Below are 72,089 nucleotides of genomic sequence, written 5' to 3' on the forward strand. Positions count from 1 at the left end.
CCCGAAATTATGGAACCATCACCGTAACCGTTTTTGGATTACTCATTTCTATATATTTATTACAATAATCTGCCTCTATATATGTTACAGGTTACAGGTATAAAACAAAGAACAAAAAAAAAACAACTCTAGCGACGAAACTGTAGAAGAGGCCAACTCAAAAGTATTCAAACTTCTTCAGGAGATGGAGTAGTTATAGTATAATGACCGCTACCATCCAGTATATTCTACCATACGAATTCAACACGAGGCTACCGCCGTCAGCGTTGAACATTCTAGACTTAATTGCGACGTACTGGAACAGAAATATCAGCAATTGTAAAAATTATAAAAGACCATGTAAAAATCAATGTTATTTCAGTGTGATTTTTAATTAATTGAATTGTAACTAAAATCTTTGCGAGTCGAAATAAAAGTTTTTAAATTATGAGTTCAGTTTTTAAAAAAGTGTTTTCTCAAAGATGTCGGCGTTACATCTCGATGCCTTGAGTGGCATATGACTAGCCAGGTCTATCCTTGTCCTTAACATGTCTCTGTATGTGACACTGTTTATGTTCGATGCATCGTTGATTTTGGTTAATCATATAATGACTCTAGTGTCATCTAACGACAAATTCTTGAACTACAAACGCAACACTTTTTCAGATAAGATTTTATAGCTTTATTAAACTGTTGGTGCAATAAAACCGATTTTTTTTTTGAGTTGTGACACTATTTGAGCGGAGGTGCGATATTTAAACAATTATTCATTTGGTATCTCTACTTTACCCGCATCTTTTCTGTTCTTTAATTTTTTAAGTGTTTTGTTTACGTTCCAATATTGTGAACAAAATGTAAGGCAATTGGGTAAAAGGCCATGCTGGAATCCAAGAAAATGAGATAGTGGATGAAATGGCAAAGAATTCAGCAACTTTAATACTCTGGGCTAATTAGCAAAATACAAGGAAAAGTTATTTACCAGCAATTTTATTGCTGGAATCGAATCTTATTATTGTATGTATTAATAATATAGGTATGCAAAGTCCGCAGATAGTGTGCTACTTTTTTTATAAACAAAATGGCGCCCGAAAATCGGGTTTTTTTTGCAATTTTTGCTCTATAACTCCAGAGATTTAAACTTTACACCAAAAACACTCAAATAAAAATTCACCGCAATTAAATTCTGCATAGAGACGTGTTTTTTTCGATTCACTTCGACGAAAACTTTCCCCGGAAAAAGCGGGTTTTTCCAACAAAATCTTTAATTTTCAACTAAAATTTTAGATAAGTAATTGTTAATCAATAATTAAATAACTTGGTAATGTAAAATCCCTTTTCGTATAGATTATAATTCCAGAAGCCGATGGAAATTGAATGAACAGTTTAGCAAAAATTGAATTGGTAATTAAAAATTTACGGTCGCTATAATAACGGCAATAATTATGATGCATAATGAAGGAAATTGCTCCATGAAAAGCCGAGAAAATGCATTTTTTTAACGTATACCAATTTTGAACTTTGAGGGTTACATTCTCTCCAACCTAATTTTTGATTGGAATTTTGCTATTTTTGTCAATTTTCACACGTATTATCGATAGTTTTTATTATAATAATATATGTTATGAGTATTTTAAGGAGATGAAAATTGGTGTGGAGAAAGAGGATAAAAATAAAAAGGTGATGGTTTAAAAATTATGATCCTATTGTTTATATCTTTGCCGTAAGTTCCGGTCAACTTTGACCGGTTGTATCTCAAGAACTACTCATCATAATTAAACGTTTTTTCTTTTAAAAGAAGCATCCTGCCACTGATTTTTGAATAACGTTTTTACAATTTAATTTAGTTTAATATTTCCCGAGATATTCTATTTGATTATAAGCCAAAAAATTCCTTATAATTTTAAAATATTCCTGCGGCCGCTTAAATAGTCCAATTTTAATTATGTAAAGTACATTAGATAGGTATAGTGACTTTTTATGAAAAAATCATAGTTATTCTTATGCATCGTAATTATTGTCGTTATTATAGCGACCGTAAATTTTTAATTAACAATTCAATTGTTGCTAAACTGTTCATTCAGTTTCCATCGTCTTCTGGAATTATAATCTATACAAGAAGGGCTTTTACATTACCAAGTTATTTAATTATTGATGAACAATTACTTATCTAAAAGTTTAGTTGAATATTAAACATTTTGTTGGAAAAACCCGCTTTTTCCGGGGAAAGTTTTCGTCGAAGTAAATTGGAAAAAGCACGCCTCTATGCAGAATTTAATTGCGGTGAATTTTTATTTGAGTGTTTTTGGTGTAAAGTTAAAATCTTTTGAGTTATATAGCTAAAATTTAAAAAATACGATTTTCGGGCGCCATTTTGTCTATAAAAAAAGTAGCACACTATCTGCGGACTTTGCATACCTATATTATTATTATATACAATCATAAGATCCGATTCCAGCAATAAAATAGCTGGTAAATAACTTTTCCCAAAAATGGCCTATTCTCCGATAATCAGCCCAGACTATAAATTAAATAGTCAATTTAACAATCTCCAGTGATTACATTCCAAAGATGCATACAAAATTAAGAAAGAAATGGGAAACTATTTGGTTCAAGTTTGTACAAACTTCGAGGAATCCATACACTTAACATATACCTACAAATTCCGAAAAATATTTCACATATATTTGATTATCACTAAAGACCGGATTATATGTTTTTTGCATATCGATAACCATCAAAGATACAATCAAACGCTTCAGGATGTGGACGAATTATGATAATTAAAGGCGTTTGACACTAATTTAATTTGACATATTTAGAATATTTTCGGTTTTTTAACATATTTTCGACCGTTTGACATATTTTGGCATATTTTTAACATATTTTGACATATTTTTAACATATTTTGGCATATTTTGACATATTTTTGGCTGTAAACAGCTTGACACAGTTAACCATGTAACAATGGTTAGGTTTATAAATGATGCATTCATGAACTTTTTCCTTCCCGACATTGTTCCAGCTAACAAAATCTTGCTTATGGTTTCCGATGCTGCGTCATACATGGTCAAATCTGGCCAACAACTAAAAGTTTTATATCCCAATTTAATTCATGTGACGTGTTTGGTGCATGGTTTAGACAGAGTGGCGGGAGAAATTCGAAATTCATTTCCTACATTTAATAGTTTAATTAGCAACGTGAAGAAAATATTTGTAAAATCGCCTTTAAGGATTCAGATATATAAAGAAAAATTACCAAATACTCCTTTGCCACCGGAGCCTATAATCACAAGTTAGGGAACATATTTAAAAGCTGCCTGTTTTTATGCGGAACATTTTCTCCCTATAAAAGAACTAATTCTATGTTTTGAAGAAACAAATATTGGTGCGATTTCAAAATGCAAATCAAGTTTAGAAAACAGATCACTGCACAATGAGCTTTGTTTTATTAAATCGAATTATGAATTTGTTTATAAAACCATCCTCAATCTTGAAACAGAATCGTTTCCACTACTACAAGAGTCCCTTAATTTAATTCAGAAATTTAAGGAAAACGCTGAAGAAGTTTCTGGAAAAATTGAACAATCAATAAATAAAAAATGGATTGAAACTTTACAGAAAAATAGTGATTTAAAATTATTATTACAGGAAGCAAACCAAATTATTTGTGGCGATTTTGATGTCAATACCAATTTAAATGCGGAGATTGTTAATGTTTGCACCAATCACATCAGTTGATGTTGAACAAAAATTTTCAACATACAAATTACTACTAACGGATAGGCGACATAATTTTACTATTGAAAATATTTAAAAACATTTGATTGTGAATTGTTTTTATAAGAAGGAATAAAATGTAGAAACGTAAGTAATACATTCGTATATTTAGGTTAATTTTGTCAATATATGTACTTACCGTTATTTAATAAAACTTTTATACATTTTTTAATGCATATTTTCTTGTTACTTTAAAATGTTTTTTACATATTCCACATATTTGGAACATATTTTAAACTTTCAGGAAATATTTTCAACATATTTTACTCATATTTCAGACATATATATCCACATATTTCAGTCAAAACAGGAACATATAATCCGGTCTTTAATTATCACGTTCCTCGCACTAATTGCTAGACTTCAAGAGCAGAATGTAAGTTTACCGCTGAATATCTCATACCTACTACATAAGCTTCAACACCAAAATTATTAATGATATTGTCATACAATTTCTTAAAGTTCCTAAAGTAAAAAATTATTATGACATCTTTAACTTTCAATTATGTGTGGCAAAAAGTTTATCTAATACCATCCCCTCTTTGTGAACACACACACGTTTCATATCATTGTGAATAATATCATTCACATCATTATGAATAATATTTGTGGTGTATTTTAGGCTATTGATTATATTCAAAATAACATAGCTAAAAGGAACTACAACGTTAACGGGGTTTTATTATTTCATATGGTCAATGGACATCTATATATGAAAAAACCGCGGAGTGCTACCATTTAAAGGGGTGCGTTTTTGAGAAATGGGTGAATTAGTCCCTGAGCACAGGTTACATTAGGGTGAGTTCTATGTACTTTTGGTATAAACATACCTACATAAGAATTGTTCCTGGTTAAATTTCCTATCTAAATATCGCTTTTTAAAGTCAATGATACTTTTTTTTACAAAAATATATTCAAAAGAAAAAGCACAAAGAAACCCAAAAGAAAGAAATTTTGTTTTTTGTCCCATAACTTTTGTCCACGAGGATATAGGTATAGACATTGCTTTACAGAAAATAGATCTACATATTACTTCTTTAAAATGTTGTATAGTAGAGGTAATTAGGATTTATAATTTTCGAAATATGATTTTTCAAAGTTCGCCACTCACAGCAATTTTGGGCAATTTTCCTTGTAATTTCGCAAATATTGTTCTGTAACTTTTTTCCACGTAACTTTAGGTATATGAAATACACGTAATAGAAATAGAAATCAATTAGCTTTAAAATGGTCTACTGTCTAACGTTGTACGACTTTTTTTTAAAGAGATTATGGCTTTTCAAAGTTTTATACTTTTAACGATTTTTTATAATATAATATAAAAATAAAATTATATTATTATATGATATATTGTATATTATATAATATTATATTATATATAGTAAATATAATATAATATTATATTATATAATATATAATACCTAATATAAAAAAAATATTATTTTTTTCATTTTTTACGATTATTTTTGAAATTTCTCATTATAACTTTTTTTCTTCTACATTTATATTATATTATATAATAAAAAAAGCTTATTTTGTTTACTTTAAAATTTTGTATTACAAAAAATTCGAGGATTATTTTTGAATAAGGTATTATTTTTCAAAATGTAATAAGTACTTGCAATCAATTTTTGATTTTAGGATTATTTTTTAAATTTCTCATTATAACTTTTTTTTTCTTGTACATGAATATACTATATATTGCTGAATAAAGAGGGCTTACTTTCTGTTCTTTAAAATGGTGTATCATCTATATTTAAATAATGGAAACCGAGTGATTCTCTGATATTTTTTTACCTGTATTATTTAAAATTATTTCTTTTACAAAAATTACATAAACATTAGTCTTAGAAAACATCACTTTAGTTAAAATTATTTAAACGTTGACATTTAAAAAATTTCAAAATCAAAGTCCATCTCTTCGTTAGCATTAGCTTCAATATCTTCCTCTGACACCTCAGTTATTTTAGAGTCCCACAATTAGTACCCATGCACATGCACCCTTTGCAGAATATTGAAAAACTAATTCCTATCTTCCTACAACCGCAGTTGTTTGTACATCCTTTGGTACATTTACATGCTATTTTTTCAAGCAAAGCTTGTGGTGCAGGAGCTTTGACAGTAAATATTGGAATTAATCCATATTTTGAAGTTTGCCCGGCCGAGTCAAGTGGATCCAAAGTATTACCTATAAAAAATAAGATTCAATCATAACACACAATCACATAAAAAAGTTATAAGGAGAAATTTAAAAAATAATCCTAAAATCAAAAATCGTTGCAAGTACTTATTACATTTTGAAAAAGCATATCTTATTCAAAAATAATCCTAGAATTTTTTATAATACACCATTTTAAAGTAAACAGAATAAGCTTTCTTTTTTATTATATAATATATACCTAAATGTAGAAGAAAAAAGGTTATAATGGGAAATTTAAAAAATAATCGTAAAAAATATAAAAACTTGTTAAAAGTATAAAATATTGAAAAAGATAACCTCTTTAAAAGAAGTCGTACAACATTATACAGTAGAACATTTTAAAGGTAATTGATTTCTATTCCTCTTACATGTACCATTGCATATGCCTAAAGTTGCGTAGAAAAAAGTTACAGAAAAATATTGGCGAAATAACAAGGAAAATTGCCCAAAATTGCTGTGAGTGGCGAACTTTGAAAAATCATATTGCGAAAACTGTAAATCCTAACGACCTCTACTAAGCATCATTTTAAAGAGAAAATATGTAAGTTTTTTTTCTGTGAAGCAATGTCTATACCTATATCCCCGTGGACAAAAGTTATGGGACAAAAAACAAAATTTCTTTCTTTTGGGTTTCTTTGGGCTTTTTCTTTTGAATATATTTTTGTAAAAAAAAGTATCTTTGACTTTAAAAAGTTATATTTAGATAGGAAATTTAACCAGGTACAATTTTTATGTAGACGTGTTTGTACCAAAAGTGCATAGAACTCACCCTAATGTAACCTGTGCTCAGGGACTAATTCACCCATTTCTCAAAAACGCACCCCTTTAAATGGTAGCACTCCGCGGTTTTTTCATATATAGAGATTCATTGACCATATGAAGTAATAAAACCCCGTTAACGTTGTAGTTCCTTTCTATAGTACATAATCAATAGCCAATTTGGCGAATTTACAATATCAAATTCTTTAAATTTAAATTTACGTCTTACTTTAAAATGAGTTTTTTTTTTATTTAAATTTATGTGTCTCGGCTGCAATGGCCATTGACACAAACAATATTGGTTATACAATAATTAATTACAATAAGGACTTAAAACTAATTATTATAACAGTTAATTTCTTAATCTTAAATAACATTAGGTAAAAAGTATGAAGAAAAAATTTGGATATACAATCATGGGATATAGAGACGTACAACTAATTATTACAACAACTATTAATTATTAATTATAATGATTAATTATTAATTACTGAATTTTGAATCACAGGTAGAGATTATAAAGACAAAAGATCATATTGTGTTAAATAATTGAATGTCTTTCAAGAAACTAATTAGGTTACGAAGTTGATCGGACGAGTTTAAAATATCTTTAATATTTGACTTAAGTTTATGTTGATTTCTCTGCGTCACATACTGAGGACACTCAGTAAGGATGTGTTTCACGCTTAAAACACTAAAGCAAGTTTGACAATTAGGCTTCGGTTCAGACTTCATTAAGTATTCGTGTGTGTATCGGGTATGTCCAATTCTCAACCTTCTAATGACTGCTTTTTCTTTTCTAGTCATAGTTGGGAGTTCAAATATATTGACAGTCTGCCGGATCTCATGTAATGTGTTTTTGATTGTGTTCCAGTGGATTTACCAAGAGATATGTTGTTGCTGCTTAAACATATGTTTCAAATCACTACGGATTTGAACATGTTCTTTGAATGCTGACCATTTAGGGTAGAGGCTAGTTTGGCGACGTGATCTGCTTTTTCATTACCGGGGATACCGATATGGGATGGTATCCAGATGATAGTAACAACAACGCCTTGAGAAGCAAGTGTACTATAGATGTTATGGATTTCGTGAACTGAAGGATGTTGAACATATAAACTTTTTATGGATAAGAGTGATGATAAGGAATCTGTGCATATTGCTTGGCTTTTACTATCGATTTCTAAGGATTTAAAAGCTTCTAATATCGCGTATAATTCTCCAGTATATACGCTGCATACATCTGGTAATAAAAATGATTTTATAGTCTTATCAACTGTGGTAACAGCACATCCAGTTCCTATTTCACTTTTGGAAGCATCTGTGTATGAAATTTTTTGGAATTGGTTGTTCTCTATGATTTCTTCAAACTATTGTCTTATCACGATGCTCGGAGTTTCGTGTTTGTTGTAGGTCAACAAAGAAGTATTTAAATGTAGGATTGATCTGCTCCAAGGAGGGGGAGCTGGAATTGGATATGGAAGTGTTTTGGTAAGATCGATGGGATTTCTTAAGGTTGATTTCTGGATTTCAATAATTGATTGGATCGTTTTCGGTAAATCTAAGAGAGGTTTTGAATTTATTAGACGATAGACGGGGTTAGATGGATTTGCGGATACTGTAGCAAAGCAAGATTGTAGGAGATACTCTCGTCGAACCCAGAGGGGTGGTTCATTAGCCTCGCAATAGAGGCTCTCTACAGGACTGGATTTGAAGGCGCCTAAACAGAGACGAATGGAAGTATTATGCACAGAGTTGAGTAACTTTAAGTCAGACTTTGACGCATACATGTAAATGAAACTACCGTAGTCCAGTTTGGAGCGAATTAAGGCTCTGTAGACATTGAGTAAAATACTTTCGTCTGCACCCCAAGTATACTGTGACAGTGCCTTGATTATATTAAGCCTCTTCATGGTATCTCCTTTTAGTTTGTTAATATGCTCTTTCCAAGTTAGTCTACTATCAAAAATTAAACCAAGTATTTTGTAGTGTGTTACAGTTTGCTACGGAATCTCGTTGAGATATACAATAGGATTTTGGCTACAAGGTCTTCTGCTAAATCGAATTAATTTTGATTTGGAAGGTGATAGTATTCATCCTGTCTTTTTAGCCCATTCGTTAAGTTGATTTACGGCGGTTTGCAGTACTTTACATGTGGCGGTTGTATTTTTTCCTTGACAATATAGAATAAGATCATCCGCATACATTACATATTTGACTGGTTGACAAACACTAGAACAGATGTCATTTATTGCGAGTATAAACAAGGTTGTACTGAGTACGGAACCTTGTGGGACTCCATTATTTTGCGGATATGTTGCAGATATTTCACCGTTTACTTTCACCTTGAAAGTTCTTTTTTCTTAAGTTTTGTATGAAGAAATAAATATTTCCTGTAATATTGCATTGAAGAAGCTTTTGAAGAATGGCTGGTCGTGAAATGTTATCGAAGGCTCCATCTATATCAAAAGCGGTAGCGATAACATCTTGTTTATTCGAAAAGGCGGTAGCTATTTGTGTTTGCAGTAACACTAAATTATCAAGTGTAGAACGGTGGCGTCTGAAGCCAGATTGGGCTTCGTTAATTATAGCATATTTTTCTAGAAACCAGGTTAATCTTGAGTTAATCATTTTCTCGAGAAGTTTGCATGACGAGCAGGTCAGTGAAATTGGCCTATATGATTTTGGCAGATTGGAAGGTTGATCGGGTTTTTTTATTGGTATGATGATTGATTCGGACCACATGCGAGGAAATTTCTTAGTAAGCCATATTTTATTGTACAGATTTAAAAGTTTTGCAAGGCTGGATTCAGATAAATTTTTTAAAAATATGTATGGAATATTATTTGGCCCGGCAGTGGAGTTTTTACAAGACGCTAGAGCTACTGTCAATTCTTCTAGTGTAAAAGGGAGGTTGAGAGCGGCTATATCATGTCTACTAATTTGAGGAGTGTGAGAAGTTAACGAATTTTGCTCATTTAGATTTTGGTTATGCTCGAGTTCATATCTAAATTTCAGTGCGAAACTTTCAGCCATAATATGCGAAATTGATTGGTTATCTGTAATTACTTTTCCTTCCTGTGTAATTGCTGAGATTTTTGGGGAAGATTTCTGTCCTTTAATTTGTCTTATTTTTGTCCACACTTGTGTTGGAGAAGTATCACTGGTAAGAGTCGAAACAAAATTTTGCCAGAAATCTTTCTTACTCTCTTTAGCAATATATTTAGTTTTAGCTTTTAGTCTTTTGAAGCAAATCAGGTTTTCTTGACTTCTCTTTCTTCGATATCTGTTAAGAGCAGTTTTGCATTCTTGTACTATTTGTTCGCATTCTGGATTCCACCATGATACAGCCTTTTTAGAGGGGCATATTGATATTTTCTGGACATGAGTTTCTGCAGCCATCATAATGCAATTTTTAAAAAGAGTTATTGTCTCGTCAATATCTTCAGACTCTTGTACTAATGAGAGTAGGTTTTCGGCACTACTTTTGAAATGATTCCAGTCTGCTTTAGCAATATTCCACTTAGTGACGGTGCAATGTTTTTTATGACTATTTGTTATGACTATCGGGAAATGATTACTATCGTATAGGCTATCTAAAGTATACCATGAGAGTGAATCAGCTAACTTGGGATCACATATACTTAAGTCAATAGACGAGTAACTTCCTGATGCGATATTAAAATATGTGTTAGCTCCACTGTTCATCAAACAAGAATTATTGCAATTCAATACGGTTTCTATGATTTTTCCTCTTCCGAATGTTTTCTTGGAGCCCCACATAGTATTATGGGCGTTGAAGTCTCCGACTAGTATAAATGGGCTAGGTAGTTGGCGGACTAAATCATCTAACTCGATTTCAGTGAGGTTATAGTTAGGTGGAATATAAATACTGCATATAGTTATTTTATCAGGACACCAGACAGTTACTGCTATAGCCTCCAAACTAGTGGTTAGAATATGATGTAAAGAAAATAAATCGTTAGACACGAAAATAGAGGTTCCTCCACTTGCTCTAGTAAATGTTGTTCGAAGAAAATGGTAACCTTCAAAGTTTTTAAGCTCTCGTTTATGAGAGTGTTTAAAATTAGTTTCTTGAAAGCAAATGATATCGGCTTCTGTATTGTTGATTAACTGTTGTATGCGTTCTAAGCGAGGGTAAAACCCATCGCAATTCCACTGAACTAGCGTGAAAGTAATGGCTTTAGGTAGTTAAAGAAGAGTCTGAGAGATGATCGTTATCATTATTGGTTGATTGAGATGCTGTACTTTCCGTTTCTGTGTTGTCTGTATTTAACTGTTTTTTAATTTTCTTAGAGACTCTTGTGAATCTATTTTTCGCTGTTATGTCTTCAAGTGAGGGTATATTTTTGACATATCGTCAAGGAGTGCCTGGACATTTGGAGTGAACTCCTGTGCTTCGTGTAAGGGGTTATCACTGCCGAATGTATAAGCAAGGAAGGTTAGGAAATTTTCAACAGGAAGGGAAAATGAGTCTGGATTTTCTTGAAAAAGATTTTGGATAGTGTGAATTGTGGAATTAGTTAATTTAGACTTATCGGGGGAGTCTTTCTTAGATCTTTTGGCTTTATGCTTAGTGGGAACAATTACATCTGATGTGGGCATTTCATTGATTTTAGTGGGTGTATTTTAGAAGTTTGTGTTTCCAAAGACCTTGTATCACTGATGTCAGAACGATTTCGTTTCTGACTGGTGGATGGGGGAAGAAAATCATTATTTGGGGTTATGGAAGTAATGGGAACATCGACTGTATTTATTTGTTGACTTTGAAAGTGTGTCATTATTTGATATTGGGGAAGTGGGATTGGGTTCAGTAGGGAACGATTGTTCATTTAGGGAAGGATTTCTAGGAGGATTTTGACAATCATTTGCCGTGTGACCTTGTAATTTGCATAAAAAACAAACCATTTTATCCATAGAGAGAAATATCCTGTGAGAGTTGTTGTCAAAAGGGATTATTATTGAAGTTTGGAGCTCAAAGTTTTCTGTGGATGGAGTGACATATACTTGTCTTCTGAAACTCATAATATGAGTAAATACATCACCGGGGATTCCAGCTTTTAGATATGAGACTGGTGACGCGAGTTATAGACCTAGATCCTTGAGATGTTTTTCTATGATGTCGTGTGGGATTGATGGACAAACGCTGAAAATTATAAGCCTTTTAGCTGGTGTTACTAATCTGCGTACTGGTAGTTCAACTGTATTAGTTTTAATTGTAGGATGTTCAGTTATAATTTGATCGACGAGTTCAGAATTTGTAAGGTAGATACAGATTCTGTTATTGGAAATTCTTGAGGCGAAGCAGATGTTTTTCGGATTAACAATATTACCTATGGCCTTGACATAGTCGAGTAGTACTAAATTTGGTTCTGCATGAATTAAAGTTGCTTCGGTCTTCTTCGGATACTTCGGACGCGGTTTAGTCATAGTAGCAGTTGCATATGAACTAGTAAGATTACTGGAAGAATTGGGTCCAGACATGGTGTTGCTAACAGTGGGGGAACATTGATTTAAATTGTTACTCATGTAGTCAAAAGTAACTTGAATTTGTTTATATTAACATTTTGGATGTCTGGAAATAAGTGATAACTTTCGATATATCACTGCAATACTGGTTGCCTAACTGTTGGCGTCCGTTGGGACGTGATAGCAACAGTGAAATACTATTGACAGTTTGACACTGAATTTGTTTAAGTTGAAAGATTATTAAGTAAAAAATCTCTTACTGAACGAAATTACGGCTTGTTCTTGATGATTTACACGTAACACAATTTTTATTAGTCACTATTTGCTCGAAAACTAATTTTAATAACTAGTATTTACAGTAATAATTACAAATTTCGGCACCAATTTACAGATCGATACATACACGTTCTGACGTTAGTTTGACAGACCTAAAATGAGTTTGATTTATTTCGTTTGGTCTATATTGTATATTACCTAAGGGTTGTTCGAACGCTAATCAAAAATGATCATTATCAAATATTTAATTACTGTCACCAACTGTCAATATCAACTTTGTTTGGGTTGCTGAAAACATAATTATGGATTACAATTATGAAATTAGTTAATCAATTATGTTCATAATTGTTATGTTAATTTATTAACTAATCTCATAATTATAATCAATCATGTTTTCAGCAACCCAATCAAAGTTGACATTGACAGTTGGTGACAGTAATTAAATATTTAATAGTGATCATTGTTGATTAGCGTTCGAACAACCCGCCCTTAGTGAGGACCCCCACTTATTTTGTTTTAATAATTTATCTAAATAGCATACTCGTGACAATATGGATTAGCCTTAAAAATCGTTTGCTGCAACAAATGTTAATTAGGTCACGTCACAACCGTATTGAATCTCTTTATATTATCACATTGGTTTAAAAAATATTAATACATCTTGGTTACAATATTCATAAAAAGTATCGGTAGTAATTAAAATTTTTATTTTTTAAATATAACTATTAGACGTTCCTTGTCCAGTGCAGGAAATTCCGTTTTTGTCTCTAGAGTACTTGGCGATTTTACATCGGTACTGGTCTAGCAGGTGGACCTGGAAATTTTCCAGGTAAACCTAAAGGTGGAGCTGAAGGCTTCCCTGGTGGACATGCAGAAGGTTGGGCAAGAGGTTTCCTAGGTTGGCCTGGAGGTGAATCTGGAGAAGGCCATGGGGGTTTTTCTGGGGACCTGAAGGTGAGCCTGCAATAGTACCCGGTGTACCAGGAGGTTGTCCAGGTGGACCCGGAGATTGGCCAGGTGATTTTTCAGGTGGTCCTGTAGGGTTACCAGGATGATCTGAAGAAAGTCCTGGATGTTTGTCAGGTGCGTCTATAGGTCTATCAGGAGGTCTTGGAAATTTTACTGGTGAACCTGGAGGTGGCACTGATCCTTTCCTAGATGGACCTGACGGTTGGCCAGTAGGCTCTTCAGGTTGACTACCTGGATGTGGGCCTGTAGGAGTATTCAGTGGACCAGGAAGCTTCCCAGGGGAACCTGGAGGTGGTCCTGGTGGCTTCTCATGTGGACTCGGAGTTGGTCCTGATGACCATTGAAGTGAACCGGTAGGTTGTTCTGTAGGCTTCTTATGTAAACCTGGTGGTGGCCTTGGTAGTTTTTCAAATGGACCTGAAGGATGGACAGGATGGACAGGTATTCCCGGTGAACCTGTTGGTTGGTTTGGAGGAGTACTCAGTGAACCAGTAGGCCTCCCATCTGGACTTGTAGGCAATTCTGGTGGCTTTTCATGTGGACTTAGAGTAGGTACTGATGACTTTTGGGGTTGACCTGTAGGCTTACCGGCAGGACTTTGAGGTGTTTCAGGTAAACCTGGTGGTTGGTCTGATAGAATACCCGGTGGACAAGGAGTCGTCTTAGGTTGACCTGGAGGTTGACTTGGAAGTTTACTAGGTGGACCTTTAGGTTGTCCTAGTGTGTTTTCAAGTGGATCTGGAGGTATGCCAGGAGGTATTTCAGGTATACCTGAAAATTTTTCAGGTGGACTTGGGGTGGGCCAGAAGGCGCGCTCGTTGGACCAGTAGGCTTTCTATGTGGACTTGTAGGTGGTCCTGGTGGCTTCTCATGTAGACTTAGAGATGGTCCTGATGACGTTCGATGTGAGCCGGAAGGTTTTTCTGTAGGCTTCTCATGTAGACCTGGTGGTGAACTTGGTAACTTTTCATGTGGAACTAAAAGGTGGGCAGGAGATTCTCCCGGTGAAACTGTAGGCTCACCAGCAAGACCTGGAGATAGTCCTGGAAGTTTTCCAGGTGAACCTGGAGGTTGGCCTGGAGGAGTATTTGGTAGAACAGTAGGTCTCCCATGCGGACCTGTAAGTGGTCCTGGTGACTTCTCATGTGAACTTGGAGTTGGACCTCTAGGTTGTTCTGTAGGCTCACCAGCAAGACCTATTGGTAATTCCGGAGGTTGTCCAGGTGGATCTGGAGGTTGGCCTGGAGGAGCATTTGGAGGACCAGTAGGCTTCCCATGTGGACCTGTTAGTGGCCCAGGTGACTTCTCATGTGGACCTAAAGTTTGTCCCGATGACTTTTGAAGTGAACTGGTAGGTTGTTCTGTAGGCTTCTCATGTAGACCTGGTGGTGGCCTTAGTAACTTTTTAAGTGGACTTGGAGGGTGCACAGAAGGTTTTCCCAGTGAATCTGTAGGCTCACCAGAAGGACCTGGTGGTAGTCCTGGATGTTTTCCAGGTGGACTTGGAGGTAGGCCTGGAGGAGTATTTACTGGACCAGTAGGCATCATCCCATGTGGACCTGTAAGTGATACTGATGACTTTTTAAGTAAATCGGTAGGTTTTTCCGTAGGCTTCTCATGTAAACCGGGTAGTGGTCTTGGTAACTTTTCAAGTGGACGTACAGGATGGACAGGGGGTTTTTCTGGAGAACCTGTATGCTCACCACCAGTACTTGGTGGTAGTCCTAGAGGTTTCCCAGGTGGAGCTGGAGGTTTGCCTGGAGAAGCACTCGGTGGACCAGCAGGCTTACCATGTGGATCTCTAGGTGGTCCTGGTGGCTTATCATGTAGATTTGGAGTTGGTCCTGATGATATTTGAAGTGAACCGGTAGTATGTTCCGTATGCTTCTCATGTAGACCTGTTGGTGGCCTTGATAACTTTTCAAGTGGACCTGGATGTTGGACAGTATATTTTTCCGAGGAACCTGTAGGCACACCAGCATGACCTGTTGGGAGTCTTGGAGGTTTTCCAGATGGTCCCTGTAGTTGGCTTGGAGTGGTACTTGATGGACCAGTGGGCTTCCAATGTGGGCCTGTAGGTGGTCCTTGTGGCTCCTCATGTGGACTTGGGGTTGGTCTTGATGACTTTTGAAGTGAACCGGTAGTATGTTCCGTAGGCTTCTCATGTAGAGCTGGTGGTGGCCTTGGTAATCTTTCAATTGGACCTGGAGGTTTTACAGTATATTTTTCCGGTGAACGTGTAGGCACACCAGCAGGACCAGTTAGTAGTCCTGGAGGTTTTCCAGATGATCCCTGTAGTTGGCTTGGAGTAGTACTCGATGGACCAGTGGGCTTCCAATGTTGGCCTGTAGGTGGTTCTTGTGGCTTCTCATGTGGATTTGGGGTTGGTCTTGATGACTTTTGAAGTGAACCGTTAGGTTGTTCTGTAGGCTTCTCATGTAGACCTGGTGGTGGCTTTTGTAACTTTTCAGGTGGACCTGGAGGGTTGACAGGAGGCTTTCCCAGTGAACCTGTAGGCTCACCAGCAGGATTTAGAAGTTGCCCAGGTGGACCTGAATGTTGGCCTGGAGGAGTACTTGGTGGACCAATAGGCTTCTCATGTGGTTCTGGTGGCTTCTCATGTGGAAGTGTAGTTGCTCCTGATGATGTTTGAAGTGAACCGGCAGGTTGTTGTGTAGGCTTCTCATGTAGACCTGGTGGAGGCCTTGATAACCTTTCGGGTGAACCTGGAGGGTGGACAGGAGGTTTATTCGGTAAACCTGTAGTCTTACCATAAGAACCTGGATGTAGTCCTGGAGGATTTATAGGTGGACCTGGTGGTGGGCCTGAAGGAGTATTTGGTGGATGAGTGGGCTTCCCTTGTGGACTTGTAGGTGGTTCTGGTGGCTTCTTATATGGACTTGAAATTAGTACTGATGAATATTGTGGTGAACCTGTCGCATGTACTTTAAACTTCTCATGTAGACCTGGTGGTGGCCTTGGTAACTTTTCAGGCGGACCTGTAGGGTGGACAGGAGGTTTTTCCGGTGAACTTGTAGGCTTACCAGCAGGACCAGGAAATATTTCTGGAGGTTTTTCAGTTGGACCTCCAGGTACTCCTGGAGGATTTCCAGATGGACCTAAAGGTTGGCCTGGAGGAGAACTCGGTGGGCCAGTAGGTTTTCCATGTGGACCTGTAGGTGGACCTGGTGACTTTTCATGTGGACTTGGATTTGGGCCTGATGACAATTGAGATGTACCCGTAGGTTGGCCCGTAAGTTTTTCTGGTACAGCTGAAGGTATGCCTTGATGCGTGTCCGGTGAACTAGTTGGCTTCTTAGATAGACTTGGAGGTTGTACTGTAGGTTTCTCATGTGGAGCTGGAGATATTCCTGGTGGCTTCTCAGGTGGACTTGAAGAGTGGCCTTGAGGTATTCCTGGTGGATCGGTAGGCTTACCAGCAAGGTGTAAAGGAGCTCCTGGAGGTTTTTTAGAGGGACCTGTTGGTGGGCCTGTAGAATTATCCAGTGGACCAGGAGGCTTCCCAGGTTGACCAGGAGGTGGACTTGGAGGCGTCCCAAGTGGACCCGGTGGTGATGCTAGTGGCTTTTCAGGTGGACCTGTAGGTTGGCCAGAAGGATCTCCAGGTAAACCTGAAGTCTCCGCATCTGAAATTTGGGGGGGCCCTGATGTAGACCCTTGTAGGCCCTTTTGTAGTAGACCTGAAGGTGGGCCTGGTGGTTTTATAAGTGAACCTGGTGGTTTTGTATTTGGACCTTGTTTTTCTGGACCTGGCCGTTGGACAGTATGTTTTTTCTGTGAAGGTGTAGGCACACCAGCAGGACCTCTTGGTAGTCCTGGAGATTTACTAGATGGTCCCTGTAGTTGGCTTGGAGTAGTACTCGGTGGACCAGTGGGCTTCCAATGTGTGCCTGTAGGTGGTTCTGGTGGCTTCTCATGTGGACTTGGGGTTGGTCTTGATGACTTTTGTAGTGAACCGGTAGGTTGTTCTGTAGGCTTATCATGTACACGTGTTGGTGGCATTGCTAACTGTTCAAGAGGACCTGGAGGGAGGACATGATGTTTTCCTGGTGAACCTGTAGGCTCACCAGCAAGATCTAGTGGTAATTCTGAAGGTTGTCCAGGTGGACCTGGAGGTTGGCCTGGAGGAGTATTTGAAGGAACAGTAGGCTTACCAAGTGGACCTGTTAGTGGCCCTGGTGACTCCTCATGTGGATTTGGAGTTTGTCCTGATGACTTTTGGAATGAACTGGTAGGATGTTCTGTAGGCTTATCATTTAGACCTGGTGGTGGCCTTGGTAACTTTTTAGGTGGACTTGGAGGGTGGACAGAAGGTTTTCCCAGTGAATCTGTAGGCTCACCAGCAGAGCCTGGTGGTAGTCCTGGATGTTTTCCAGGTGGACTTGGATGTAGGCCTGGAGGAGTATTTGTTGGACCAGTAGGCATCATTCCATGTGGACCTGTATGTGGTCCTGATGACTTTTCAAGTAAATCGGTAGGTTTTTCCGTAGGCTTCTCATGTAAACTGGGTGGTGGCCTTGGTAACTTTTCCAGTGGACCTAGAGGGTGGACAGGGGGTTTTTCCGGTGAACCTGTATGCTCACCACCAGCACCTGGTGGTGGTCCTGGAGGTTTTCCAGGTGGACCTGTAGGTTGGCCTGAAGAAGTACTCAGTGGACCAGTAGGCTTACCATGTGGATCTCTAGGTGGTCCTGGTGGCTTATCATGTAGATTTGGAGTTGGTCCTGATGACATTTGAAATGAACCGGTAGTATGCTCCATATGCTTCTCATGTAGACCTGGTGGTTGCCTTGGTAACTTTTCAAATGGACCTGGAAGTTGGCCAGTATATTTTTCCGGTGAACCTGTAGGCACACCAGCATGACCTGTTGGTAGTCTTGGAGATTTTCCAGATGGTCCCTGTAGTTGGCTTGGAGTAGTACTAGATGGACCAGTAGGCTTCCAATGTGGGCCTGTAAGTGGTTCTTGTGGCTTCTCATGTGGACTTGGGGTTGGTTTTGATGATTTTTGAAATGAACCTGTAGGTTGTTCTCTAGGCTTCTCATGTTGACCTGGTGGTGGCTTTTGTAACATTTTAGGTGGACCTGTAGGGGGGACAGGAGGTTTTCCCGGTGAACCTGTAGGCTTACCAGCAGGACCAAGAGATATTTCTGGAGGTTTTCCAGTTGGACCTGGAGGTACTCCTGGGGGTTTTCCAGATGGTCCCTGTAATTCGTTTGGAGTAGTACTCGATGGACCAGTGGGCTTCCAATGTGGGCCTGTAGGTGGTTCTTGTGGCTTCTCATGTGGTCTTGGGGTTGGTCTTGATGACTTTTGAACTGAACCGATAGATTGTTCTGTACGCTTCTCATGTAGACCTGGTGGTGGCTTTTGTAACATTTCAGGTGGACCTGGAGGGTGGACAGGAGGTTTTCCCGGTGAGCCTGTAGGCTTACCAGCAGGACCAGGAGATATTTCTGGAGGTATTCCAGTTGGACCTAGAGGTACACCTGGAGGTTTTCCAGATGGACCTGGAGGTTGGCCTGGAGGAGTACTCGGCGGACGAGTAGGCTTACCATGTGGATCTCTTGGTGGTCCCGGTGGCGTTTCTTGTAAAGTTGGAGTTGGTCCTGATGACTTTTGAAGTGAACCGGTAGTATGTTCCGTAGGCTTCTCATGTAGACCTGTTGGTGACCTTGGTAACTTTTCGAATGGACCTGGTGGTTGGACAGTATATTTTTCCGGTGAATCTGTAGGCACACCACCATGACCTGTTGGTAGTCCTGGAGGTTTTCCAGATGATCCCTGTAGTTGGCTTGAAGTAGTACTCGATGGACCAGTGGGCTTCCAATGTTGGCCTGTAGGTGGTTCTTGTGGCTTCTCATGTGGACTTGGGGTTGGTCTTGATGACGTTTGAAGTGAACCGGTAGGTTGTTCTGTACTCTTCTCATGTAGACCTGGTGGTGGCTTTTGTAACATTTCAGGTGGACCTTGAGGGTGGACAGTAGGTGGTCCCGGTGAACCTGTAGGCTTACTAGTAGGACCAGGAGATATTTCTGGAGGTTTTCCAGTTGGACCTGGAGGTACCCCTGGAGGTTTTCCAGATGGACCGGGAGGTTGGCCTGGAAGAGTACTCGGTGTACGAGTAGGCTTACCATGTGGATCTCTTGGTGGTTCCGTTGGCTTCTCTTGTAGAATTTGAGTTGGTCCTGATGACTTTTGAAGTGAACCGGTAGTATGATCCGTAGGCTTCTCATGTAGACCTGTTGGTGGCCTTGGTAACTTTTCGAATGAACCTGTAGTTGGAGTTGGGTTTTCTGGTGAACGTGTAGGCACATCAGCAGGACCGGTTGATAGTCCTGGAGGTTTTCCAGATGGTCCCTGTAGTTGGCTTGAAGTAGTACTCGGTGGACCAGTGGGCTTCCAGTGTGGGCCTGTAGGTGGTTCTGGTGGCTTCTCATGTGGACTTGGGGTTGGTCTTGATGACGTTTGAAGTGAACCGGTAGGTTGTTCTGTACGCTTCTCATGTAGACCTGGTGGTGGCTTTTGTAACATTTCAGGTGGACCTTGAGGGTGGACAGGAGGTTGTCCCGGTGAACCTGTAGGCTTACTAGTAGGACCAGGAGATATTTCTGGAGGTTTTCCAGTTGGACCTGGAGGTACCCCTGGAGGTTTTCCAGATGGACTGGGAGGTTGGCCTGGAGGAGTACTCGATGTACGAGTAGGCTTACCATGTGGACCTCTTGGTGGTTCCGTTGGCTTCTCTTGTAGAGTTTGAGTTGGTCCTGATGACTTTTGAAGTGAACCGGTAGTATGATCCGTAGGCTTCTCATGTAGACCTGTTGGTGGCCTTGGTAACTTTTCGAATGAACCTGTAGTTGGAGTTGGGTTTTCTGGTGAACGTGTAGGCACATCAGCAGGACCGGTTGGTAGTCGTGGAGGTTTTCCAGATAGTCCCTGTAGTTGGCTTGGAGTAGTACTCGGTGGACCAGTGGGCTTCCAGTGTGGGCCTGTAGGTGGTTCTGGCGGCTTCTCATGTGGACTTGGGGTTGGTCTTGATGACGTTTGAAGTGAACCGGTAGGTTGTTCTGTACGCTTCTCATGTAGACCTGGTGGTGGCTTTTGTAACTTTTCAGGCGGACCTGTAGGGTGGACAGGAGGTTTTCCTGGTGAAACTGTAGGCCTACCAGCAGGAGTTGGAGGCAGGCTGGTAGATTTTTCAGGTAAACTTGAAAGTTGGCCTGGAGGAGTACTCGGTGGACCAGAGGGCTTCCAATGTGTACCTGTAGGTGGTCCCTGCGGCTTCTCATGTGGACTTGGATTTGGTCCAGTTGACTTTTGAAGTGAACCGTTAGGATATTCTGCAGGTTTCTCATGTAGACCTTGCGGTGGCTTTTGTAACATTTCAGGTGGACCTGGAGGGTGGACAGGAGGTTTTCCCGGTGAACCTGTGGACTTACCAGCAGGACCAGGAGATATTTCTGGAGGTTTTCCAGTTGGACGTGGAGGTACTCCTGGAGGTTTTCCAGATGGACCTGTAGGTTGGCCCGTAGGTTTTTCTGGTGGAGCTGGAGGTAAGCCTTGATGCGTGTCCGGTGAACTAGTTGGCTTCTTAAGTAAACTTGGAGGTTGTACTGTAGGCTTCTCATGTATACCTGGAGATTTTTCTGGTGGCTTTTCAGGTGGACTTGGAGAGTGGCCTGGAGGTATTCCTGGTGGACCGGTAGGCTCAAGGTTTAGAAGTGCTCCTGAAGGTTTTTTAGAGGGACCTGTTGGTGGGCCTGTAGAACTACCCACTGGACGAGGATGCTTCCCAGGTTGACCAGGAGGTGGACTTGGAGGCGTCTTAAGTGGACCCGGTGGTGATGCTAGTGGCTTTTCAGGTGGACCTTCAGGTTGGTCTGAAGGTTCTCCAGATAAACCTGAAGTCCCCGCATCTGAAATTTGAGGTGGCCCTGATGGCTTTTCTAGTTGACCTGAAGGTGGGCCTGGTGGTTTTATAAGTGAACCTGGTGGTTTTGTATTTGGACCTTGTTGTTGTTCTGTAGGTTTTTTATGTAGACCTGCTGGGGGCCTTGGTGGCTTTTCAGGTGAACCTGGAGGTTGGTCTGGAGGAGTATCCGGTGAACCGAAAATCTTCCCAGGAGGACCTAGAAGTTGACCCGTAGGCTCCCTAGGTGGACTTTGAAGTGATCCTGGAGGCTTTTTGTGTGCACCTGTCGGTTTTCCAGGTACTGTAACTTTACAGCCAGCTTGGTGAGGCCAATCACAAACAAGTATTTTTGGGTTGAAGTGAGTTCCAGGTCCGCAGGACATTTCAAAGTTTCCAGGGCATAAATAAAACTTTGTGCAATCTGTTGGATGAGGAGAAGGTTTATTTTCATTGCTACATGGTGCCAAAGAAGCTGAAATAAAAGTAAAACATATTTATAAAAAGTATTTTTAAAAGAATAGGTATGACAATTAGTGAAATTTATGGTTTTATATGAAAACATAATAGGATAAAAAACTAATAGAATATTGAAACATATACTCAACTAACTATAAGGAATCACTATATATTTGAAACCTGCAGCCTTTGGAAGCTATAGCTATAGGTGTAAATATTTTAGTTGAAACGATAAAAAGACGAGTTGCCCTGCCCAAGGACTATATAGCAGGAAGAAGTTACGGGATCCCGAGTTAACCAGGCAGTAGAATGTGTAAAATCACATGATTAACGAATTCGTGTACTTAGAGATCGAGGACGACAAGCTAGAACGGATACTGCCGGATTTGTTCATAAATATACAGTGCTAGTCAAAAGTCCGTACCCCCCTCGTATCTTTTGAACGGTTATACCTATAATAGTGAAATTTGGAGTGAGGAAATAAACGGACGTAAGCTTCTTAACTAGTTATGACAGGTGACGTAATAGTGACAGATGACGTTACAGAGCCACTGTGACCGATAATTTTAAATGGGACCTTATAGCAAGTGATACCTCGTTTGAAAGGTATTTAAAATACCTATTCAGTCATACTAATTTTTTTGGGTTTAAGTTGATTTTGATTTTGGTGAATAAATTAAATAAATATAACATTGTAGTTTCGAATTTAATTAATAAAAATTCAAATGTCCGCCTGTGGATTTTTTGTCAAAAAAGTTGACGTTTTTTAATTCTCTAGTAGTTTTTACGTCAACGTCAACCTGTTTGACAAGTAATCATAGGCGGAACTTTGAATTTTTATTAATTAAATGCGAAACTACAATTTTATATTTATTTCATTTATTCATCAAAATTTGCTTAAACCCAAACAAAATTAGTATGACTGAATAGGTATTTTAAATACCTTTCATACGAGGTATCACTTGCCATAAGGTCCCATTTAAAATTATCGGTCACAGTGGCTCTGTAACGTCATCTGTCACTATGACGTCACCTGTCATAACTAGTTAAGAAGCTTACGTCCGTTTATTTTCTCCCTCCAAATTTCACTATTATAGGTATAACCGTTCAAAAGATACGAGGGGGGGTACGGACTTTTGACTAGCACTGTATAAGAAGAAGGGTCATGTTCTGCGGAGGAATTATCATCCGTAAAGAATCCTTTAGTTTTCATCCAACCAACTTTAATAGCTGGCAGGTATCATAGTAGGTATATGCAGGTATGTAAAATGATAAAAAATATCAGAAAAAAAATTCCATATAAGTTTGGTTGAGTGTATTATAACGCTTTGGCGTTTTAATCTTTACATTATTTATATCTATAATTTTATTGAGACCATTTTTTTTAAGTATTCGAGTTATTAAATGGAATCACAGAAGTAAGTCAGAGATATGGACTTCCACTAAACATTACAAAAAATAATATGATGATCTCAACAAATAGAAACATTAAAAACATATAGGTACCTATCTTGTTACGAACGTCAATGAAAATTGTCACATTTCGTAGAAATAAAATGTAAGATAAAGAAAGCAAGATCTGCATTTCATGATTTATCAATACCCATAAAAATCAGATTACTACGATGCTGTATCTTTCATGTACTGTTGTGCGCAGTTGAGTCATGGACTATCACAGTCTATCGTCTATCATGTGGCTCTATCGTCGAATCATGAAAATATCTTATACCGTCCACGTTACTAATCAGGAGATTTTTTTTAAGATACAAAGAGAAGAGCTGCCTGTATGTTAGGGAAATAATGCCAGGTTGCACCAACAAATCTATGCTCCAGCTTAGCCCAGCTCAGCTTATAAATAGGGCCTCTTTAAGTCACACTTACGTTGCACTCTAATTTTCGATTTCAGGCCAAAGAGAAACTAAGACTAAAACCATACACTGCATGCAAATAACAATGGAAGGTGTAAAGTGTATTTATAATGATACAGACAAACACTTATTAAGGTACTGCACAGGACTTAAACAATAGTCAGCTGATATCGAACTTCCGATCAAATAGTTTCACAACTCAAAAAAAAATTAAAAACGGTTTTAAATTAAAATTTTAAATTATAGTTCAAATGTTTGTCGTTATACAGGGTGTCCCGAAAAGATTGGTCATAAATTATACCACACATTTTGGGGTCAAAAATAGTTCGATTGAACCTAATTTACTTTAGTACAAATATGCTCATAAAAAAAGTTACAGCCCTTTAAAGTTACAAAATGAAAATCGATTTTTTTCAATATATCGAAAACTATTAGAGTTTTTTTATTGAAAATGGACGTGTATTATTATTGTGGCAGGAACATCTTAAAACAAAATTATAGTGAAGTTTGTCTACCCCATAAAAAATTTATGGGGGTTTTGTTCCCTTAAACCCCCCCAAACTTTTGTGTACGTTCCAATTAAATTATTATTGTGGCACCATTAGTTAAACACAACGTTTTTAAAACTTTTTTGCCACTTAGTATTTTTTCGATAATCCAGTTTTTATTGAGATGCGGCTTCTTTTTTAATATATTTACATAAAAATTTTATGGGGGTTTTGTTCCTTTAAAGCCCCAAACGTTTGTGTACCTTCCAATTAAACTATTATTGTGGTACCATTAGTTAAACACAGTGTTTTTAAAACTTTTTTGCCCCTTAGTCTTTTTTTGACAAGTCACCTTTTATCGAGATGTGGCTTCTTTTTCAAAATATACCTAAAAATGCAAATTATAAATAAATTTTCAGATTATTAACAGGTCCCTATAATCGTACTTAACCATATACAAATATGTGGTGGATTCGACAAATATTCAAAATATGTCGATAAACACTGGCTTATCGAAAAAGTACTAAGAGGCAAAAAAGTTTTAAAAACATTGTGTCTAACTAATGGTGCCACAATAATAATTTAATTGGAACGTACACAAAAGTTTGGGGGGGTTTAAAGGAACAAAACCCCCGTAAAATTCTTATGGGGTGCACAAATTTCATTTTAATTTTTTTATAAGATGTTACTGCCATAAGAATGCCACATTTCCATTTTCAATAAAAAATCTCTAAGAGTTTTCGATATATGAAAAAAAATCGATTTTCATTTTGTAACTTCAAAGGGCTGTAACTTTTTTCTTGTGCACTATTGTATATAGCTAAGTGAGGTTCAATCAACTTATTTTTGACCCCAGAATCTGTGGTATAATTTATGACCAATCTTTTCGGGACACCCTGTATAACACATTATAACACGTCATTATATACAGGGTGACTGATTAGTGTGATGAAGCTCAATAGATCCGCTATAGTAATAGATAGCAATAAAAGTAAATAACAAAAATTCTAGTCAACTTTGAGCTTCACATTGCAAAATTAGAATGTTTTAGAAGACCAAACTTATTTTTTTTTATAGAACACCCAATATTTTATTTAATATTCAAAATCTTATTAACTTCTCATCACAAAAACATAAAAGTTTGTTATGTTATACAGGGTATTTACAAAGTTATAGTTACAAAGTATAGTTACAAAGTTCAGCTCCCCGTATAAATAAAAATAAGCACAACAACAATGGTCTATTGGTGCCATATTTTTTTGTTGATTTTGAAACTTTTTAAGAATGGTTGCTATTGCTAAGTTTCTTTATATCGAATACAGGGTGAGTCAAAATGCAAGTACATTCTTTTCTCAGAAACTTTAAATGAAACACCCTGTATTTTATATCACTATCGAAAAGTACCATTACTGTACTTTAATTTTTATATAATATTCCCTATGGCCAAATTTGTTAGTTTTCGAGATATTTTCATTTTTCAGAGCAAATTATTAATTAGGTGTCTAACCTAATAATAAAGTTATGCATATTAATGTCCGACTGATATAATATTTGACAAATAATGACATGATTTCTAAGAGTAAGGCCATCGGTTCATAATTTGCAAATATTTTACGGCAATCCCTACTTTTTCTGTCTTTACACGGCAAATTACCTGTAGTAAAATTCACACTGGTATGGATATGTAAACATTACTAGAATGTCATTCTACTTGACAATGTCATCATTAACTTTAAAGAGATGGCTTTTGAATGTTCTTGAACTGTTATTTGTATAATTGCAAATTATTAATTCAGTTAATAAATGTGATAAATTTTTGACTAATTATTCAGTGATTCTAATAATTTATATGTACAACAAAATCTAATACTCAATCGAGAAAAGAGGAAAAGTGTTAAAGTGATTTTTTAATAATATATTGTTACTATGGAACGCTTACAATTTTGAACATCTTTAACAAAATAATACTTGGATCACAGAATATATCCTGATGTATTCTCTGCTTGGATCTTCCATAAATAATAAACAATAATTAACTTTTTATTAAGTTCACGTCTTAAATCAATTATTTATCAAATACACTCTCAATACTATTTAATCAACAACACAAAATATTCACGATGCCATGTCTAATATTTAAAACTGTCACTGTGTCTTGTCATCATATTCTATTTGACTCGTGCGTTGTATGACAAAGATAGCGAATGTTTGATTTGGAAAATATCACCACGGACATGGTGTCCATTTTTTTCGAATCCTGAAAAAACTAATAAATATTTTTAAGAAATTTAAACGCAGAATGAAATACTAAATTATTATCGAGGGCCCAAAGTCCCTTAGAATAAATAAAAAGTTTCTTTGGAGTGAGATATTTGAAATTAAATTCACACTACATTTTCTCTTGGTTTTTCACCCCTGTAATTTATTAAAATAAACATTATAGAAGTTTTCAGGGACTTTCGACCCTCAGTAAGAACGTAATCTTTCATTCTGCGTTTAAATTTTTTAAAAATACTTATTAGTTTTCTCAGGATCCGAAAAAAATGATTCCCCATTTGAATAGCATTGTAGCCGAAAATACGTACCCATCCCCTTAAGTATGATATATTTCCCTAGGGCGTTATTTTGAAAAATACCGCCTTAGGGTATTAAATTTAAATAACTAGTTAAATACTGTCAAGTTGACAAATAGCAACCTAAGTAAAACTATGGTTACCACAATTATGTTACGACTATTGCTGGTAATTGTACTTATTTAAAAACTAATTAATTCAAAATTCATTCAAATTTTTTACATATAAAGAATAATTTAGTCGGACATTAAACGTTGAAGGCACCACGGGTATTATAGATAATAACGCTTTCGGTCAACGTATATCCCTCGGACCAAAGGCCCTCTGTATATACACCATTGACTTCAAGCATTATTATCGTTATAATAGCCTTGGTTCTTTAATAACTCTAACTGAACCGTTTTTATGAAACGTAGCTTCATCTCTAAATACTACATTATAGAAGAAATCTCTGTGTCACTTGATTTTATCTAAGGCCTATTCACAAAATAATATTCTCTTTTCAGAATCTTCCTGAATTAATTCTTTCGTTTTAATTAATTAGTTCGTTTGCTTTGGATTTATTTCGTATACTTGTATGTTGATTTTCAGTAACTACCAGCAACACAGTTATTTCGGTTTCCCCTGTTACGGTACTTTTTGTTCGCCCGTGTTTTTTTTTTATACATAACTGAAGCCGTGCGGTTAAAAACCAATCCTTAAGTTCAAAGCTGGCTGTTGTAGGTTGTCGTCTTTCAGGGAGTAGTTCATGATAAATTCTTACTGATAATAACGCATTTTTATTGCACTTCCCCAATTCCAGATCATATCTACAGTTTCATCAACAGTAAAGTTCATCTTAACTATTTAATAACACAATACACAAACAATTATGGTGAACCGTCAGTTTCAGACAATTCAGTCATGGCTTACTTAAAATTTGGAAAAATTTAGACACCGTATTAATAATTTGCTCTGAAAAATGAAAATATCTCTAAAACTAACAAATTTAGATATAGGGAATATTATACAAAAATTAAAGTACGGTAATGTTACTTTTCGTTAGTAACATAAAATACAGGGTGTTCCATTTAAAATTACTGAGAAATTTATGTACTTGCGCTTTGACTTACCCTGTATTCGATATAAACAAATTTAGCAATATCAACCATTCTTAAAAATTTTGACAATTAACAAAAAAATATGGCACCAATAAAATATTGCTGTTATGCTAATTTTTATTTATACGGCGAGCTGAACTTGTTACGATTTTCATGGAAAATTGGTTATAACTTTGTAAATACCCTGTACGACATAACAAACTTTTACATTTTTGTGATAGGGAAGTTAAGGACATTTAGAATAGAAAATAAAATATAGAGTGTTCCATTAAAAAAAAACATATTTGGTCTGCCATTATGATATCGAACACCCTGTAACATTCTAATTAATTTTGTAATGTGAAACTCAAAGTTGGCTACAATTTTGGTTATTAACTTTTATTGCTATCTAAGCGGATCTACTGAGCTTTATCACACTAATCAATCACCCTGTATGATTAACCAAAATCAACGGTGCACCGAACTTAAACAGTGTCACATATCGACTTGTGCAAGGCATTTGTCCATCTAAGATGTGTATAAAGCGTCGTTTGTCGAGTTAAGACAATATATTTATGTGATTACTTCTTTATTCAAAACAATCTGCGTGTGATCTTAAAGAAAAGTGACACAGTCATCACTTATTTAACTTTTTTTGAAGTATTTTTTGTTTAATGTGGTTACTTGTATTTAAATTTACATCATTAAAAAGTATAAGGGCCGGTTGTTCGAACGCTAATCAACAATGATCACTATCAAATATTTAATTACTGTCACCAAAACTGTCAATGTCAACTTTTATTGGGTTGCTGAAAACATAATTGATTAAAATTATGAGATTAGTTAATCAATTAACATAACAATTATTAACATAATTGATTAAGTAATTTCATAATTGTAATCAATTATGTTTTCAGCAACCCAAACAAAGTTGACATTGACAGTTGGTGACAGTAATTAAATATTTGATAATGATCATTGTTGATTAGTGTTCGAACAACCGGCCCTAATTCTTTTAACCAGATAATAATAATGATACATTCTGTACTGCAAGAGCCACTTTTGATAAATAATATTTCGTAAATTTTTCGTTATTTTATCTGTATAATGTCACAACTCAAAAAAAAATATTTTTTTTGAGGTTATACTTCTTTAGGCGCGTTGGGAGTAAATTCATATGTGCTCGAAATCATCAAAATCTTGGTACCCGGCGCAGCTTAAACGTTATACGTCCTCTGATTGGGTAATTACAATGACCTGTCAACAATTCTTCAATATGTCTGTTATTTTATTAACACGTCAATGGTTATGGGTAAACAAATTGTATGTAGTATATTAGTTTTTATTGTTGTGAGGACAGACACAAAAAGCAAGTTTATAATTGTAGTGACCTTTTAAATAGTTTTTAAAAGCAACAGGTACGTAGAGAATAAGCAACTGTCAAAAAAGTTTAAAACGTTTAGTTGCTATATCTTCCCACATAATTCAAATGTCTCGATAGCTAAGTTCTGCGTGCGGTGAGTTCAAAATCTAACAACCTTATAGACGCAGATTCAATTCCCAATGCAAATTTTTATTTTTTTTATACATTTTATGATTGTAAGTATATTTATTATATTTTTTTTTTCAGAAAATACGTATTTAGTTAAAATTTTTGTCAACAATTATTGTTCAGAAATCATTTTTTTGTTTCATTTTTCAATGTGTTTGCGTGTGTTTTATTCTTTTATTTTTTTAATTTTTGGTATTGTTTTAATAAAAATTTTTGGAAAGTAGTGAGTATTAAAATTTGTTTAATATTTAAATAAAATATAAATAAACTGTTTAAAGTACTTATATTGATTTCGTTGAAATCATATAATAGAAGTATAACTTCTTACTGCGTACAAAGTACACACACATTCTTTTTTAAATATTTTTAGCAAAATTAATACACTATTTTGTAGAGCTTTAAAAATCTTTGCCACTGACCAAATAAGTTATTATACTAGGTAATTTTAACAATTTTTGAATTAAACCCGAAAAAGTTCTAGCACAAATTTTAAACGGGTTTTCTCGATACTTTGCTTTTTTGACTCGTGACACTGTTTGAGCGGAGGTGCGATATAATGCTAATTATTTAGTTAACAATAGGTATGCTTTAAATTAGATTTCGAGTTAAATTTTAAATTTTAAGTGTTGACCAGCTCCACTCTTATATTCAAAGTGTAGCTGGTTAACACCAAACTTAAAACATAAAAATTAAAAATTTTACTTGAAATCTAATAAAGCATACCTATTGTTAACTACTAATTAATTAGTATTATATCTGCTGACTATTCTTTAAGTCCTTTGCACTACCTTAATAACTGTTTGTTTGTATGGTTATTAATGGTGCAAATGAAAAGAAAAAATTCGTTATTTGGTAAATCGGCGACTTTAAGGAAAAATCCCGAAACAGGTCGATTTTTATTTTTAATTTATGATATTTTGGCATAAGTGTCATACTAGTGGCGTCATCTATCTGAGCATGATGACGTAATCGATGATTTTTTAAATGGGAATGGGGGTCGTGTGCTAGCTCATTTGAAAGGTTATTCAATTTTCTATTTACTGATATAAACATTTACATTATCATTTTTTATTAATTGATTATATAGGGTGTCCAAAAAATTTTCTTGAATTAAATTATGTGACAAAAAAAGAATAATGTATGTAATTTATTTAATTCAAAATACATTTTACTGTTACCCGAAAACAGAAAAAAATATTTATTTCATAAATTTTCCGCCTCTTGGAGGTTTAAATATTTAATTTAAGCAAAAAGCAATGTTTTTTGTGAAATAAACATTTTTTGCTGATTTTTGACAGCAGTCAAATGTATTTTGAATTAAATAAATTACACACATCTTCTTATTTGTCAAATAACTTAATTTAATTTTTTTTGGACACCCTGAATAAATAATGATGCAAATGTTTATATTACTGAATAGAGAACTGAATAACCTTTCAAATGAGCTAGCACACGACCTCTATTCCTATTTAAAAAATTCATCGATTGCGTCATCACGCCCAGATGGATGACGTCACTAGTACGCCATATATGCCGAAATATCATAATTTAAAAATAAAAATCGACCTGTTTCGGGATTTCTCCTTAAAGTTTACGAATTTATTCCTTTCATTTGCACCATACTGTATACACTTTACAATTTTCATTGTTATTTACATGCACTGTAAATATGTTTCTATAGCCTGAAGATGCTATAACATTTGTAAACAGCGAGACCGGTCGTCAGATCTTTCAATTTAATAAGAGTCACCTAAAGGTTGTGAGCAGAGGACTCATTTTCCTAACATACATGAATATGTGCTCACACCAGCAACCCATTCATCATTGGCAAAGCGATGTTAACCACAATAAAAACAGCCAAAATAGAATACCTCAGTCACATCATGAGGAACAGCGAAATATGGACTGCTGCAACTATTTTACAGGGAAAACAATGACCAGGAAGGCCAACGATTTCCTATTCGAACAATGTACATATGAGGTTCAACGTAACAACCAGAAATATTTTCAAAGCAGCAGTGTGCAAAGTACAGATTGCGGCGATACTCGCCAACATCCTGAACGGATAGTCAATACGAGAAGATTACACGACCCTGTTTAGAAACCCGTCAAGAATACCTTTGGGTTCGACGTCGGCTAATTCAACTTTAATTGACATAAATGTTGTTTACCGTCAACAGGTGGCTCTCCAGGTGGACCTCCACTTTTACAGTCAGCTCGGCTAGGCCAATCACAAGCAAGTATATTAGGATTGAAGTGTGTTCCAGGCCCGCAGGACATTTCAAAATTTCCAGGGCATAAATAAAACTTTGTGCAGTCTGTTGGATGAGGAGCAGGTTTAGCTTCGTTGCTACATTGCGCCGAAGAAGCTGAAATAGAAGTGAAACATGTTTTTAAACTTTATCTGTAAAATAAAAATGTATACCATTTTTATTCAGTTGCAATGCGAAGGCAAAACAATCTTACTTTTCAATTAGAATACGGAGTGCAGTCCAGTCCCTTGAATCGCGATTTTCGGCTCTTATTGGAGTCTTCATCGGAAGGAACGTAGGCACTGTTCTCCATATTTTAACTCATTCGCATCGAGAGGTTTTCCCACCCATTGCAACTGAAGTGATGATAGTAGGTGGCTAGCGCCATCTGGCATCGAAAGACGAAATAGTTTTCAATCCTAATAGTAAATTATTAATATTGAACATATTAAAAATATTACTAAAAGATTTTTAAATTGAAAACTTATTGGTACACTTTCCTGGTGACACCTCCAAGACTTCTACAATTTGCAAGTCAAATGGATGCTGCAGTGAAGACGAGAGGGAAGGAATTCTACACTATGCAATTCACATCCCCTGTCTGCAGCTGGTAAAGTTCCACCGGAAAAATGCACCTAGTTACTCTACGGAGTAATACGACTATAAAATAAAAATGTATACCATTTTTATTCAGTTGCAATGCGAAGGCAAAACAATCTTACTTTTCAATTAGAATACGGAGTGCAGTCCAGTCCCTTGAATCGCGATTTTCGGCTCTTATTGGAGCCTTCATCGGAAGGAACGTAGGCACTGTTCTCCATATTTTAACTGATTCGTATCGAGAGGTTTTCCCACCCATTGCAACTGAAGTGATGATAGTAGGTGGCTAGCGCCATCTGGCATTGAAAGACGAAATAGTTTTCGTCTTTATCTGTAAATATTTCGTCTTTATCTGTAAACTTTAAGTATTTTTAAAATAATATAAAAATTATTGAAATGTATTGTTTTATATTGAAATATATAGAATAAAAAAGTTAATGGAATATTGAAACGTGTTGAAACGCTTCCGCCTTTTAATCTTTAAATTTTTTATGTCTATAATTTTGAGAGACCGGTCCTTCAAGTATTATTATTACTCTATTTTTTACTACTTCGCAAAAGGTTAATGCCAATAAAAAGTTCTTCTCATTTGATTACCGTGCACCAAATTTCAGACGTGGGCAGCTTCCATGACAATTTGCCGATATCGTTCTGTACAGTAAGGGAAAAAGCCCTAAATATGTATCTAAAAAATGTATATAATTTAGGTATAATTAGGTCGTTACAAAAGATGTTGTTTCTACAATCACAAACAAAACGAAGGTTGATTGACGGAGTTTGTTTTTGTAACCTCGCGGAGACTCACGTATCGTTTACTTTTAAAATTCAAATTATAAGAAGATATAAAAATCCCACAGAAGGATTAATCTGAGGATTATAGTATTATTATTATTCATGTTAAGATTAGGATTGTTACTATGCTAGTGAGCAGTCGTGCGAGATGGGTGTGTCTGAAAGAATACCCAGCGAAACAACATCTTAGTAACCTTACGTTGATGGATGTTGAAACCTGTAAATAAAGTTATAAGTTAGAGTCAGTGTTTTCCTAAGGTCCAATAGTTGGCTCCCCCCTTTTGTCCCATTGAGGATCCAACCCTCCAACTCGACACGGCTCCTTTCAACTCGACATGACAACCCTGCAACTCAACATGGCGACCCAAGCCCTTTGAACCTGGACACCTGGACAGCTGAGACGACAGGACGCTAAGATGAAGAAATAGTTATGGAAAACAATAGCTGGAAATTTAAGTGAAAAATTGGGGTAAAGTATCCATCCTTCCTTTAGTTAGCTGATTTATGAAACTTTCCCTGGATGGGAGCCTGCCCTAAATGGAGCTGCCTCACGATGGAAGAAACGACTGGACCACATCTCGACATGACAACCCTGCAACTCGACAGTTCCTGCTTTTGCGCGGCATGTAACAATTGATCTGATAAGCCAGTCCATTGACGAACGTTACTGATCCATGAATATTTCTCCCTACCAATTTCTTTTTTTCCGTCTATCTTTCCGTCGAGTATTAACTGCAGTATTCAATATCTGTGACCTCTTATTATATGCCTCAGATATTCAAGTTTTAGTGATCTTCATTAAGTCACCTTCGCCTTGACCTATTCTGTTTGAATACTTCTATGTTTGAAATATACAGAGAGAGTCTGTAAAGTGGAATAAATTCAATATCTCAAATACTAATTGTTTTTTTGGAAAATGCTCAGACCCTTCGATTAGTATTTCAAATTGTCCTTTTTGACATTCAATAATAATGTATACAGGGTGTCCCAATTTAGAGATATGACGTCATCGTCGATTTTCTTAAATGGCAACACTGTCATTTTGATAGCTAATTTGATAGGGTTTGTAAAGTTATACATAACTGCAAAATATCAAATTTTTATTCTCTACCATTTACAAGATAAGAGAAAATAACAAAGTTATATCTGTAATTTGGAATATATTCAATAATTAAAATACTAACTGTTTTTTTGAAAAATTCTCAGACCCGTCGATTAGTATATCAAATTGTCCTTTTTGACATATAATAATGTATACAGGGTGTCCCAATTTAGAGATATGACGTCATGGTTGATTTTCTTAAATGGCAACACTGTCATTTTGATAGCTATTTTGATAGGGTGTGTAAAGTTATACACAACTGCAAAATTTCAAATTTGTATTCTCTACCATTTAGATGATAATAAAAAATAACAAAGTTATGAAAAAGAAGTAATCAACTAATAATTGAATTTAATTATTTCAATAAATTAAGCAAAAACTCATAATGTTGCCCTCAATTATTGTCAAATTGTCAATGAGCAACGTTATGAGCATTTTCTTAATTGAAATAAATAAATTCAATTATTATTTGATTACTTTTTGTTCTTCATAACTTTGTTATTTTTTATTATCTTGTAAATGGTAGGGAATAAAAATTTGAAATTTTTCAGATGTGTATAACTTTACACACGCTAGCAAAATAGCTATCAAAATGATAGTGTTGCCATTTAAGAAAATCAACGATGACGTCATATCTCTAAATTGGGACACCCTGTATACATTATTATTATATGTCAAAAATGACAATTTGATATACTAATCGACGGGTCTGAGCATTTTTCAAAAAAACAGTTAGTATTTTAATTATTGAATATATTCCAAATTACAGATATAACTTTGTTATTTTCTCTTATCTTGTAAATGGTAGAGAATAAAAATTTGACATTTTGCAGTTATGTATAACTTTACAAACCCTATCAAATTAGCTATCAAAATGACAGTGTTGCCATTTAAGAAAATCGACGATGACGTCATATCTCTAAATTGGGACACCCTGTATACATTTTTATTGAATATCAAAAAGGACAATTTGAAATACTAATCGACGGGTCTGAGCATTTTCCAAAAAAACAATTAGTATTTGAGATATTGAATTTATTCCACTTTACAGACTCTCTCTGTATAATATATACAGTTACACGTTTTACGCTAAGGTGTACGAGAATTACTCCCAGGGTTACCTCTAGGAGTTTACAATTAAATTTCGTGTACAAATTTTTCCCACTTCTTTTTGTCTCTTGCTAATATTTAATATGTAATTTATATACAAGGTGTCCCAAAAGTAGTGGAACGGTCGAATATTTCGCGAACTAAGCATCGTATCGAAAAACTGAAAAATACGTGTTCAATTATTTTCAAAAATCTATCCAATGCCACCAAACACCAACCCTCACTACACCCCCTGGAGGTGGGGTGGGGGGTAACTTTAAAATCTTAAATGGAAACCCCCCAGTTTTTCTTACAGATTTTAATTCTTTACGTAAAAGTAAGCAACTTTTATTCAAGACATTTTTTCGAATTGTGGATAGATAGCGCTATATTTGGGAAAAACTATTTATCCCGATACCATAGGTAAATTATAGAAACGGTCTAGTATCTCACGAAATACACTTCCAAATGAGAAACTAAAAAACAGCTTTTTAATCTTTTTCGAAAACCTTTTGGATAACACCAAACGTGATCCTCCAACCCACCCCCTGGGGGTGGGGGGTAACTTTAAAATCTTAAATAGCAACCCCCACTTTTTATTACAGAATCGGATCCGTCACGAAAAATTAAGCAACATTTATTCGAAACATTTTTTAGAATTGTTAATAGATGGCGCTTTAATTGGAAAAATACGATTTATTAACGCCATCTATCAGAAATTAAAAAAAATGAATCGAATAAATGTTGCTTAATTTTTTATGGCCAATCGGAATCTGCAATAAAAAGTGGGCTATTTAAGATTTTAAAGTTACCCCACACCCCACCTCCAGGGGGTGGGTTGGATGGTCATGTTTGGTGTTATTCGATAGGTTTTCGAAAAAGATTAAAAACCTTTTTTGGTTTCTCATTTGGAAGTGTATTTCGTGAGATATTAGACCGTTTCTATAATTTACCTATGGTATCAGGACAAATGGTTTTCCCCAATTATAGCGCTATCTATCCACAGTTCGAAAAAATGTCTTGAATAAAATTTGCCTACTTTTACGTAACGAATCCAAATTTGCAAGAAAAACTGGGGGGTTCCATTTGAGATTTTAAAGTTACCCCCCATCCCACTTCCAGGGGGTGTAGTGGGGATTGGTGTTTGGTGTCATTGGATAGATTTTTGAAAATGATTGAACACGTATTTTTCAGTTTTTTGATTCGATGTTTAGTTCGCGAAATATTCGACCGTTCCGCTACTTTTGGGACACCCTATATATTTAATATTTAATCTAATATACAGGGTGTAACAAAAATACAGGTCATAAATTAAACCACATATTCTGGGACCAAAAATAGTTCGAATTAACCTAACTTACCTTAGTACAAATATGGACACAAAAGAAATTACAGCCCTTTGAAGTTACAAAATGAAAATCGATTTTTTTGAATATATCGAAAACTATTAGAGGTTTTTTGTTGAAAATGGACATGTAGCATTATTATGGAAAGAACATCTTAAAGAAAAATTATAGTGAAATTTGTGCACCCCATAAAAATTTTATGGGGGTTTTGTTCAATTAAACCCCCCAAACTTTTGTGTCAGTTCCAAATAAATTATTATTGTGGTACCATTAGTTAAATTGTTTAAACATATACGTAATACGTAATAACATATACGTTTTATATATGCTCCTTTTGCAATTTCCATCCGAGTTTTAATTTTTTCATCAAGATTTAGTGTCTTGTTTATCCAACATTCTAGGGATTTAAAACGGTTCTGTTCTTTTACTAACCACAAGTAACTTTGTGTTTGATGTATTTTTGTAAGTTTGTTATTGGAGAATTCTCTAGCGAATGGATCTATAAGGAGTTGAAGATCGTCGATGCTTTCAGCAGTGATCGCTGTGTCATCTGCATGTCTAGTGATGTTAATAGTTTCTACCCCAATTCGAACTCCACATTGCCATTCCAAGGCTTCGTTAAATATTATTTCTGAGTAAACGTTAAACAAGGTTGGGGATAATACACAGCTCTGTCTGACACCTATTTCAATTTAAATTTTGTCTGTTTCTTTGCCGTAAAATAAAAAGTTAGGTCCTTCTAAATAATTTCTTTGAAAGATTTTTACTAATACTCCGACTTATGACACGAGTCTTTTTAGAAAACCACCAGCTTGGGTTCGAGCTCGCTAATTCAACCTTGAATGAAACGAAATCACGATGATGAGAGACGAAAGATATAACCTCTGGAGACTAATAATTTAAGGTAAAATAGAGGGTAGGAGAAGCGTAGGAAGGAGACGGGTTTCCTGGCTGAGGAACCTGTGAGAATGGTTTGGTTGCAGCTCAAGGCAACTGTCCAGAGCAGCTGCTTCGAAGGTCAAAATAGCCATAATGATTGCCAATCTTCGTCGCAGAGATGGCACTTAAAGAAGAAGAAGGATTCAACCTTAATTGATAGAAATGTTGTTTACCGTCAACTAAAAAAAAACTACTTCTTTCGTTCCTACAAACTAACAGAACTTTTTCTCCACATTCACGCATTTTCCAGTTTGGCTAAAACTATATTTTATTTATCTCAAATGTATCTTCTTCTTTTTGTTATTGTCAACAACAAAACATCGTTCGTGATCCAAAAATAATTCTTTTGTATTGTTGTAATTTTGAAAGTGTGTTCACACACATATCAATTCACTACCATGATCAGTGCAGTGAACAGTGAGAGAAGAAATCTGCATTTGACAAAATAGATACAAAATTACTTTATAGATGTTTAATAAAACAACTGAGAACTGAAAGAAAAGTCAATATATAAAATTACTAGAACAAAATTACAAATCAGTATTATTCATTCAGTCATCATAAATATATCAGTCAAATTCATTCTTTGCAAGAAGTTTGAATTTTTAAATGTCAAAGTTCTAAACATTGTAGAATAGAAATGTATTCCAGTGACGAAGAGTTGCAGTTTTTTATTTGTTTATCGGAGATAAAATATTGTATGACACTGTGCGTGAAGTACTTTCTGCGCGCTTACGCGATGTACAGCACTCGCACCGCTCGTGCTCTAAACATCGCGTGCGTGCGCAAAAAGCCTAATTCACGGACTGTTTCATAAATAACTATTAGAACACTTATATGCTTATCTTTTCCATTCTAAACCAACTCAATATTAAAAAAGGCTGTCCACAATATGTCTGCAACGAATTCTGCAATTCTTTGGTCACGTGGTTCGCAGAGGTGACGACAGTTTGGAGAGATTAATTGTTTCTGGAAACGTTCCGGGGAGAAGATCAAGAGGACGATCACCAACTAGATGGTCTGACCAAATAAAGCATTCAGCTGGAAACTTATTCTGCGAAGCTCTTAGAGCAGCTGAAGATAGAGACCAATGGAGAAACATTGTTAGGAATATTGAAAGAAATCACGATCCTCAGTAATGGGGAAACGACAGGAGAGATGCTTATCTATTAATAATAATACAGGGTGTAACAAAAATACAGGTCATAAATTAAATCATATATTCTGGGACCCAAAATAGTTCGATTGAACCTAACTTACCTTAGTACAAACCTGCACCTAAAAAAAGTTACAGCCCTTTGAAATTACAAAATAAAAATCGACTTTTTTCAATATATCGAAAACTGTTTGAGGTTTCTTATTGAAAACGGACATGTGATATTCTTACGATAGGAAGATCTTAAAAAAAAATTATAGTGAAATTTGTGCACCCCATAAAAATTTTATGGGGGTTTTGTTCCCTTAAACCCCCCCAAACTTTTGTGTACGTTCCAATTAAATGATCGTTGTGGCACAATTAGTTAAACACAATGTTTTTAAAACTTTTTTGCCTCTTAGTACTTTTTCGAAAAGTTAGTGTTTTTTGAGATATTTTGAATATTTTTTCAAATCCACCACATATTTGTGTAAGACGATTTTAGAGACTTGGTAATAATATGAAAATTTATTTATAAAATACAGTTTGAGGTATATTTTGACAAATATTAAAAAAGAAGCCACATCTCGATAAAAGGTGCCTTATCTGAAAAATACTAAGAGGCAAAAAAGTTTTAAAAATACTGTGTTTACCTAATGGTACAGCAATAATAGTTTAATTGGAACGTACACAAACATTTGGGGGGTTTAAAGGCACAAACCCCCCATAAAATTTTTATGTAAACAAAATAAAAAAGAAGCCGCATCTCGATTAAAACTGGTTTTTCCAAAAAGTAATAAGAGGCAAAAAAGTTTTAAAAACATTGAGTTTAACTAATGGTACTACAATAATAATTTAATTGGAACGTGCATAAAACTTTGGGGGGTTTAAGGGAACAAAACCCCCATAAAATTTTTATGAGCTGCACAAATTTCACTATAATTTCTTTTTAGGAAGGTCATGCCATAAGAATGCCGCATGCCCATTTTCATTAAAAAATCTCTAATAGTTTTTGATGTATCGGAAAAATCTATTTTCATTTTGTAACTTCAAAGGGCTGTAACTTTTTTTGTGTGCATATTTGTACTAAGGTAAGTTAGGTTCAATCGAACTATTTTTGTTCCCAAGATATGTGATTTAATTTATGACCTGTATTTTTGTTACACCCTGTAAAATATTGTTAAAATAATAAAAACATGATTTTAATAAATTAATAACGAACCCTTGCGTAAATTTAATTGTAATAAGTAAATTACCTACCATGTAATAAATATGTCCAAATATTGAAATGCAATAAATTATATTAAAATATTCTCGATAATTTATAATTGTTTAACTTCAATTATTGCTATATTAATTATTAGATTTGTACAGAACTACTGTAATTTGATTATATTTGATGATAGTCAAATATGATGAAAATAAGTGGACACGAAGAATCCTAGAATAGAGACAAAGGGGGACGACAAGAAACATGGGAAGTTGAGGACTTGAAGAAATGAGTGTATTTTACCGATTGCATCCTTTTTTTTCAGTCACTCTCTTTTTCTTCCTAAAGCAATCTTAGGGTTTTTTAATTCTTTGTTTTTACAATTACTTAATTGGATTATAAAACACAGTTTCATGATTATTATATGAGACTAATCAAATATTAATGGATAATATATATTTGGGGAGCGATTAAAACAGCTGAAAAAAAACTAGAATCCCTAAGATGTACAAAGATCTACACAAATTATAGGATACGCTGACGACATAGTAGTAGCCACAAGAGATAAAAAAGCTTATGTGAGCTCCACACTCTCGCCGAAGTCGATCTAGATTCAACAAGTACAAGAGTGTAGACGGCCACCTTGTGCAACTTTGTCTCACTTCGTTCTACTTCCATTCTCTGTCGGTCTGGGGCGTCCGAGTCAAAGGGATCTTTGTCGGTATCGCACCGCTCTTTGTCGGTATCGCACCGCTCTTTGTCGGTATCGCACTTCCTCGCGAAGTAGAACGAATGTGTAGAGAGGTACTTCGGACTTCGGTCAACGTTGGCGAAGTAACTTCGCCGAGAGTGTGAAGCCCGCTTTAGAATACCCACTGATGATACCAATAGAGGAAGCGAAGCTTAGAGGACAAAAAATAATTAAGAAAAACCACGCTAAACATTAAGTATACGATGTCAATCTCAACGAAAAATTGTAACATAGATAGGGTTACCATAATTTATTAAGGTCAAATCCGGACAGGGGCAGTCCAAGGAAAAAAACATATCATTGCCCTTGCCTTTTGACACACCCAAAGTTAGTATTAGTATTATCAGCACAAAGGAAAACTATTTTGAATCAGTAGAGTACTTTTTAATACATTTTAAAACATGTTCTACTAAAAGATCAGATGTTTCACCCGGAAGTTCATAAAAAAATATAAAAGCTTCACGTTGACACCTTCATTTTGCTAAAAATAACGAACACATACCGGAGTCAATTTGATCTCGTTTCTATTTGAACTATTTGTAACCGTAATAAAATTTGCATCTTTGAGATCTGCGAGTAATTTGTTAAATATGTTTTTTTATGTAGGCTTCATATCGTTACCGCCTTTTTTTAAATTTAAATTTGATGTTCTGTCAAGGTTGTCAAGGGGTAATGACAGCTGACAGATGATAGACAGGAGAAGACTGTAAGACATGAGGTGGGAATAAAGTTGTGAACCATGATGGTGTATTATTTTATTTCTTAAGAAATTGAAGACATCCTTTCTACAGAATCAGGTGTGGGGTTATACTTATGTTCCCCCTGTGTTGTTAGGACAGAAGGAAATTATATTTTTTATGTTTCGTTATGGATAACCTCGAAAATAACTTACCAGGTACACCGCCTACACCACCACCTGTGTTATCACCCCAAGCGAATAGCCCCGGCTCAAATAATAATAATGTGAATCCGAATCCGAATGATAATATGGTAAACCTTGTTAATTCATTACTCCAACAGAATGCACAGATGCTTCATATGTTGCAACTACAAAACAGCATGTCAACAATAAGTAATCCTGTACCAAATTTTAATATAATGCCAGATTTATCTAAAACTATTGAGAAATTTAATGGTGAAGGTGATTCCAGCCAAGCAGCAGTATGGTTAAAGCAAATTGAATCTTCAGCGGTACTACACAATTGGCCAGATGCATTTATATACCAAACAGCCAAAAGCAATCTCGAAGGTGCTGCAAAGTTCTGGTTTATAGGCCGAAATGAAATCACAGATTGGTCCAAATTCAAAACAGCTTTCCGGAAAACGTTTCTGTTTTCACAAAATAAAACAGATTTATGGAGAAAGATGCAAGAGTGTACTCAAAATCAAAATGAGAATGTTTCCATTTATTTCCATATGAAAGTTTCTCTATGCAAATCACTCGAACTGCCATTTGAAGAAACAAAAGAACAAATTGCCATTGGTTTGTGGAGTAAGGAATTAAGTAATTTTATTATGTCAAAAGAGCATCGTGATGAAGACACCCTGTATCAAGACATCGTGAGTTATGAAAGAATTGTTAGTGCTCGAAAATGTAGAATAAGCGATAGAAGAGAGAAACCTAATGCAAAGGAAAACTATAATACAAAACGTGAACATTCAAAATACGACTTGCCAAGAATAACTACTTTTAAAAATAATCCAGCTACACGAAGCAAAGCTATTAGATGTTTCAACTGTAATGTGATTGGACATTCCGCAGTTCAATGTACTCAACCAGCTAGACAAAAGGGTTCGTGTTATACGTGTGGAGCAATGGATCACCAAAGAAATAATTGCCCCAAGAATGAGTTCAGGATGAATCCACCCAAGGTCAAGGTAGAAAGTAACACTGCACTTTTTGTGAAACAGCATAATGCAAGTGGGTATATGTTACCAATTTGTCTTTTGAAGGACAAAATTTCTATTTATATTGATTCTATTGTAGATTCAGGTAGTGCTATATCCTTAATAACTTTAGATACTGTAAAATCTTTCAATTTTGAATTTTCTGATATTCCTGAGAAAACTTTCCAGGGTATTAACCAAAGTAGACTAGAAATTTTGGGTTCTGTGTTGTTTAAAATGAAAGTTAATGACATACTTATTGATTTACTCATTTATGTTGTACCAAATGAAACCATACCATATAAATGTCTGTTTGGTAGAGATTTTATGCATAACGACAAACTTACCATATCTTTTTCAGGGAATAAAGTAGAGATTTCTTCTAAAGATATTGAAAATACAAATATTGACAATGATATTTTACATATTGACTATGTAGATAAAAATGAAATTAATATTGATATCAATCCCAATTTAAATAATTTAGATCGACAAAAGTTAGTTGATATTTTTATGACTGATTATGTAAATCCAGAAAGACCTAATGAACCTATGACTAAATGTGAAATGAAAATTGTTGTAGATCCAAATCATGTTCCTTTTTATTATAAACCTCGTAGGTTATCATATGCTGAAAAAAATGCTGTACAAGAAATAATTAATGACTTGTTAGATAAGGATATTGTTCGTAAGAGTAATTCAGAGTATAGCTCACCAATAGTTTTAATTAAAAAGAAAACTAATGACTTCAGACTACGTGTAGACTATCGTTCATTAAACAAAATCACTTTACGGGATAATTTTCCAATCCCACTAATTGAAGATCAACTTTGTCAACTTAAAGATAAACATTATTTTTCAACTTTGGATCTCAAAAGTGCTTTTTATCATGTTAATGTAGAGGAATCTTCAATTAAATACACATCATTTGTAACTCCCAGTGCTCAATATGAATTTTTGAAAATGCCATTTGGTTTGCGCAATTCACCATCTGTTTTTATGCGATACGTTCATACTATATTCAAGGACTTGATGGAACATAACAAATTACTAATTTATATTGATGATTTATTAATAGCAACAAAAACTGTTGAAGAGAACTTAGACATTATAAAAGAAATATTTTGCTTATTGGTTCAAAACAAATTGAATCTCCGTCTTGACAAATGCTCCTTTTTAATGACTGAAATAAATCATTTAGGCTACATAATTAATGGTGATGAGATAAGACCAAGTGATCGACATATTAGTGCAATTAAAGAGTACCCAGTACCACGAAATGTTAAACAGTTACACAGTTTCATAGGCCTTACTTCATATTTTAGAAAATTCGTTCCCAACTTTTCAATAATTGCTGGACCACTTTATGATTTATTAAAAAAGAATGTTTCATTTGAATTTGGAAGAGAACAAATGAAAAGTTTTCATAGTTTAAAACAAATGTTAGTGTCCAAACCTGTTTTAGCTCTCTATTCTCCTACAGCTGAAACCCAAATCCATTGTGATGCCAGCTCTAGTGGTTATGGTGGGATATTACTCCAAAAACAAGCAGACCAAAAATTTCATCCAGTGTTCTTTTACAGTCAGAGAACTACTCAAGCAGAATCTAAACAGCATAGTTTTATTTTGGAACTAAAAGCCGTTATCAACACACTTAACCGATTTAGAGTATACTTATATGGAATTAAATTTAAGATACTGTTGATGTTAGCCCTAAAATTATGAGATGGAGTCTCGTTCTCGATAATTTTGATTATACTATAGAACACAGAAGTGGAACAAGCATGAAGCATGTTGATGCTTTAAGTAGGTGCTTTGGAAGTATTTTAATAATTGAGGAAAACACTTTTGAACATAATTTAGCTATTAAACAAGGGCAAGATGATATTATATGTAAATTAAAGGAGACATTACAATCCAGTGAGCATAAGTTGTTTGAATTAAATAATGACATACTTTATAGAAAAAGTAATAATTTACTACTATTTTATGTACCTGAATCAATGGAAAACAATGTGCTCCGGAGTTGCCATGATGAATTAGGACATGTGGGCTTAGATAAATGTTGTGAAGCCATAAAAGAATCGTACTGGTTTCCTAATATGAGACAAAAGGTAAGAACTTATATTACAAATTGTTTGAAGTGCATTGTCTTTGCTCCTAACAGTGGTAAAAGGGAAGGATTTTTACACAGCATACCAAAGGGAGACAAACCATTTAATATTTTACATTTGGATCATTGTGGACCTCTTGAAAAATCTAAAGGAACTGGTTATTAACATATTTTTGCAATTGTAGATGGCTTTACTAAATTCTTGAAATTGTATGCTTGCAAGTCAACTAATTGTAATGAGGTTATTAAGTATTTAAACTCATACTTCTTTACTTACAGTAAACCTTTAAAAATAGTCACCGATCGGGGCTCAGCATTTACGTCCAAACAATTCACTGAATTTTTAACAGATAACGGAATACAGCATGTTCTTGTAGCTACCAGCGTACTAAGAGCCAATGGACAGATTGAAAGGTTCAACCGGTTCATTATACCAATGATAGCGAAACTAACCAAGGGCCCAGAATGTTGGGATCAAGTACTTAATGAAGTTGAATTTGCCGTCAACAACACTGTTAATCGAAGTACAGGCCAAACACCTTCTAAACTATTGTTTGGAATGAACCAAGTAGGTAATGTCAAAGATCATTTAAAGTATTTTCTGTCATCCATTAACAAAGACAAATCCGATATTAACGAACTACGACATAATGCATGTGACAAGATAGAGAAATCCCAAGAAGTCAATAAGCTGTACTACGATTCAAGACATAAACAAGCTTCAATTTATAATATTGGTGATTATGTCATGACACCTAATGTTGATGTTACACCTGGTGTAAATAAGAAACTATTACCTAAATTTAAGGGACCTTATATTATTAAGAAAATATTACCTAATGACAGATATCTAATTTCTGATGTTGAGGGTTTTCAGGTGACTCAGAAACCATTCGAAAGTGTATTTGATGCTGATCATCTCAGATTATGGATGAAATCATCACACTAAACTAAGGGCCGGTTGTTCGAACGCTAATCAACATTGATCACTATCAAATACTTAATTACTGTCACAACTGTCAATGTCAACTTTGGTTGGGTTGCCGAAAACATAATTATTGATGACAATTACGAAATTAGTAAATCAATTATGTTAATAATTGTTATGTTAATTGACTAACTAATCTCATAATTATAATTAACTATGTTTTCAGCAACCCAACCAAAGTTGACATTGACCGTTGTGACAGTAATTAAATATTTGATAGTGATCAATGTTGATTAGCGTTCGAACAACCGGCCCTAAGTCTTCCTGTACGACTTAATAGTTCCATAAGGGTTTTATCCATTTGCGTTGTCTTAGATTTTATTTAAGTATTTTAACCTTTTATATTATGATTCTTATTTTATTCACACTAAATTACTTACTTTATGTTTAGCAACTACAACTTATATTTGTGCAAAACAATTAATATCTATAATTACCCATTATGTATACGACGTTTAAGAACTTATGATGAATTACATTTATGAGGAATAATTCCTGAAAGGTGCTTATGATAATTTATGTTTATTAGAAATAATGTTTGACAAATATTTATGAATGTTATGATTTTTGTCATGTTTATGTACTTTCACTTTCAGTGTAGTTATATTTTTGTTCATGACAGATGACATGATATGACAAATATTTAGGAATGTTATGATTTTTGTCATGTTTATGTATGTACTGTCGATGACAGTTTATGACAGATGGCATGTTATGACATATATTTATGAATGATGATTTTTGTCATGTTTATGTACTTCCAAATAGTTGTATTTTTTTATATGGAAGAGCGAGGGCGCTCTTGTTGTCGGTTGGCCGAGTTGTAGGCTTCATATCGTTACCGCCTTTTTTTAAATTTAAATTTGATGTTCTGTCAAGGTTGTCAAGGGGTAATGACAGCTGACAGATGATAGACAGGAGAAGACTGTAAGACATGAGGTGGGAATAAAGTTGTGAACCATGATGGTGTATTATTTTATTTCTTAAGAAATTGAAGACATCCTTTCTACATTTAAATATTTTTTTTTAGTAAAGAAAAAAATCCGGACATTTCTCATATCCGGACGCCAATCCGGACATGTCTTTCAGATCCGGACTGTCCGGACGAAATCCGGGCGTATGGTAACCCTAAACATAGATAATGGAAAGATTGAAAAATACGTATTCCAAAAAGTAGAGAAATTTGAGTATCTAGGTATAACAATAGACAGAAAGAGTAGTAGAGCATATTGAAAATACCAAAAACTACTGAAAGACAGACATATCAACAAAAATACCAAAATGAAAAAATATAAAACAGCAATCAGACCTGCCATAACCAGACAGCAGAGACGCTGTGACTCACTAATAAAGATTATAGTACGGGATCCGAATATAGGTCGAACTGTACCCATCTGCTTTCCGGATGAAACACTCTTTTTTTGTTAAGTTTCATATATAGACATATTCAGCACAATTCATAGATTATTCAAGAAAAAACTCAAGGAGAAATATTAAAAAATAAGCCAACAGTGGCAAACTTTTAAAGACACCTCAAAAAACAATGAATTTTGCGGTGGACATCAGAACTCATCATTCGATCATAATAGACAAAAATTTCAAAAAAAAATTTATTAGTTCTTGAGTTCCTTGAGCTAATGTTTTTGAGTTTTCTTAGTGTTATGGATTTTTGACTTTTTGATATCACTCAGAAATCAAAACAACGGTTTTTTGCAAAAAAGGGTGAAAATCAACATATTTATTATTGTTAAACAAAAAATAAACACGAAACAAAAATATCTCGACAGCGTTACCTTAAGGAATGTCTAAAGAAAATATATTCAAAACTCCAGGTGGGTTGGTCCAGGAGTTTTTGAGTTACAATGTCTACAGTCTTTGAAAAAAGTAGTTTTGAGAAAAACGCGTTTAACGTGTTGTCAGCTTTTATTTTCAATTTCTATTTTGTGTGTCAAATCGTAAAGTGATGCCCCCGGAATATGTTTTTGAACCGCGGGGTAATTTAAAAAAGAAAATGAGAACAGCTGTTGACCGTTTCTGACTACGCTCAAGCGTGCTGGCGCGAACTTGCTGCAAAGCGAGTCGAAGGTAGGGAGGTAGGGAGATAGTGTTGAATATCCCTATCTTCGACTAGCTTTGCAGCAGGTTCGCACCAGCGCGCTTGAACGTAGTGAACAACGGTCAACAGCTGTTCTCATTCTCTTTTGTAAATTACTTCGCGATTCAAAAATATTCCGGTGTGCATCATCAAAAAAGAAATTGAAAATAAAAGTTGCCAATACTTTAAACGCTTTTTCCTCAAAACTGCTTTTTTAAAGGTTGTAGACATTGTAACTCAAAAACTACTTGACCTACCCACTTGGAATTTTGTATATATTTTCTTTAGACATTCCTTGAAGTAATGCTGTCAAGATCTATTTTATTTTTTGCTTATTTTTTGTTTAACAATAATAAATATATTGATTCTCTCATATGTTGATTTTGCAAAAAATTCGTTGTTTTGATTTCTGAGTGATTTCAAAAAAATCAAAATTCGATGAAACTAAACACTCGACATTGTAACCTTGAAAAACTCATAAGCTAATAAAATCTTTTTGAATTTTTTGTTTACCGTGATCCAATGATGAGTTCTGATGTCCACCGCAAAATTCATTATATTTTGAGGTGTCTTCAAAAATTTACCACCGTTAGCTTATTTTTCAATATTTTTTCTTGAATTTTTTCTTGAATAATCTATGAATTGTGCTGAATATGCTATTTAATTTGAAAATAAAATAATTCTACCATACTTAAAAAAAAGTGTTTTAAATATTGATTTCAACCGCTACGCCCCCCCCCCCCCTTAAGGATAGCTATGACACGATTTTGATAGGCAACCCATGCTAGAAATATTTGTCTATGTATGAAATTTAATAAAAAAAGTGTTTGATCCGGCCAGCAGATGGGTACAAATCGACCTGTATTCGGATTTTAGACTATTAAGAAAAGCAAATAATAATAGAAAGGAAGATCGTTATAAGTATCGGAAAGATATCAACATAATGAAGATACCTAATTGGAGAACAAAAATAGAAAATAGAAAGGAATGGGGAACAAGGAAACAAAGAAAAGGCATAGCAGAGCTCATATTAATGGGTGGCTTATAGTCCTGCCCAAGAGTGACAGGCCTATATATAAAATACCCTTGGAAATAATTCTCGAGAGTTTCGTTCTTGAAAAGAATTGACGAGAGTTCAAAATGAAGGAGAGATTTGATAGTTATGTGGATTTAAAAATAAAAATAGCGATATGGTGAGATCAGAACACCTGCATCTGACTCCGCAGTTTCAACAAGTTCTGTTAGATAGTTTTATTTTAATTGTATTGTAAAAATCATTATTGATCTTGGTCTCGTCAGTAAAGACGTATGCAAAATTGTAATTGAATTAATAAAAATATTTTTAAAATCAAAATTTCATTTTAGAAATTTCAAATTACCGTTTGGTACTTACCTACTCAAAGAAAAATATAGAAAGTCACATGAACAGTTTATTTTATAGATGTTTGATAAATACTAGATGGATGTAAATAAAATGGAAAAATTAGTACAGTAATAATAATAAGTTTCGTTAAGTAGGAAAAAGCTAAACAGCAATGCTAAGGAAATTGCCGGAGAAAATTAAATAAAGAACTGATACATGCCAATACACAATATTTTTGGATAATATATTTAAATATTCTACTGACCATTTTGTAAAGTTTAAAAATTTACCTTTTAGAAAAAATGAGAATAAAATACTTAATACCAATACTAATCTCTTGTTCATTACAGAAAAACTTTATTATTACTGAAATAGTTGCTTTTTTATAGCTAAAACATTTGATATTATTTTGAGGTAACACCTACATGTACCTATTCGTGTAATATTAAAATCGTAAAATATCTTATATACAGGGAGGATGCCGAATGCATCTAAACATTCCGTATATGTATTTGGCACTTCTTTTCTATTGGTTCTTTGCGATACGGGGCCATATTTCAACCAATAGGCGGCGGGGTGCCAAACACATATGTGGAATGTTATTTGGTGCGAAATTCATATACGGAATGTTACACATTCGTAGATCAAAATAGACGAATTTTTATTAAAGTTAGTTAAACAGCTAAAAGCCAACAAAATTACCGCGAAACACTTGGTTACAAAAAAACTGGAAATTTTGACGTAACGCACCATCTTTAAAAAATATCAGGCAGGACTTCAAAAGAGACGAAGGGACTTCAAATTATCAGCACCATATAATGATCTATGCACTGTTAATTAACCGTAAACGGACCATATTACATACAATTATTGCATACCAAAACCCCATGCCGGCTTTATGACGCAATAAGAGTTATACACCATTTCGTACAACCTTCATCATCGGGGTTAAAAAGCGTATGATTCAAACATTGAACTATCACGATGAAGTGTTACACCCACATCTTATATTATAAGAGATCAAATCCTCCTATAAGACAGCCATTCTGAGCTTTTTAACCGGGTTTTTTGAAAAACTATTTGTAATACATGTTTTGAGTAGAACAGATCTTTTTAGACTCCACTGCTCTTTCTTTACGTCACGTCATAGAGGACTCCCTTCCGCGCAATCGCTAGACCTAGGAAATAGAATCCCGATCAATTGCGATTCTCTTTTGGTGAATATGGCCAATAGCTTGAAAGGTCAACTTTTGGTCTAAAATCAAAACGCAATTTTACGAATATTCGATGGAAATTTTACAAGCAGTTGATAACCTTAAGGTACGTATCCATAAGTGGGTGCTCCGTGCTAGGTGTAGCTGCTCAAGTGGATACGGCATGCGCTCCCCCACATATAAACCGCAAACCGGTTGAATCGAAGAGGGTGAACGTGCTCTTAGTTTCGTAGTAACGCAACTGGACGAATCTTTAACCGTCTGACTGGACTAGACCCGTTTGGTGTGAAATGAGCAGTGTAAATCAGATGGCCTTACTTGCATCTTATTCAAGTTCAATGATCAAAACAGTTTATGTCGACAGTCATGCACTATTAGAGCCAAGAATTGTTTAAAAACTCGAAGAAAATAAACAGTATAAGTTGGCATAAACTGTTTTTACCAAATTAAAAGTTCATTTCACTACTTATACTAACATGACAATATAATTTTATTTTACTTATAATACCATATTGACTTGTTTTATTGATAGGTACCAAGGTAAAGATCTAGTATTTTTCGTCAAAAACAATATTTTGACCATTTTTGACATACTCTTTTTACCGAGCATCCTAGAATTAATAAACGCGACCGTCTCTAACAAAGGTTGTATCGAAACTGATCCCGCTATTCCCGCTGGATATTATAAAAATAATTAAAAAACTAAAAAACAATCAGATGAAAGTCAGAATAAGCAGACAAGTTACGGAACCTATAAATACAGACAATGGAACTAGACTGGAGGATTCACTAAGTCCTATATGCTATTCAATACAATTTAAATGCCATCAACAAAGGTAGTGGATACAAAATGGGAAACAATAAAATTAAAAAACTAAAGAGTCTCAGATGCAGAATCCACCATTAAAATGGTAAATAGTAATTTAAATCTGAGACTTTTCATGTTGAAAGTTTTTTACGTACATCCTTAATCTGCGACTTTAACAATTTATAAGACCGCAGACGACGAATGTAGAAAATAAAAAGGATTCCTTGTAATCACATTCCGTTTTCATTCGTCTCGGAAAGGACAGTAAAGGAACTTTCTAGTACTCAAATCTGAGTAAAGAGAAAAGTAAATGATGGTTTTGCTTGTTTTTATAGGTAAATATTTATGCCTCCCAGGTACCTACAATCGAAATGCCTCCGTTTCGTTAATCATTTAGGCTGATATTTTATCTATTTAACTCTGTATAATGACACAATGTTGCCAAATCATAATTTAAATAGGTATTATCTATCTATTTTGATTTTTCTAATTATTCATAATGCAGTGCACATAAAATTTGTTTAAAGTTTTTACCCGACAATCTATTATCCAGCTTTTCTGAGTAATTCCAATTCCGATTTTAATCTCTTCTTAATGATTTCATAAATAGGTACTTTTACCTTAATATTTTTGATTGTTTATATTCTCTGAGTATTTTCTAGGTAATTCCAATTCCGATTCTAATCTCTTCTTAACGATTCCATGAATAGGTACTTTTACCTTAATCTTTTTGTTTGTTTGTAAACTGTGCTAATGGGCTAAATTTTGTGTAAATACTTGAAAGTTTATTAGTTCCTGATCAGTTAGTTTGTCTATTTCAAGCTTGTCAGTTTGTCGATTTAAAAATCAAATTATGTTTAAGTCATAACATCCGAAGTAATGGAATCAACGATAAGTGTCAGTCAAAAGGACAAACCTTCACTATCAATTGATGATTTTACATTCGGTTTTTAAAAAATGTTGGCGAAAGATACAGTAAAACGGTGGACATGTACTAAAAAACCTGCAAAGCATTTGTAAAAACACAAGGATGTGAAAATACGATAATTGAATCAATATTAGGTTATAACCACGAGAAGTTGTCTGCCAAAGTTTACAATAGCAAAGCCGTAAGCAATTCAATAAAATGAGCAGCCGTGGAAGATCTCATCGAAAAACCAATGAAGCTCATCTGTAAAGAATTTAAGAAGACAAATATATAGAGACATTTACTATCAATCATATCAATAGGGCGAGACAAAATTTATATTATGCTAGAACTACTAATTATTTAATTAAACTTCCCAAAAATATACCTGAATTTCATAAAGCTCTTAATTCATCTTTTATTATTACAAATAGAAATGAAAATTTTATAACTAAAAATGACAAAGATAGTCATATTGTTATATTAACATGTTTTTCAAATCTTCGTTTTCTTTCGACTGTTTCCAGTTGATATGTTGAGGGAACTTTTGAATACTGTCCTCGTTTTTTCACTCAATTGTTTAGTATACATGGCTTGAAAAATGGACATTATATTCCTCTTGTCTTTTGTTTACTTCAAGATAAAAAGTCATCTTTATATTATCTGGCTTTTAAATATATCATAGAAGAATGTTTTAAAATTAATTGTCCTGTATCATTCATAATTGTACTTTAAAATTTCCATTCATAATTGTATTCGTATGGCATTTCCTGAAGCAGATCTTCATGGATGTCGTTTTTATTTGGGTCAGGCATAGTATAGAAAGGTTCAAGCACTGGGATTAGCTCCAGAATACCAGAAAAAAGGTGTTAACTCAACCGAAATTACGCATTTTCTTATTTATATTTTTGATCTTTCATTCTTACATCCTGAAGATGTTAGCGATTTTTTTGCTATAGATTTGGCAGAAATTAAACCAGTCGATGAAAGAGTCATCCAGTTTTGTGATTATCTTGTTGATAATTACATATTCGACATTTCCTCCACATCTTTGGGCTGAGCATTCTTCACCCTTACAAAGAACCTCAAACCCATGTGAAAGTTTTCATTCCAAGTATAATTCTTCTTATTACTACCCTCATCCTAACAATAATAATTTTATTGATATAATTTTACAATTTCAAATAAATACCTAAATGAAATTAATTCTGTTTCGACACCAAAAAAATTGTTGCGGAAAGTACAGTAAAAATAAATTTTCTAAATGAAAAAATTTTAGAATTAAAGGAATGTAAAATAAATAGATTAGAATTTGTCAAAGTAGTTAAAAATTTAGGAAAAATATTTTGTAATTTTATATTTCTATACACATTTTGTAATATTTTCCAAATAAGTTTTTTGTGATGTTATTTTTAATAAATCTATAAAATACTTATTATGTTTTTGTATATTTTGTTAAATTATTAAAAACAAAGATAATGGTTGAGATTCGATGTTTAGACAGCTACCGATGAACAAGTGTTTTTGGTTATCGAGCTAGTTAAATAGTAATTACTGAAACATATTTAAAAGTAATTAAAATAAAAAGTACTATAATATAAAAGTACTAGTGAAAGTGATTTGTATACGGAATATTTTAATTGTAAGTAGATGAAATTTATTATTTGTGTCTATTTGGATTGAATATTTCAATAAATCACGACAATTATCTCTACATTATCCAATTCCATGAACGGGTGTCACAGCGAAAGCTGTGAGACAGCACCGGAGTTGGATTTTAAATAAATTTAAAAGATGTCATCTTCCAGTCAACCACAACAAATTGCATCATATTCAAAAGCAGTTAGCCAACCACGCAATATATTAACTCCAGACAGAGATCAAGCCATTTTATTTAACACTCTAGAGAATTGTACAATCAATGACTATCTTGAAGGATTGAGTCAGCATATAGAACCAAGAAATATAATTTTCGCATCCCGTATATCAAACGGTAGAATATGCATATATCTATCATCTAAAAACTTAGTAGACAAATTCCTAACAGAAACAAAGAAGATAGAAGTAAATGGAAATATACTAGAAGCAAGAAGATTAATAACTCCATCAGTCCGCTTAATTCTGTCCGGTGTATGTCCAAGTATACCTTCGAACTTAATTAAAGACGAATTAATAAAACTAGGTCTAAATCCTCTATCAGACATATCATACCTAAGAATAGGAGCAACCAATCCTGCTTTCAGTCACATTCTAAGCTTCCGACGACAAATTTTCATTTCACCTCTGCCAGACAACTTTGTATTACCTGAATCTTTTTTTGTCGAGTTAGAACAAACATCATACCGCATATTTATAGCCCAAAACGATACATGTTTCAAATGCAAATTAACTGGACACCAGGCAGCTAATTGTCCAAATATTTCATCTCATAGCCATCCTTACAATGATAATGCAGTGCAAACAGAGATGAAACAAACTTTACCAATAAATCATACTCAACAAGATAATCCGCAAAATACTCCCACAATTTCAAATACCATTCCCTCCACACCTACCATGTCTTCTCAAACCACATCGCAAACAGAAGCCATCCCGCATTTATCAATAAACACAACCCAACAACCACCACTACAAAATACATCCATACATTTAACCACGTCTTCAGTCAACACTACAATCGCAACACCTACATCGTCTGAGTCATCCTATAATATCCAAAAACAAAAATCAACCTCACCCGAAGCAAGTCAAAACTTACCTCTAAACAAAAATACACAGATGAATACTCACGAACCCCAGATAACTTCGGATAAAACAACAGGAAAAAGAACCTTAGAAGATGCAACATCGCCACCCGCCGAAGACGAATTCGAAAAACCTAAACTTCAATTAATGAAAAAAACCAAAACTGACGACAAAATCTTAACAGATGAGATAACAAATCTTAAAACGTTTTTAGAACCAGTTCGAGAATATCTAGAAAAAAGCGAAACACAATTGTTAAACTTTGATCAAGTAGTGGATTTATTCGAAAATATACAAGGAGCAAAAGACATAATCAGCATAACAAAATTATACTCAGATGACTCTCAGGCACTTATAAAGTTTCTAACAGAATTACATCCATATTATACCGACAAAAGAATGAAAAACAAAAGCACCAGATTAAGGAAAAAACTTGGCAAATACATTGGTTTAAAAACTTCATTCTCGGGAGAAGACTCCGACTCGTCTATAAGCTCTTCTAAAGAATAATTAAATTCACTTCTCTACTTCAATGGAACTTAAATGGGTTCTATACCCATTTCGAAAAACTTAAACATATTATCTCTGAAACCCACCCATCTATTATCTGCCTACAGGAAACAAATTTCAAAAATTCAAGCCACGTATATAACTTTCGTAATTATTCATGTTTCTACAAAAACATATTAAACCAAAATATTGCCAGTGGAGGAGTAGCAATTTACGTAGATGAAAAATTCATGAGCACACAGTTAACAGTGACTTTAAATAATATTGAATTAATAGCTATCTCAATAAATATACCTCAAAAGATTTATATATGTAATATGTATATCCCACCAAACCAATCCATATCCCAAGAAGATTTAATAGCTATTATGGAACAAATTCCTTCACCTAGAATTATCGTCGGAGATCTTAACGGCCACAATCCGATGTGGGGCTCCATAAAACTCAACTCGAAAGGTCGTATTATAGAAGACATAATAACATCCCAAAATCTGAATCTACTTAACGACGGAAGACCAACCAGATTCAACATCCAAAATGGCACAACATCGGCAATTGATATTTCTCTGTGTGACCCAATTTTGTCCACCACATTAACATGGGACTTACTACCCTATTTATACGGTAGTGACCACTACCCCATTATAATTTCTTTAACACATCAGAGCACAATAAATATTGAGTCATCTATCATAAAGTGGAATATTAAAAACGCTGATTGGACTAACTTTACCAAACAAATTGAACAGGACATTAACCAAACCAACTTCACATCATCAAACGACATAGACAAATTTTTAAGTACATTTTTACAAATGATCACTAATGCCGCCATGACATATGTAGGAAAAACAAAAATATTAAAGAAACATAAGCCTCTTCCATGGTGGACACCTGAATGCAGCCAAGCTACGAGAGAGTATAAGAAAGCTTTCAATAAACTAAAGCGTCACAAAACAGACGAAAACACAACGGAATACAAAAAACGACGAGCTGAGGCAAGATACATTCTAAAAAAGAATAGAAAAGAATCCTGGAAAAAATTCATCTCATCTCTAAATACCTCTTCAACAATAAGTACAGTTTGGAGAAACTTAAGAAAAATCTCTGGTAAAAGCCAACCATATAAAATTCCTTTTCTAGCAAAAAATAACAAAATAATTAGAGATAGAAAAGAAATCGTAGATATGTTAGCAGACCAATACGAGTTAAATTCCAGTGATGAAAATTATACTGACGATTTCAAAATGCATAAAAACAACGTAGAAAAAAACATACTGGGATTTGACGAACATGAGATTCACAACCTTAACGTTCCTTTTTCCTTAATAGAACTTGCCGAAGCCTTAAACTCTTCGAAAGATGCAAGCCCGGGACCAGACGGTATTCCCCTAGCATTTCTACTACATCTTCCAGACAATGGGAACAATTTATTATTAGACCTTTATAATTCAATCTGGAGTAACCAGGTTTTCCCTTCAACCTGGTCCGAAGCAATAATACTACCTCTTCTCAAACCTGATAAATCCCGGACATCACCAGAATCATATCGACCAATATCTTTAACCAATATTATATGTAAAGTGCTAGAGAAAATGATAAATAAAAGACTGAGATGGTATTTAGAACAACAAAAACTTCTTATCCCACAGCAAAGCGGATTTAGGCAAAATCGATCCACTGTAGACAACTTAATAGACTTAGAGTCAGGCATACATGAAGCATTTGCAAATAAGCAAGATTGTATTGCAGTCTTCTTTGATATTAATAAAGCTTACGATACTGTGTGGCGATTCAATATCATAACGAAATTGCATAATTGGAATATCAGAGGAAATATGTTAAAATTTATATCAAATTTTCTTCAATCTCGCAGCTTCATAGTTCGATCAGACAACGTTAACTTAGATAAAAAAGTTCAAAAGAACGGAGTACCACAAGGATCAGTTATAAGCTCAACCCTTTTCCTAATAGCCATAAACGATATACTTCAACAATGCTCACCAATTGTCAAAGGAAGACTATACGCTGATGACTTAGTTTTATTTGCCAAAGGAAAAAACTCTACATCTATACAAAAACATTTACAACAAACAATCAATCAGTTAGAAACATGGTCTAGGTCTATCGGATTACAATTCTCACCGACAAAAACTAAATGTATTCTATTCACAAGAAAACATAACACTCGAACTCCGCATCTGAAGCTATATAACCAAACCCTTAGTTTCACAAATAATGTCCGATTTTTAGGTATGGTTTTCGATCAAAAGTTATCATGGAAAAAACATACAGAAGAACTTAAAAAATCATGCCAAGCAGGATTAAATGTTATGAAAACTATTTCCAGCAAAAACTGGGGAGCAGATCAAAATACACTATTACACGTATATAAATCTTTAGTCAGATCCAAACTCGACTATAGTACGATAGTTTATTCATCAAGCAAAATGTCAGTATTGAAAACCTTAGAAACTGTTCAAAACGCGGCTCTACGAATAGCTACAGGTGCGTTTCGAACGACACCAGTTGAAAGTTTACAATGCTTAACAGGAGAACCACCCCTAAGTTTACGATGCAAATATCTTTCTCTCTCATATGCTTCTAAAATAGCCAGTAATAAAGAACACCCTACTTATACCAATACATTTACAGATCGATTTCAAGGCACTTTCTCTGCAACAAGATTAGATCCACCATTTTACGAAAGAATTAGGAGAAACCTTCATGACCTACATCTTCAATTTCCTGAAATTATCCCAACAAATTTCCCAACTTCTCCACCCTGGTTAATACCAATTCCCAAAATTAATACTAACCTTAGTATATACAAAAAAAGTGAGACCATAACAGGCCTAATCAAACAATCATTCTTAAAAGAAATGGAAACCTTTAAAAATCACTACAAGATATACACTGACGCATCCAAATCATCAGACGGTGTTGGTGCAGCCATCCTCACACCCAATACATCATTAAAATTTAAATTCAAGCCTATTACGTCGTCATTCACTGCAGAGTTGTATGCAATATTACAAGCACTGATCCACATAAAAGAGTCGAAACAATCCCCGTCTCTCATAATAACCGATTCACTCAGCTCACTTAACATTATCAAACGTCTTTACACCAATAATCCAATTGCCTTACATATCCAATCAGAAATAGCGATCCTAAATAAAAATAAGATCACTGTCGACTTTATGTTTGTCCCATCACACTCAGGTATACAAGGAAATGAGGAAGTAGATCTACTAGCCCGTTCAGCATCCCTCAGCCAGGACTCCATCCTTATTAACGAGGTTTCTTCCGATGACCTGAAGTCAGAAATAAAATATAAAGTGTTTAGTGCGTGGCAAAATAAATGGAGTGCGTCGCAAAATAAACTCAAGGAAATCAAACAATCAATGAAACCGTGGCCGCAAATAATAGCGAACAGACCCGACCAAGTGAAAATAACACGTTTACGGCTGGGACACAGCAACCTAACACACAAACATCTCTTTACGCGAACTGTGCCGCCTATGTGTGAAAACTGTGAAACAACACTCTCCGTGAAACATATATTAACTGAGTGCAAAACATATGAAACAATAAGAAAGAAGTATACCATCCCAATGAATATAAAGGAAGCCTTAGGAGTAAACATGAATGTTAAAAACACAATAAATTATCTTAAAGACTCTGGACTGTATCACCTATTGTAATTTTTATTAACTTTACTTTTGTTATATTTTTTAGATCGCTAATAACCCCTGTGGTTACAGCGTAAATAAATAAAAAAAAAAAAGATAATGGTTATTATAAAATTTATTATTATGGTTATAAAACTAATTGGATATGTACAAGTTAGCTGAAATTTATAAATACCGCCTAGTGTGAATAATGTTTAATATATAAAGGTTGAAAATAAAATAAATTAAATCACAAAATACCAATTTTGCCAAAAATTTACAAAGGGACGAAGATGTGGCAACGTCTCACCTTCACATAAAGATTAGAAGCATGTACTTTATTTAAAGCTTGGGAGGCAATTCGTATGTGACCATTTTAGCGGCAGGTAAGAAACCATTTTTCGGGAGGCATTTCATATCCGGCCTTTTCAACAGCGCTAGCGTGCACTCCTCTGAATCGAAAAACAGCTCAACCATCAATTTAAGGGGAATTTGAAAGATCATTCAAATGCCCATTTGGACGCGATCCAGCGACATCTCTTAACAAATTGAAGAGTCTCAGATGCAGAATCCACCATTAAAATGGTAAATAGTAATTTAAATCTGAGACTTTTATGTTAAAAGTTCTTTCTGGTACATCCTTAAGGGAAAAAAGCGCTGTTGAAAAAGCCCGAAACGGTGAAAACAGCTGTCCGGCGATTGTGCATCCCTCTGAATCAAAAAACAAGCAAAACCATCATTTACTTTTCTATCTTTACTCAGATTAAGCATGTACCAGAAAGAACTCTCAACATGAAAAGTCTCAGATTTAAATTACTATTTACCATTTTAATGGTGGATTCTGCATCTGAGACTCTTCAATTTTTTAATTTTATTGTTTCCCATTTTGTATCCACTACCTTTGTTGATGGCATTTAAATTGTATTGAATAGCATGTAGGGCTTAGTGAATCCTTCAGTCTAGTTCCATTGTCTGTATTTATAGGTTCCGTAACTTGTCTGCTTATTCTGACTTCCATCTGATTGTTTTTTAGACTTTTCAATTATTTTTATAATATCCAGCGGGAATAGCGGAATCTCGGGAATAGCGGGTGCTCGGTAAAAAGAGTATGTCAAAATGGTCAAAATATTGTTTTTGACGAAAAAGACTAGGTTTTTACCTTGGTACCTATTAATAAAACAAGTCAATATGGTATTATAAGTTAAATAAATCTATATGGTTATTTTAGTATAAGTAATAAAATTAACTTTTAATTTGGTAAAAACAGTTTATGCCAACTTATACTGTTTATATTTCTTCGAGTTTTTAAACAATTCTTGGCTCTAATAGTGCATGACTGTCGACATAAACTGTTTTGATCATTGAACTTGAATAAGAGGCAAGTAAGGCCATCTGATTTACACTGCTCATTTCACACCAAACGGGTCTAGTCCAGTCAGACGGTCAAAGATTCGTCCAGCTGCGTTATTACGAAACTAAGAGCACGTTAACATGAGAGGCGCTTAACGCGCGTTTTGATAAGGCGCGATTACAACTACATACATTTTACTTGAAACCGTTCACATGCTAACGCGCGTTTTATAGTCCTGTCGCCAGGAGTGGGGGGTACAACGGCCTCCTGTATTTTCAGATGGACTTACCCAAGTTTTTTTTTATTTATTTTGACCTGTAGAAAACGAATTTTTTGGGTAACAGTGGATCTGGATGTCGATAAGATTGTTATAACGTAACAGCGATCTTTCGCAAAACAAAATATTTTTGTGTGTTTTTTTTGGGTCATTATAAGCAAAAAATGTTCTTTACAAGTTTTTTCGTATCATGCAGAGTTTTCGAGATAAACGCAGTTGAACTTTGAGAAAATCGAAAAATTGCAATTTTTGAACCCGAATAACTTTTGATTAAAAAATGAAATAGCAATTCTGCTTACCTCATTTTAAATTTTAAATCAAATTATACCGATTTTGGTTATTTGCATTGCTAAAATTAATCTTTTTATTGTCAAAAAAATCTATAAAGAAATAGTGTTTCCTTTGCCCAATACATGCGTTTAACGCATACTACGTAGAAATAGCCTGTTTGTAGGAGCGCCTACTCGTTCGATTTTAAATGAGAGATGCATTGAATACATCAATGAAGCACTATGTGTTTATAGCTTTGTTTGACAAAAAAAATTAATTTTTAACAATGAGAATATTCAAAACCGGTATAATTTGACTGGAACTTTCAAATGCGGTAAGCAGAATTGCTATTTTATTTTTTAATCGAAAGTTATTCGGGTTCGAAAAATTACAATTTTTCGATTTTTTCAAAGTTCAACCGCGTTTATCTCGAAAACTATGCATCATACGGAAAAACTTGTAAAGAACATTTTTTTTTCTTCCGAACATTTCCTGGTACATCCTTAAGGATGTACCAGAAAGAACTTCCAACATGAAAAGTCTCAGATTTAAATTACTATTTACCATTTTAATGGAGGATTCTGCATCTGAGATTCTTCAATTTGTTAAGAGATGTCGCTGGATCGCGTCCCGATGGGAATTTGAATGATCTTTCAAATTCCCCTTAAATTGATGGTTGAGCTGTTTTTCGAGTCAGAGGAGTGCACGCTAGCGCTGTTGAAAAAGCCTGAAACGGTGGAAACAGGTGTCCGGCGATTGTGCATCCCTCTGAATCAAAAACAAGCAAAACCATCATTTACTTTACAATAAAATTAAAATTCTCTGTTACGCAGACGCAGACAAACGAAGATAGCCTTCAAAAACTTGTTCACATATTTAATACAAGTAGGCGAGCGGCAGGCAACTCCAAACTGACCAGGTACTGATCACGGAGAGGTGAATGGCCAATTTTAGACATACTGTATGTTTTTGACGGTGCTGAAAACGAAAATGAGATTTATTTTTAATTTCATGTGGGGGAACATTGTCACAATCGCAATTTTACGCTAATAATAGAAAAAATAAAATCACGTTGTTTTGCGTTTACCTTGCTACAACTCTGTTCACGTTTGACACTTTTTCCTGAAATTTTTACAGTGTATAGCTCTAATATTTCGAAGACAACGGTACCTGCTTCAAGTTTTAATTATTATTGTGATAAAGGTTGTGCGCATTGCAAAGTTTAATTGCAAAAGTTGAGTGACGAAATTTAAAATTTGGCCTTTTAGTCACGTTTGTGTTAAAATAGAGTACAAAGAAGTTTTCTGGAAAATTTTAGATCAAAATGTTTTATAAAAAAAAATAGTGCAACTTTTATTATCGACATTAGAAATCCCCAATATAACGGTTATTTTTCGAGATACTGACCATGGGTGGTAAATGGCTAATTTTGGTCATAGATTATGTTTTTAACGGTGCTAAAAACGAAAATAAAATTTATTTTAAATTTTAGGTGGATGAATATTGTCAAAATCGCAATTTTACCCTAAAAATTAAAAAAAGTGAAATCACGTTTTTTTGCCTTTAACTCGCCACAACTCTGGTCCATTTTAATATTTTTTTCTAAGGCTTGTATACTATATGTTGCTCACTTTTTTTAAGACTATGTTATCTGCTTTAAGCTTTTAGTCTTATCCTAGTAAAAGTTATGAATTTTTTAAAGTACAAGGTGCAGATTCGTGAATTGCAAAGTTTAATCGCAAAAGTTGAGTGGCAAAATTTGAAATTTATCTTATTAATCATGTTTATGTTAAAACACAGAGTACAAAAAAGTTTTCTGAACAGTTTTAGTTTCAAATGTTTTGTATAACAAAAATGGCGCAACTTTTAATATAGACGTTATACACCCCGAAAATAAAGCTTATTTTTCGAGATACTGACCACGGGCAGTGAATGGCTAATTTTGGTCTTATTTTATGTTTTCGATGGTGCTGACAAGAAAAGAGGTTTATTTTTAATTTTATGTGAGGGAACATTGTCAAAATCGCAATTTTACCGTAAAAATGAAAAAAAAAATGCAGTCACGAATTTTTACGTTTAAGTCGCTACAGCTCTGTTCCATTTTAATATTTTTTTTGAAATTCCTACAGCATATATTTTTCACCTTTGTGAAGACTCTGAAAGCAACTGTTGTCTTTCAGTGTTTTCTTCATAAAAGTTTATATATATATATATATATATATATATATATATATATATATATATATATATATATATATATATATATATTCAAAAAACCTTTTTACCACATAGTGGTGTAAGGCTCATAAAAGTTATGAATTTTTAAAAAATCAAAGGTGCGAATTCGTGAATTGCAAAGTTAACTCGCAAAAATTAAGTGACACAATTTTAAAATTGATCTATTTAATTACGTTTATGTTAAACCATAGAGTTCAAAAAAGTTTTATGGGGAGTTCTAGATCTAGATGTGTTATCGAAAAAATATGGTGCAAATTTTAATTTGAAGAAAAACGTGGTTTAATTTTTTTTATTTTTAGGGCCAAATTGCTATTTTGGCCATGTTCTCCCACCTAAAATTCAAAATAAACTTGATTTTCGTTTTCAGCACTATTAAAAACATAAAGTAAGACCAAAATTAGTCATTCACCACCAATGATCAGTATCTCGAAAAATTAGCGTTATTTTGGGGATTTATAACGTCGATGTTAAAAGTTGCACCATTTGTTTTCTATAAAACATTTTGATCCAAAACTTTTCAGCAAACTTCTTTGTACTCATGTTTTAAAAAGAGTTCTATTTAAAATCTATATTTCAAACTTTGTCAGTCAAATTTTTCGATTAAACTTTGAAATTCACTGTAAATGTACTTTAAAAGATAAAAGCTTAAAGCAGAAACCATTGTCTTCAAAAAAGTGAGCGATATAGTGTACATACTTTAGAAAAAAAATATTAAAACGGACCAGAGTTGTAGCCAGCTAAACGCAAAAAAACATGATTTCATTTTTTTTTATTTTTAGGGTACAATTGCAATTTTAACAATATTCCCCCACCTGAAATTTAAAATAAATTTCATTTTCGTTTTCATCACGGTCAAAAACATAATCTAAGACCAAAATTAACCATTCACCACCCATGGTTGATGGTCAGTATCTCGAAAAATAAGCGTTATATTGAGGATTTCTAATGTCGATATTAAAAGTTGCACTATTTTTTTCTATAAAACATTTTGATCTAAAACTTACCAGAAAACTTCTTTGTACTCTGTGTTTTAACATAGACGTGATTAAGAAGCTAAATATTAAACTTCATCAGACAACTTTTGCGATTAAACTGTGTAATGCACAAATCCGCACCTTTTCCTTTGAAAAATTCATAATCTTTATCAGAATAAGAATTAAAGCTTGAAACAGAAATTTATGAAACATTATCTTCAGAAATGTTAGAGTTATATACTGTAAAAGTTTCAGAAAAAAATATTAAAGTGAACATAGTTGTAGCGAGGTAAACGCAAAAAAACGTGATTTAATTTTTTTTTTATTTTTGGGGTAAAATTGCGATTTTGACAATGTTCCCCCACATGAAATTAAAAATAAATCTCATTTTCGTTTTCAGCACCATCAAAAACACACAGTATGACTAAAATTGGCCACTCCCCTCTCCGTGGTCAGTATCTCTAGAAATAAGCGTTTTTTGGAAGTGTTCCGCTCGTCTAAAGGGTAAAAGGATTCCGATACTTATAACGATCTTCCTTTCTATTATTATTAGTTTTTATTAATAGTCTAAAATCCGACTATAGGTCGATCTGTACCCATCTGCTTGCCGGATGAAACATATTTTTATTAAATTTCATACATAGACAAATATCTCTAGCATGGGTTGCTTATCAAAACCGTGTCATAGCTATCCTTAAGGGGGACCGTAGGGGTTGAAATCAATATTTCTTCTTCTTCTTCTCGTTGTCCTTATGCCCTATAAAAGCGTCGGACTTTGGAATCACCTATCCACCTTTTACCCATTTCTTTCACGCCTTCCGGTTTCCTGCCATTTCCTTCATCTGTTGCACAGTTTTCCCTCTCTATGTCCCGATTTCCTCGATGTGCTCCATTCACCCCTTTCTAGGTCTGCCCCTTCTTCTTTTCCCCTGTCTTTTGGCATCTGTCACCTTCTTTACTAGTCTGTTCTCGTTCATCTTAGTTATATGTCCAAACCAATTCAGTTTTCTTTTTTCAATTTTTTTTCTATTGGTTTTTGATTAACGCGTTTCGGATGTTTTCGTTCCTTTCCCTGTCCATCTTCGTCTTTTCAGCTATTTTTCTCAGCTGTTTCATTTCTGCTGCATTTATCGCACTTTCATATCTTTTATTTGTGACCCATGTCTCACTTCCATACAGAAGAGTTGATACTGTGATTGTATTTTTATAAAAATCCATATATTTTTATTTCCTGGTTGATTTCCGGTTTTTCCAGTATCGTATTATTAATCTCATAATATATTTTCGTAACTTTCTTTGTTCTATTTGCAGTTTCTAGGTCTAGCTTTCCGTCATTGGATATTATCGTGCTCCGGTACTCGTACACCGTCACCCTCTCTAATTCTTGTTCTTTATATTACAGAACACTCGTGTTTCGCCTTCAATCTCCTGCTCCTGCTCACCTATTTTCATCGTCTTGCATTTGCTGATGTTTAGTTCTAATTTCATTTTCTCTATTTCCTCAGTCCATACAGCAGTTAGTCGCTGCATCTTTCTCGGGTTGTCTGCTAAGAGAACGACGTCGTTCGCATACAGTAATCCTTCTATCATAACTGGTGTTAGGTGCGTGTAGCCTATTATTGTTTTTAGGTGCTTTGTTCTTCTTTTTATTTTTTTAAATAATTTATCCATAATTATGACGAATAGGACTGGGCTTAAGGCTTACCTCCCTGTTTTATTCCCTTGTTCATCCTAAATTCTAGTGATCTGCTACCTCCTATTTGTACTTTTCCCACCACTCTGCTGTATTTACTTTTAATTATCTCTAATAGTTTCCTCGTTATTCCCAGCTCCTCCATAGTATTCAACAATACTTTCCGGTCTACTGAGTCGAACGCTGCTTTAAGGTCTAAGAAGGTCATATAGATGTTTGTTTCCCGATCATTATTTTTTCAATTATATTTCGTAATATGCTTATGTTGTCCACTGTTTGCCTTTTGCCTCTGACTGCTGTTTGTTCGTCTTCAAGTTTTTCTTCTACCTCTGTTCCTAATCTTCTTTCTATTATTCTCGTATAGAGCTTGAACACTACTGATGAGAGGCATATATCTCTATAGTTTCCACAGGTGGATTCTTCTCCTTTCTTGTGAATTGGGATCAGTAAGTTTTCTTCCCATTCTCTCGGCGTTTTGTTTGTTCTCCATGCTTCTCTCATTATTTCCAGCAACCACTTCTTTCCTTCTTTCCCAATTCATTTTATCATTTCGGGATCAATTTTATCGGCTCCGCTCGCTTTTCCTATTTTTATTCTACTTATCGCTTCTCCCAATCCTTCTGTACTTATTTCTTCCATTTGGTATTCCTCTGCTGCTGTCTGTTCTATGGTTCCCTCTGTCTCTATTTCTCCACTTTCCTTGCTGTTATATTTATCTTCATAATATTCTCTCCATACCTCTAGTATCTCTGTTGTGTTTGTCTTTAGTTTGTTGTTTTTTCTTTTACTCCTCTGAGTTTTTTTCTTTTCTTTCCTATTAGGCTCCTTACTTTATTCCAGAAGCATCTGTTGTTGTCTCTGTAATTTTGGTTTAGTGATTCACCGAACTTCTTCCAACTCTCTTCCTTTCCTTTTTTAACTAGTTCTTTCACTATGTTTCTATGTTTTTGGTATTCTTTTTTATCTTGTTCCTCTCTTGTATTATTGTATTTTTTTCATGCCTTTTTCTTTTTCTCACTTCTTCCTGTATATCTGCATTCCGCCATTCCCTCTTTTTGTTTAATTTTCTGACTGCTTGATTTCCTATCTCTTCTGCTTTCTTCATTATTACTTCTTTAAATTTTTCCCATTTTTCCTCCATAGTACTTGCTATGTAAACGAGTTTCCTATTAATAGGTCATTTGTCTATCAGAATCTGATCATTTTAATTATATTTCTGTTTAGTATCTCTTCACTATGTCTTCCCATGCACCCAAGTCCTTTGTTTTTATCTTTCCCTATCCTTGCGTTCCAATCTCCCATTAACACTACTCTTTCACATTTTTCTCTTATCTCATCTCGTTCGTTTAGTTCGTTTTAGAAATCTTCCATTTTTTCTTCTTCCGTTCCTTCTGTTGGTGAATATATTTGAACTATGTACCATTTCCATTTCTATTTTTATATACATTATTCTCGACGATATAGGTTTGAAATCTGATATTCTTTTTTCTATTATCTCTGTGACTACTATGCCTACTCCTTCTTTCGCTCTAAGTTCTTTGTCTACCCCGGGGTAATACATCGTATAATTTTATGAAATTTTTTCTTTTCCTCTTCCACATTTTTTTGTTTCGCTAATACCTATTATTTGCATTTTAAATTCTTCCATTTCTTGCTCTAATTCGCATTCTTTTCCTCTAGGTGATGTTAAATTCCATGTACCAATTTTCAAGTTATTATTTTCGTTTATTCTAGTTTTTGCGTCTTGTCCTTGTTTCATTTCCACGTCAATCATGCTAGCTGTTTTTTCAATGTCCTGTTTCCTTTGTTCATTTTTTTTGTTGACTATCCTTTCCTTCTATATGATTTTCTTTATCCAAATTTTTATTCCGCTGTCTTTGCGTTGTCGTCATCGTCTTTACTATCCCTCGTTTGTTGTTTCCTTAGTTTTTTGGAGCAGATTTCTTTATTTTTTCGTTTACTCTATTCCATCTCCACTCCTCCCCATTTTTTGTAACTTTATTGTAACCTATTTTTACTTCTTTTCCCTTTTCTTTTTCGTCTTTAGCTAGTTCTCGGAGCTGTTTTTGTATTTTCCTCTCTTGTTTCGTCATATAATTGATTAGGAAGATTGTTTGATTTCTTATGTTTTTCAGTTTATATTTGTTTTCCATGACTGTTTGCTTGTCTTTACCATTATATAGTTGGATTCTCCTAATAATAAGGTAGTGGAATTATCCTATTTTTATTACAGTTCTGATGTTTATTTCTAGCTGTAGATTTGTTTGTAAAAAGTTCTCCGTGGCTATTTTGAGGTCTGCTTGGTTTCCTGTATCAATATTCAGGCCGCTTAGAAAAATATTATTTTTCCTTTTTTCTGTATCGATCCATTCCATATTCTTACGTATTTTTTATGGGAAATAAGCCACAATTTTACTAAAAAATTAATTTATTAACGTTTTGAAGACCAAATCGGGTTTCGTTGTCAATTTTGTTCAAATCGAACCCGATTTGGGCTTCGAAACGTTAATAAATTCATTTTTTAGTAAAATTGTGGCTTATTTCCCATAAAAAATACGTAATTATAAAAATGCCACAAGGAAATAGCTTCAGAACAACATTCCATATTCTGTTTAATTTGTGTTAATTCTGCTTTTATATCTTCATTTTCTTTTCTGAGTTCCTCGTTCTCTTCTTTTAACTTTTTCATGTCCATTGCATATTATTTTTGGTCTTATCTTAATACCTAATTTCATCTCATATTTTATTTCTGTTTTCATCTCTTGCATCAGATATAGTATTTTCTCCAGTTTTTCATCACTTATATTGGTGGGTGTTCGATGCGTTTTCTTACTGTTTTGTAAAATATCGAAGTTTTCAGCCGATCTTTTCTTGTTCTGATCATCTGGATAGTCGTCTGAACTCAAGGTTTTCTCGAAAAAATCCCTTGCAGATTTTGGGCAATATTGGGTGTCTCAGAGAAGCAGCCGAGAAGCTACTCAGTCCACCCCCCGACCAGTTACCTAAGCTACCCTTCTATAGACCCGTCAATCTACTCCCTTCGTTTAGCAAATTTTCTTATCTTTCGTGAAAATATTTGTTTTATTTCCTTTAAAATTTTCTGATGCCGCCTCTGTCTCCTATAATTATTTTAAATTTTTCAACTATCAAGAGCTCTGTTGTCTGTTTCTTGTTCCTTATCTCCTAATTAAGGTAATTAGCAAAAAGTTTATGGATAATGATGATAGCCAAGCTTTGTTTAGCTTTAAATTTGAGTAATTTTTAATAGAAAAGGCAGGCAAATGACTTAAAGTTTTTGATGCCTTTTCGTCCACTGATGCATTGCACTTATGTTTTCACTATTAAAATGTTTCTAAGTTTTAAATTTATAATTGTATTATTAATAGTTATTTATGGTATGAGTGTTAAAAGTACACGTTTAAGGCACGCATGTGAAAGTTTGCAGAATGAGCGATAGCGAGTTCTGCAATTCACATGAGTGCCTTAAAAATGTACTTTTCAACACGCATATCATACAATATTTTTTCTACAAACGTAATTACAGGACAATATCTACAAAAACTTTTACTTGAACGTGACTGACATTCCATTTTTATATTTTTTTGACATTACATCAAAATTGTCTGTACGGTCAATACGAACTGCAGTGCCTTAAAAATATTTTAAAGCACTAGTGCCTTAAAGTACATTTTTAACGCTCGTATGGAGTGCTAAAAATTGCATTTTTAACACGATTGTAGAAAAAACCTATTTTTTGTCAGGAGCTTCTGTCACACCTTGTTTGTTACCTTCTTGCCAACACTGGAATCTTTAAATCAATATTTAAAACACATTTTTTTTAAAGTATGGTAGAAATATTTTATTTTTAAATTAAATAAGCATATTCAGCACAATATATAGATTATTCAAGAAAAAATTCAAGAAAACATATTGAAAAATAAGCCAACGGTGGCAAATTTTTGAAGACGCCTCAAAATATAGTGAATTTTGCGGTGAACATCAGAACTCATCACTGAATCATGGTAAACAAATAATTCAAAAAGATTTTATTAGTTTATGACTTTTTCAAGGTTGCACTTTGGAGTTTTTTAGTTTCATCGACTTTTGATTTTTTGAAATCACTCAGAAATCAAAACAGCAAATTTTTTTGCAAAAAGGGTGAAAATCAACATATTTATTATTGTTAAACAAAAAATAAGCATAAAACAAAATAGATCTCGACAGCGTTATCTCTATTAAGGAATGTCTAAAGAAAACACAAAATTCCAGGTAGGTCGGTCAAGTAGTTTTTCAGTTACAATGTATACAACTTTAACAAAGCAGTTTTGAGGAAAAGGCGTTTAAAGTATTGGCAACTTTTATTTTCAATGATATTTCCAATATGCTCCACTACTCTTTCTGTGTATTGTTATACCTAGATACTCAAATCTCTCTACTTTTTGGAATGCGCATTTTTCAATCTTTATATTATCTATGTTACAATTTTTCGTTGAGATTGACATCGTATACTTAATGTTTGGCGTGGTTTTTCTTAAATATTTTTTGTCCTCTAATAGTCTAGGAACCAAAGCTTTTCACCTCTCAATTTTTACAGAATGGATAAATTTGCTTGAAAATTTGAGAATAAGTAGTGGATAGACCATGGATCAAAATTTATATGATGTCGACAGGCGCTTTTACCATGAGGGTGGTTGCCACCCCATCTCGGGGGTGAATTTTTTTTATTATATTTTGACCGCAAAAGCTAATAAAAACATTCATAATTCAAACATTCTAAGCAAAAATTGATCTATACATTTTTTTGATAAAATTAATAGTGTTTGATTTATTCGCTATCGAAAGTGTTAGGTTTATATCTAAAAAATCAATGTTTTTTGGTATGCTCATTTACAATTCACTGAATTTTTGCCGTAGAACAAATTTTATAACCAAGTTCTTGGGAATTAAATTACCTACAATTTCATATTTAAACATTTTTTCTTATCTCTGATGCTAATCTTTCTATTCTGAAGAAAATTGAATTTTTTCCCAAATTGCAAACATTCGTTATTCGCTATAACTCCAGTTTTTAAAAACTCTAATCATTCTAAGCCAGTCAAACTTCTAGAATCTATTAACAATACATAAATAAAGAAGAATAAATAAGTCCAATGACTAAAAACACCGCAAACTTACATTATTATGCTTCCAATTGGATTTCTCCTTTTTTTTTTAATATTTTCATTTTTTAACCGTAACTTTTTTATTTTTATCTTAGAAAGTTCTTTAAAATAGACTATTGTAGGTTCTTACAAAATCTATAAAGCTATTAATATTAAATATTTTTAAAATTCTCAGTCTCAAAAAGAGGTGGCATTGAAAGGGTTGGTAAAGGTGGTTTTTGCATGATATTACAAGTTTTAATTGTCATAGCTCACTCAATTTTTGCCGTAAAAAAATTTTTGCAAACCAAGTTTTTGGGAATTAAATAAGTTACAACTTCATATTGAAATATTTTTTCGTGTCTCTGATGCCAATCTTTCTATTCTAAAGAAAAGGGCATTTTTTACCAAACTACAAAAACTCGTTATTTGCTTTTAACTCCATGTTTTTAAAAACTAATTATTCTAAGCCGATCAAACTTCTACTATTAACAATACATAAGTCAAGAAAACCAAATCAGGTCAATGACAAATTTTAATTAGGGTGGTGATTAGGGGGTTTGTTAATGATCACTTTTTTGCTGAAAAAAATAGGGACTGAAATTCTTTTCATTATAAGTCACTTAATTTTTTTAGATAGAGATTTTTTTATTTCTGGAGATTTTTAAATACTTTAAATTAGTCTCAACAAGTTATCCTCGAAAAATACATAGTTTTCCCATCCTTTGACTTTGAAGCTACAATATTTAGCATTTGACGAAGAAGAGCCAACATATAATAAAGTATAGCTCGATTACTATTCCTCTTAAGAAAACAAAAAAACGGTTTTGTTTTTTTTTTCAAAAGGTACATTTTTGTTTAGTAAAGTTGTTTTAATAAAACGAAAACTATTTGAGTTATTAGCAGAAAGCTGATTAAAAACATTGTTTTTTTTTCGATATAAAACTAACACTTTCGATAGCGAATAAATCGAAAACTAGTAATTTTATCAAAAAATGTATAAAACGTTTTTGCTTATAATGAATATTTTTACCAACTCTTGCGGTCAAAATATAATAAAAATTTCCGCCCACGAGATGGCGTGGCAACCACCCCCATAGGAAAAGCGCCTTTTGCCATGATTTAGATTTTGATCCTTGGACTATCCACTACATATTCTCAAATTTTCAAGGAAATCGATCCATTCTGTAAAAATTTCGAGGTTTTGTCCTATTTTAAGCTTCTTT

General features: G+C 34.2%; 2 protein-coding genes across 8 annotated transcripts; both read right to left on the reverse strand.

The window, feature by feature from the left end:
• Positions 1-13,316: 13,316 nt before the first annotated feature.
• On the reverse strand, positions 13,317-13,987 carry LOC126883658 (basic salivary proline-rich protein 2-like). Its single transcript, XM_050649314.1, has 2 exons — positions 13,948-13,987; positions 13,317-13,906 (listed from the first exon to the last, which is right to left on the reverse strand). Exons 1-2 carry the CDS (start codon positions 13,985-13,987, stop codon positions 13,317-13,319), a joined length of 630 nt encoding a protein of 209 aa, XP_050505271.1.
• Positions 13,922-49,446, reverse strand: LOC126883913 (collagen alpha-5(IV) chain-like). 7 transcript variants are annotated; one of them, XM_050649628.1, is made up of 4 exons: positions 49,352-49,446; positions 31,571-31,768; positions 20,191-21,855; positions 13,922-19,614 (listed from the first exon to the last, which is right to left on the reverse strand). In XM_050649628.1, exons 1-4 carry the CDS (start codon positions 49,404-49,406, stop codon positions 14,168-14,170), a joined length of 7,365 nt encoding a protein of 2,454 aa, XP_050505585.1. In that variant the 5' UTR covers positions 49,407-49,446; the 3' UTR covers positions 13,922-14,167. The 7 variants fall into 7 exon arrangements, with proteins under 7 accessions (XP_050505585.1, XP_050505586.1, XP_050505587.1 ...); XM_050649629.1 differs by having other exon boundaries at positions 13,922-19,134; positions 19,714-21,855; XM_050649630.1 differs by having other exon boundaries at positions 13,922-18,282; positions 19,168-21,855.
• Positions 49,447-72,089: the final 22,643 nt, after the last annotated feature.

The sequence above is a fragment of the Diabrotica virgifera genome, chromosome 4 (genome assembly GCF_917563875.1).
Source record: "Diabrotica virgifera virgifera chromosome 4, PGI_DIABVI_V3a".
Taxonomy (NCBI): Eukaryota; Metazoa; Arthropoda; class Insecta; order Coleoptera; family Chrysomelidae; genus Diabrotica; species Diabrotica virgifera.

Bases quoted from the DNA above. Each gene is read 5' to 3' on its own strand.
- LOC126883658 (XM_050649314.1), bottom strand. From the start codon at position 13,987: ATGAAAAGCCACCAGAATTGCCTACAAGTCCAGATGGGAG. The intron at 13,907-13,947 runs GCCTACTGGTTC...ACCAACCAACAG, and splicing joins CCTACAAGTCCAGATGGGAG to GTTCACCGGGAATACCTGTC.
- LOC126883913 (XM_050649625.1), bottom strand. From the start codon at position 49,406: ATGAACAAGAGATTAGTATTGGTATTAAGTATTTTATTCTCATTTTTT. The intron at 31,769-49,351 runs GTAAATTTTTAA...CTTCTATTTCAG, and splicing joins ATTCTCATTTTTTCTAAAAG to CTTCTTCGGCGCAATGTAGC. The intron at 21,856-31,570 runs GTAAACAACATT...CTTTTATTTCAG, and splicing joins TGGAGAGCCACCTGTTGACG to CTTCTTTGGCACCATGTAGC.